Source organism: Strongylocentrotus purpuratus, unplaced genomic scaffold (assembly GCF_000002235.5).
Source record: "Strongylocentrotus purpuratus isolate Spur 01 unplaced genomic scaffold, Spur_5.0 spur5_scaffold_7, whole genome shotgun sequence".
Classification (NCBI taxonomy): Eukaryota; Metazoa; Echinodermata; class Echinoidea; order Camarodonta; family Strongylocentrotidae; genus Strongylocentrotus; species Strongylocentrotus purpuratus.
The window spans coordinates 29,677,681-29,749,769 of NW_022145613.1; the positions used below are offsets into that span (position 1 = coordinate 29,677,681).

The 72,089-nt window shown below is 36.7% G+C and overlaps 1 protein-coding gene across 1 annotated transcript; it reads right to left on the bottom strand.

Moving 5' to 3' along the window:
- Positions 1-12,239: 12,239 nt before the first annotated feature.
- Positions 12,240-46,398, bottom strand: LOC576645 (cyclin-dependent kinase 14). Its single transcript, XM_776929.4, has 10 exons — positions 46,002-46,398; positions 35,802-35,893; positions 35,097-35,271; positions 32,072-32,258; positions 31,608-31,728; positions 16,970-17,063; positions 16,463-16,581; positions 16,066-16,114; positions 15,535-15,625; positions 12,240-14,946 (listed from the first exon to the last, which is right to left on the bottom strand). The coding sequence occupies exons 1-10, from the start codon at positions 46,137-46,139 to the stop codon at positions 14,882-14,884; spliced, it is 1,131 nt and encodes a 376-aa protein (XP_782022.1). The 5' UTR covers positions 46,140-46,398; the 3' UTR covers positions 12,240-14,881.
- Positions 46,399-72,089: the final 25,691 nt, after the last annotated feature.

Here is a 72,089-nt window from a genome sequence, read left to right on the forward strand (position 1 = left end):
CCCTTTGAAACCAACTACTAAGCATACCTTAAAGTACATAACATTAAAAAAAATGCCCTTTAAAGTGCAAAAATTCACAATCCCCCCCCCCCCTGCTCCTGTAAGGGTGAATTGGATGGGGGAAAGAATCTTCGGAAGTGGGAAATGAGGGCTATGTGCTGGGAAGAGCTTACAAAACAACTCTCAATAATGACAAAAGCGCAATAATGATTATAACAACATTTAAAATTATCCATGCCTACAAAGTATTTAGACTTTTTTTTAAAAAACTTTGACTTGAGCTAAGCTGCCAAAATTCATGTATTCGAACAAGGTTCCTGTGTAAAGGGTGGCAAATGAAGATTCCTTTCAGGCCAAACTTTAGACAATCTGTTTCGCAACTGGGTTCTACCAGGTGCCCCATTATTTCTTCAAACATTCATTTTACTATACAAATACCATAAATATGATAGGCAAATAATGCAGTAAATCAAGAAATATTTGTTTTGTTTTGTAGTCGTATATGGTGGCTGGTAAAATGGATTGCAGGAGTATACGTCACAATAAGAGGGGGTTGAGAGAGGGAGGGAGGGAGAGAGAAAGGGGGGGGGGAGAAGGAGAAAGGGGGAATAAAGGTAATGACATCATTATCGTACATTCTCCCGTCCAATTACAAAGTGAGATTACTTCCCAACAAATATCCTCGCTCTCTGAATGAAAAATCCGCTAAAACGACCAATATTTGCAAATAGATTACTGCTGTTTGGGGCATAGAAATGGGCTAGTATTTGCATTGTAATTACAAACCACCCTATTAATAATATCAACGCAAATCCAACATACGGGAATTGATTGTATTGTACGGTGTAATTACCGGAATGGGCTCTGTTGGCCCTTCGCTGGCTTTTGGGGGATGACTGTATGAAGCGGTGCTGGATTAGATGAGAAAATACCTTCAGATTATATGCTTTCACTGCACTTTTTACAACTCTCATTTCCTACCTTAATGAGTTAAAGCGACAATGTTGGATATTGGGGATATTAAACTAATAGAATAATACTAATTGCGGTCGTCCGCATTTCCCCAGGTCCGTAAATCTTGCTGTGTTGTGCTTCTGACCCTAATTTGATTTACTCTAGCTTGCCTATCGCCTATCTCTACCAATGCAGATTCTAACTGTCACTCACTTTTATTTTGCACAATTCATCATCATCATCTTGTAATATATTTACAAATCTCAGTTTTCTTTCCCTTACCTTTTCTATGCACCTTTTCGTTTGTACGCTCCTGGTTTTAGTTTTATTCTTATTCGTCATTCCACTTCTACTGCTGCTAATATATATTTCTTACAATATTGTCTTCTTAGTCATGTATTTTCATCATGGAGATTATGGAGTCTTGTGGTTTATTAGATTAATGTTTTCTCTTGACGAGATTGATACCCCCGCCCTCTTTTGTATCTGTGTATAAACGACGCTGTTTCCGTGATCCTGACAGTTTTTTTATTTTTTTTTATTAAACCTGAATTCGAGCCAAGCAACCTCTGTCCCTCCTCCACCCCATCATACATTTTACACCTCTTCCTCCATCACTGCCCCCTCTCTCACTATCTCTCTCTCTCTCTCTCTCTTCTCTTTTCTCTTTTATCTCCCCTCTCTTTCTCTCTCTCTATCTCTCTCTCTCTCTATCTCTCTCTCTCTCTCTCTCTGTGGCATTCTCTCCTATTCTCTCTTCTCTTCTTCCATCTCTCGTCCCTCTCTCTCTCCTCTTCTCCCATCTCTCGTCCCTTCTCCTAACCCCTCTCTCTCTCTCTCTCTCTCTCTCTCTCTCTCTCTCTCTCTCTCTCTCTCTCTCTCTCTCCCCCTCTCTCTCTCCCCCTCTGCTCTTCATGCTCCCATCTAGCCTTTACTCATTTTCCTCATTCCGGTCACTCCCGAAGACGCTCGCCAACACTCTTCGCGGAATTAGGCAAACCGCTCAAATGTCATGCACCGCCTTCACTTACATTTCATCAGTCAATATACTCCTTGGGTTGGTAAATAGTGCAGAGGCCAACCTGAGGAAAATGGCTACCTCTAGCTAGTGCTATACCTCTTCCTTCCTTGGTGGCTGGATTCTCAATGTATTTCCTAACGGCATTCAATCAAAACCGGTGGAATTTGCTCTCCCAGATCCAATCACTCTATTCAAATCTACTCTACGCGGACTGCATCACCTATGTCCACCATCTCTATCCATCTTTCTCTATCTCTCTCTCTCCTTTTCTCCAAGATATACAATATTTTTTCCTCTATCTCTTCTGATCCTCCCCCGGCCCCCCTATGTTTCCTCTCCAACACTTTTTATTTTAATGTCTTTCATTCTCTCTGGTATTTATTGATGGATAAGCATAATCGATCGATCGATCTCTTCTCTCTCTCTTTCTCTCTTTCTCTCTCTCTCTCTCTCTCTCTCTCTCTCTCTCTCTCTCTCTTCTCCTTCACCATCAATGACCAGCGTTTTTCAACCAGGGTGCCGCGAGAGAAATTTCGTTTTATGAAAAATAGTTTGGATTTTGGAATAAAATTTTGTGAAAACCATATATCAGAAATTGCTCTAACATCTAATTCAGCATAGAAATAGAATTTTGAAAGCAGCAAGTTTTCTTTTTTTTTCCTCGCTCGCAACATTTAGAAACAGGATGACTATAGGCAGAAAGGTGCCTGAATATTCGTGTATCGAGGTGACCACATGAATCTACTTTATTTATGTGTATTCGGTGATGAGGTGCCCGCATACACTTAATATCTTATCTAGTGTGATTAATACAAAATATAATTGTTACCCTATATTTCTTATCACTATTTTCGGCTTGCTCCCTTCGCTCGCTCACAAAATTAAGAATCAGTAAATGTATACATGGCACTTGACAAGTGCCAGAGTGACGCAAACTAAATCTTGTGTGATAAATTATAGGAATGGTGTGACGCGAAACTTTTTAATTCTTAGAAGGATGCGGTGACTAAAATATGTTGAAAAACACTGTCTTAGACTTCACGAATTGGTGGTACGCCCTCTCGTGCGTTTTCTTAAATGTATACCCAACGTATTGTCAAGATTACAACTCGATCAGAATCTTGAGGGGGAAATGGTTGAAACTTCCTCTTTCGTATTTACTATTACCCGGACCAATCTATCGCAGTTTTGTTATTCTACAGACTTGTACTGGATATGATGTATGCTGCTTTTCGGAATTCTATATTTTATGTATCAAAACGTAAATATATATAAAAATGTATTAAATTAGATTTCCCTCTCAAGACTCGTCAAATTGTCATCTCAATGTGCTTTACAGTTTAGTCATTTTAGAATTGGCGAAATAAAATAAAAGGAAACACAATCACGCTATTCTCACCATTATCGTCACTCCTCCATATATGTATGTATACTGAATGACACTTGCCCTTTTCTTCGTCCATAAGTTCACATTTTAATCGTGTCATCCAGGCACTCCAGCCTCCCTCAAGGCTCGTCTTCTTTCATTGTCACGACCCATTTCGCTCCGTTTTTTCCAAAATATCACTTCCTCTTGACTTGCCACATCATGTTGAGGGAACAAACAGTGGCGTAGCCCGGGTCCAGACATTGGGGGGGGGGCACACCTGTATCGTGGGGGACCGGAGAAGCATCGGTCTTAATTACTCGATTGATAAACATCAAATGCGAATCAACAATATTGGTTAGAGGATGTCGGGGCGTCTTCTTTTTCATGTTTCATTTTCCTCTCTCCGCCTCCCCCATTTCTGAGTTGTTTACTAATTTTCGTCATATGATGGGGGGGGGGGTGCCCCCATGCCCCTTCAGCTACGCCACTGGGAATAAACACTCCATGAAATCAAGTTGAACAGTCCAAGATGTCAATTTTGCCTTGTTCGATCGCCCTTAAATCTGTCACAAACTTAATCAGTCGTTTCGAGCAGACGTACTGGAGAGTAAAATGCCAAAATTTGAGAATAAGGTAAAAAATCGAAAGATCAATTGTTACGGGTGAGTTGATCAAGGAAAGTACTCACAAAATTGCAAAGAGAGTTTGATAATCAAGGCGTTATTTTCCATCTGAAATACGAATCACGTGTAATGTATATTGTACAATCTTCACCTATATTTTCTTCATGGTCATGAAATTAAGAAATTAGTGAACAAAAAAAGTTTGAGATTGAAGAAACATGGTGCTCGATACAAATATAAACAGCTTTGGATTGTATATATAACAAGGAAAGACCTCGTTTTGGAGATTGCTTGGAAATTCAGTTAATCTACTTCCATTCTTCTGTCATAATATTTAAATCTTATATTGTATATTTTAGGGACACATTTATCTCAAAGCATATAAATGCTTACATAACGCACAAGCAGTGGATGTTACTACTACATTTGTACTATTCTTTTTGTGTGTGTGCAAGGGATCGGATTTAAATTTGGTTGATTGTTTCGTTTTTTATTAAAACAATCAACAATTCAAATATTGATGATGGACAAAGACAGGTATGATTAATATAGATAATTGGATATCATAGTAACAAGTAACTGAATTGCACATGAATAAAACACTGATGGAAAAGACAAGTTTATATTTCAAAAATAGCACGCTACAATCTACATAATTATGAAGAACGTGTACATGTATACTATATACCATTAATCTTGTACAATATTACAATTTACAAATTTGAGTTAAAAAAGAAAGAAATGAAAAGATTTAGAAAGATAGGAAAACAAGAGATAGAGAGGGGGAGGGGAGTGAAGGGGCAGATAGAAAGAGAGGGAAAATTGGCTCTTGACAACGATTATGTACATACGAATAAAATACAATGATACATTGCAAAAAAATAGGAAAATTAAAAGGCTGCTTATCTTATACAGCAGGCCTTTTATGTTGGCTGATGGGCTCTATATAATTTTGCTACCTCAACAAGTTTTCACGACATATGAATATCTCATTGAACTCTGTGTTTATTTATAACCCGACCCTATTTTACCTCCCATGTCGAGTTAACCGACCGTCATCCTGTTTTTGAGTTCATAAATAGCCTAATGAAAGTTAGCTGAGATTGTATACACAGGTAGTAAATCCGTCAACTTCATTTCCAAGTCCAAGTTTTGTCGGTAGGGCGTTCTTCCAAGACCCCCACCCCCACTCTCTCTCTCTCTCTCTCTCTCTCTCTCTCTCTCTCTCTCTGTGTCTCTCTGCCAGTCTTTGTCTATCCCCCTCTCCTTCTTTGGAATATCTCCTTTATTCTCATTCACATCGTTTTCCATTCCTCCTCCCCCCCCCCTCCTCTTTCTCTCTTCTCTCTCTCTCTATCTCTCTCTCTCTCTCTCTCTCTCTCTCTCTCCCTTCCTCCCCCTCCCCCTCTCTCTCTGTTTCTGTATCTCTCCTTCTCCCTCATACTCCCCTCTCTCTCCCCCCCCCCTCTCTCCCCCCCCCCCCCCCCTCTCTCTCTCTCTCTCTCTCTCTCTCTCTCTCTCTCTCTCTCTCTCTCCCTCTCCTCCATCAGGACTAGGCGACCCATCATGCCTGCCCTTGACATCGAAGCTCGGGTATAGAATAGGGGGTTGGTAACCGGACTCCATGGGGAGTAATGGCTTGATGTTTGTTTTTGCACTTGGTATAGTTTTTCCCTCTCCATGCTTTCTCTTATTCCTGTATTTATGGAAACTAGGCAAACAGAACGAGCCAATGAAATTGAAGAGGGGGAGGGAGGAGGAAGTGGAGAAAGGAGGAGGAGGTGGAGGAGAGAGAGAGAGAGGGGGGGGGGGGGCATGAGTGTTAAACAACTCGCTTCACTGAATTGGGGGCAAATCCCAGCTATTTTGTCCCATACGTTGTCGATCATGGTCGTTTTTTATGTGTGTATTTTCGAGGACCCCCCCCCCCTTTTTATATTTTTTAAAATTAAAAAAAAATTAATAATAATAATCATAATGCTAATGGGTAACCTGAAAAAGGTCACCTTACCCCCCCCCCCTCCCCCCCCCCCCCCCCCCACGGAACGAAATGTCGATCCGGCAATTTTTCAAATTTTGGGACCAAAAAAAATAAAATATGTCCTCTTACCCCCCCCCCCCCCCCCCCCCCCCCCCCCCCCCCCCCTCCCGCTAATTCAGTGGCTGGCTGAGTCGTTGCGAAAATTTCGGCCCGATTTATAAATGTTTACCTCCCCCCCCCCTTTGAAAAAATCCTGCTTACGCTACTGTTGTCGATCCATACCTAGATTTTAGCATACGACAAAATATGAAGCAACATGACACTGGTAATGATTATGGTCCTACCTCCATAAAAGAACAATGTACAAGGGGCAAGACAGCAGGGTGAAAGGGGGAGAACAGTTAGCCGAATTCAAAATACCTCGTGGGAAACGAGCAAGGGCACGTAATGATTGTTTCTTCAAAGAATTGTGCAGTCCCTTTTTTGTTTCTTTGAAAGCACGAAGAAATGGGGTGTAAAAAGAGGTACGGAACGATAAGTGAAAACTGCAACGATAGTTTATCCTGATTGATTATTATGAACATCGCCGGTATCAAAAGGCGAGCAGAAGGAGGAATATACGAAACGACAAAGGTTATTGTCATCTTCAATTTACATCGTCCCGAATTCGGGCGAAAAAAGCGACACAGACTATATCGAGATTCTCATTACTTCGTATGAAAAGAAACGGGATAATATTTAGCTTTGCATATAGAGAAATTCGCTTCGAGTTGTTCATAATTTGTATACACGACTGACAGATAGACTTCGCAATCAATCATCGTGTCTAACATTTAATAGATTTGCACTTTTGTAAGCATAACTATTTTCATTGTCCCTTTTCTTCGTGCCCCTTACGGGTGCCGACACAACGTTTATCACTGTCACTGTGATGTGGGACATTAAAATGATTAAAAATGAGAAAATAAGTGTAAACATTGTAAACTCCGTGCATATTGTATGCATTAGTATACGACTTCAACCATTCGACACTCAATTGATTGAAAAGGAAGAAGTCAAGATTTCTTGGTATTAGTAAACATTGTAAATTCACTTATGTCTTCATTGGCATACGACATAATATACGTGCGTGCGTCCTACATTTAAAATCAACAAAATAAAATGTTTGTATATATCTCATGTACTTAACTATTTAAGTTAAGAATTATAAATAAGTGATTCTAGCGCTATCCGTTAAGTTAATTGAACTGGCCACAGTTACGTGTATTATTCCTGTGAAAATATCTGGAAGGGAATCCATATGAAATAAACGATGTTCAAATGTCACCGGGTACCGCAATTATCTCAAATAAAGAATAACAAAGCACAGATGTGCAAAATACCATGTATGTAAATTTCCACGAATCGGCCACCAGACACATGAGATCGGACTCCATAACATAATCAAACTTTATTCATATTCTATTAAATGATTATGTATTACTATGTGCAAAACTAATAGTGGGATATATAAAGCCCACGGGCACTTACAGGGCGAGATCAAAATTGGCAAGTCAATACTTCTCATTCATGAGTTAATAGGCCTAACTTAATCTCCATTTTCGACATAAATCCACGATGGAATAAAGTCGAATCTCTTTTGTGTTTGGTAGTTCAGGACTTCGTGAAAGTTACCCCCATCCTCCACTTTCCCCACTCTACGACTCTAGACTTGAAAGTATCAATTGAATGAAACACAAATGTTTACGATTTGTAACTGAAATAATTTGAATGACATGAACTCGAGTAAGCAATCAATGAACTGAAAATCAGATGACTTGTACTCTATCTTTTTTCACCAACAAGTCATGAATTGAAACAATTCAAACTATTGTTTATCCCCGGAGGATTTTAAGATACAAATAATGTAATTAACAATGCAATTTTAATAGACCATTGTTGTTAGATAGTACAAGCCATTATGGTTGTCCTACCTTGCAACAATTATTGTATGCAATAAATGCATTTTGACTATTGAAATACATTTACTCATAACAGATGAATGAAATAATTTGTAACATGGCACTTAACAAAGATTTATGCATTGAATTTGATTTCATTACGAAAATGTTGTATTGGGTACCATGGCAAAATAGATTGGTAAATATAAGGTGACAACTTGAGTGAATCATGTTCATCCTTTTTTTTCTTCTTCAGAACTCATCTGTGAAGCGCCCCATGACGATTGACAGGCCTTTATCTCCTCAGTCCTCACATGTCAATCAAAGAAGAGTCGGAGATAGCTGTCAATCAGCACTGACATAATCTTCGTCACCATATCACAAACTTACATCTTGAAAAATAAACAAAATCTAAATCGGGAAGTCATGTACATTGTACATTAACCCATCCCGTTTTTATTGTGATTTTTAATAATTATCAGGCAAACAACATCATTATGCAAGCTTTGAATTAAACTAACAATTGGTTTTATCTGTTTGAGATAGACATCGCATATTGATTGGTTCCGGTCATTAATAATGTTGGTAGGGATTTTATTCTATTTTGTTTCGGGTGGGGGGGGGGGGGTGGGGGTCGTCTTTGTCTTTGACTTGCTACCAACGCATTTAAAAGTCACAACGACAAATTCATATAGCAAGAATGACAAAATGACAAAATGCCGATGGGGGGGGGGGGGGGGGGGGGGGGAGGAGAGGGGAGGAGGTGGGAGGGAAGAAGCACTTTTTATACTCAACATTAATATGATGATCTTTTTTTTTAATCGAAAAAATCAGCAAGCCGATACAAAGTTGCTGGATAATACTAATGAAAAATGGTATGTATTTGCTGAAATTTTCGAATTAAACTCTACTAAAGCAAAACAAAAGACACGCGAACAGAAACGGTTTTCTAGGCTTATACATGCGTTTGGATGATTTTATTTCTTCCAACTTAGACTTTACAAACTTTATTTTTCCTTCTTTTTTTCATTTGGAATGAACAAAATATATCCAGGCCGGGCAGTATAATATAAGCACCTGTCAGTCATCTTTTCGAATGTTACTGACCGCCAACAACACGATGTAATCTAGAAAATAAACACAAGTCCATCAAAGCCCGGCTGGTCGATAGCTGAGTAATCATGCTGTTGGATTGGCCTATGACACGAGGATATGGATGGAGAGAAGATGGAGGAAGAGATGGGAGAAGAGGAAGATGATGCCGAAAAAGAAAAGGATAAGGGAGGATAGAATGGATGATAATGAGAAGAAGGAGAAGGATGTGGAGGGCGGAAGAGGAAGTCGAGGAAAAGGGGAAAGATGAGGAGGGAGGGTGAGGAGTATTTTTAAATAGAAAAGAAGATGACAATAGACACGAAAGAGTGGGAAGGAGGAGGGGATGGGATGGGGATGAGAAAAGGAGAACAGGAAAATAGGAGGGGAGGAGAGAAAGACAGAAAAGAAGGAGGAAAACAAGGATGTGTGAAGGGATAGAATCGAGAAGGAGAAACAGAAGGCTAAAGTAGATCTAAGAGGAAATAGAAGGAGGCAAATGAGAAGTGGGTAGAGGATAGGGTAGGATGAGTAAAGGAAGGAGGAGAAGGAGGGAGGAGGAAGGTGCATGAAGAGAGAGAGAGAGAGAGAGAGAGAGAGAGAGAGAGAGAGATGATATATCACTGCGATAATCAATTCTAAGAACTTTTCTGGAGAGATAATCTGAACTCATGACGATCTCGATTTCTGGAAGATTACATTAAATTTGTTGCAGAAGAAAAGCGGTCTTTGTCCATTTTCCACCTCGGGTTTCAATCAGCCTTGGCTCCTGATCATTTTACAATAACCTTCATTATTCTCAACCATCACACCTTCATACTACTTATACATAAATCATTTTAAATGCGTAAATCCAAAAATCGCTTCCTTTTGTTGCCAAAATAGAGCTATGTAATTCAATAAAGTAAATTAACTATCAAGTTCTCTTTGACGTAACCGAAATCACGTCATTATCGGGTCGAAAATCAGTTATCGAATCGCAAAACGATGAGACGATTCTTTATGTCTGTGGACAAAAAAATGATAAAACATCGTTGCACATAACTAGTTCAACACCACCATCATCATGAAACGAAAGGTGTGCATTTCTTGTCTCCATTTTGACTAGTTTTCTTTGTCAACTCACAAAGCCAAGGATTTATGAGGCCGTAAAATGCCGTGACAGACTAAAGAAGAGAGGAATGCATTGAGATCAGTGAATGATAATGGACTCATAAATCAAACATACACAGACAACCCCAGATGGGCGAATAGACAGATCTCAGATAAGGAGACCGACTATAGTTCCTTTAATGTATGAGGGCGCTAAAGCGTTAATCGCTTTCAATTTCAAGGGTCATGAAGCTTGGGATACATTTCTAAACCTCATTGTTCTCTCAGCGTGTAAGGTAAACAATTCAAATGTAACCCTTCACTTGCTCTTAAAATAAACAAACAAACAAATAAATAAGCAAACCCTCCGACAATGACATTTATTATTGTCTCCTTGAAACGGAGAAACTAACGTATCAGCATTATATTGTTGTTTCATGTGAGGAGAAAGAAATGGGATTTGTTTTGTTGTCTAACATTTCATTTTCGTCTGGTTGTTCACTAAGATATGAGGGGCGTATGTCTGCATTACATTATAAACCAACGCTATGATGATCATAGCGTTGGTTTATAATATAATGCAGACCTTTACCTAGGCCCCTCATATTTTAGTGCTGATCGTCTATGAGACTGAACTACGAGGACTGGACATCTAGTTCAGGAAATTAATTCTATATTTTTAGAGCAACTATCGGCCATTTCTTTACGTTTTGTCGAATGATTCTCAGCATGTCTTCCGAAAATACCCATAATCAGAACTGATGCATCGATAGGCTGTTTCCAAGGAAGCAAGCAAGTGATTCACTTTGACAGCATATCACCTACTCAATTTCAGACAAATGATATAACATCAGAAGCCCCAATCCTGCAGAGCAAGCCAATTTGACAGGCGCCATCTATGTTAAGAGTCCAAATGGGATCCTGTATTTCTCTACATTTCACTACATGTATATTTGTTTGCATTTTGCATTTCTCTGTCTTTTTTTCCCTCTTTAACATTCTGACTGAATCTCAATATTCATCTCAATATTTTTTTATATTTCTGCCATCCTAATAAGCATATTCCAACCACCTCCTTTCTGAATCAAATTAGACACACACTCTCTCTCTCTCTCTCTTTCCATCTCCCTGACTCATTTTTTTCCCATTTCAGTCTTTACAAAGTAATTTGTAATTTGTAATTTTCTCTTCTATTTTTTTCTTCCAAATCTCTCTCCCTCTCCCTCCTTCTCTTTCCCTCTTCCCTTCTCTTCCCAGTCTTCTTCCCTGTCTCATTATTTGCCTTTCCCTCTCTTTACATACTGTTCCCCATTCTCTCTTTCTCTATGTCCCTGTCACAACTCCAGTGTCCTCATGCCTCTTTCATTCTTCCTTATCTCTCGGAAAAACTCTGGGGGGTGTTTCACAAAGATCCTAAGTTGAACTTATCTCTAAGTTGGACTTAAAAATTATGGAAAGCCGTTAGCATCTTTGAAAATATTTTGTAAAAGCTTTTTTAAGAGGTATAAAATGTTGATTCAAATCAATCATAATTTTCTATTATCAAGGAGATTTCATGTTCTTGATCTGGAATTTATAAAAAGTCTTAAATACTTGAATTTTTGCTTTTGAATATATTTTATTTTAAGGCTACAAATGGCTCTCCATAACTTTCAAGTCCAACTTAGAGTTAAGTTCAACTTAGGATCTTTGTGAAACACCCCCCTGGACTCAAAAACTCTCCCACCATCCATTCATTTCATTGTTCTCAGTACTTCAGAAAAGCAACTGCATACACACAAAAATGTCGGCACACAAGTAATTCCATCAATTTTTTTCAGTTTTATTTTACAAATGCAAAATAGATATATACACAATGTCCAAGACATTTTTTAATATTAATAATAAGATATCAAATCTTCAAAAAAGATATGGCCTGTTACCATTGTTACCACGGCCTTCAAAGTATAATGCTATACAGCTCATCATCTCTTTCATACTTAAACCACATTCAAGTGAAACAACAAATCCCTATTACAGGAATTTCTGTCCAACATTAAGTGTACCAAACACCAAAAAAATAATGTTTTAATGTTATTAATTGCATGTAAGTGTGAGCTTCAAATATTATTTCTGCAAAGAGATTTTGCAAGTTAAAGTGGCTCAGCCCATAAACAGCTGCATGAAGTTTTTGGAGGGTAATTTTATACACTCTAGATCGAAGCATTTCTTTAGGTACTTGGTACACTTTAAAATAGTCATGCATCAGTCTACCAATGGTAACAAGCCCCTTCTCATTAGAAAGTTGAATGAAGAAAAGAAAAAAAATTAAAGAAAAAGGAAAGGAAAACAGATCATCAAAAATATAAGCGAATACAGAGTACTGTTAAGTTGAACAGAGTTGAAATATCATCTCTGGATTTTGTTCGATGAAATAATAAATAAAATGAGATTATTTTAAAAAGAAGATGAGATAAAAAATTAAAATAATTAAAAACTGAATCAGATGCCCAGCATCTAGACTCCATTATATACTATTGCACTTATCCTTACAATTTAAACAAATTCTTTTTTACACACATGAATATTTAAAGAAGCATTCAAATTTGATATTCTAATAATATCAATTATTCTGGATTAAAGACAACAACAAAAATGTGCCTAATTCTGAATGGCTGATTTTGTGAAGCCTGAATTTAAAAAAAAAAAGGCTGAATTATTTTCTGTATTTGAGAAATAATAAACTATGGCACGTAACTGCTCAGATAGAATTGCTTAAGCTTGATCACACAATGCTTATGAAAGTACCTGTGCAAAATTATGATTTGGTGTTATAGACACTTGCAAAGTCTTTCCTTCTTTTCATTTTGTTAAATTGTTTTAAACATAAAATGTAAATACACCAAATGTGGATGCTTCTATAACAAATGAGTTTACTTTGAAAATAATAAATTAGGTATACTCAGTGGGATAAATCCATTTGGCAATTGCAAATTTGACAACAAAATATATTTAGGCAACTTTTTAAAATGGCATGAAATATAAATATGCTTTTCTTTTCCTAGACCCTAGACTAAAGGTGAATCTCTATCTACCTATAGTCACAAAATTTATCATCATATGAAGAATATCACCATAAACCCAAATCCTCTAATTTACTCTTTGATTCTTTCAATTCAAAGATTGTTCCAACTGCTTTACATAAAGTACTGCCAATGAAATATCGTCTGTTTTTAACCAGAAAAGGCGTATACTCGTGTACGAGTATGTGAGCTCATGGCCTTTTGACTATGAACAGACGATATGTTAATTTCCATGAGATGTACAGGTATCCCATCACTCCCGATAACTAATCTTCTCTCCTACGTATCAACCTAAACAAGAAGATGCATATATCTCAATTACCTCACATCAATGTTGTATAAATTAGCTTATTTACCTGGTTATTTACAACACAAAAATATAGTGATACTCTTGATCTTTGATTTGCAATACAAATATCTTTGTTTTCATCAGTGTTCGGCGCTATAAAGGCCACTTGTAGAATTGAATTAATAATAACTATTCCTGACACACAAATGTAGTAAAAATATCCACTGTCCTAAAGAGGTACGGTACATTCGCAAAAACAGACATTTCAGTAGTAATCAAAATTACTGAGGACTGAAAATTATTAAAATTCTGTCTATACATACATGTAATTAAAAAACTTATTGATTGCAAATTTTTGTTCCTTCCTATTATGTTCACAAATGCTATAACATAATGCATATATTCAATTGCTAAATTTCAAGTAAAACATTCCGTTGCTTGATTCCTCTTTTTCATAGAAAAAAACTGTCAATTTTTGCATAAAAATCTATTTTATGATCCCATGTTCTTTTGCATCAAAACGCAATAGATGATTAACAATTAAACAAATTTTGAATTGAAATTCATTAACCTGAAATTAGATTCATCAAAAGAAAGAACACAGATGTGTTTCTGCATATAAGACAGAGGTAAAATATTGATGTAATCCACTTTGTTCTGGCTTTGGTTTATGCATGTCAGTAATACAGATATTGAGGAGCTGTTTTATTGGTGATCTTTAAACCATATGTCGCTTAAGCTGATAGGTATAAATTCAAATTTCAATTTTCACTGCAAATTTTGATAATCAATAGATCCATCCATCAGTCAACTTATCCCAGTTTATGTTCATGGCTTATTCGTCAATAAATGCAAAAGCAGTGGCTAAAATATACTGGAATATGGCTTGTACGTTTGATTATCTCGCCTCCGACTCTCCCGATTCAAATGAAGCATTTTCATTCTACTGATCCCATTTCTAGCACAAATTGCAATAAAGGGGAGATAAGATAAATGCATCGGTTTATGGCTTTTTTAGACTTTGAAAATGGAGATAACTTTTCACCACTGATTGATTTACTTCATAAGAAGCATAATTCAATAGAAATTAAATGGAGATGAGCTGTTTTTTGTTCTTGATTGAAAACTCATTTCCACCAAATGGCAGATGTTGCTGGGGATCTCTTCTATCCAATCCCCACAAGTCTCTCTTGTGGCTTAGGACCTCTGTTGTCCAATCACAGATGGCCTCACATAAAAGTTTCCTGGCCATCAATATTGCATGATCCTACACAGGTCTTTGAAAGCACTTTCAACAGCCAATCAGCATGCTTCTTACATACATGTAGGCTTTAGTTGCTTGGCCCTAAATGACATCTTGCAAGGCTTCTCTTCCTCAGGTTGAGAGCTGCTCTCTGATTGGTCCTAGATTGTCTCTATGGAATCAGAATTATTGGAATGTCCAATAGAGGAGCTTGTTCATTTGGAAAGATTGTTTTTCTCTGGCTCTAGTTTCATTCCAGGCACATTGAAAACAGAAGCACCTGAGATAGAAAAAGAAAGAGAAATAAGAATGGATTAATCCAATGATGAATATACTCTAAACAAAATTTACAAAAAAAAGGAAGTGTGAACGTATCAATAGGTATTCCTCAAGATTTTAATCATGAATACAATTTCTTGTTATACAGTAGGCTTGCGGGTGCACCATGTGAGATCTTGTTATCTTGCACCATGTGAGATCTTGTTATCTTCTATTCTTGGATTTCTATTACTGATGTTGATATAAAAAACACTGTACTTTTATAATTGATACAACATAATCTGTCATTCTTTACCACTTTTACACTAAATTCATCATCATCATCATCATCATCACCACCATCATCATCACCATAATCATCTTCATCATCATCACCACCACTACTATCATCATCATCATCATAGCAATCCCTAAAATCTACCGCCACTACCATCACCACCACCACCATCATCGTTATCATCATCATCATCATCATCATCATCATCATCATCATCATCATCATCATCATCATCATCATCATCATCACCACCACCACCACCACCACCACCACCACCACCATCACCACCACCACCAGACAACTAGATCTTACCAGGTGGGAGATCAAAGATCTTTGGTGGTAGATCCTTGAAGTACTGACAGGTCATTGCTTGCACTGTTGATATCCTCTTCCTTGGTTCCAACTGAAAATGCACAAGAATGGCAAGAATAATATATGGATTAAATTCATGCAATTATGTTATAGTAATTCTAATTTCAAATAACAATACAGAGTATACATATATCCCATTGATGGAGTAGCTTCTGACTTGTAATGAATCAAGATATTCCTCTTTGATAATTACTGTAACAGAAATTGTTTTCCCATGAAGGCTTTAACTTAAAGAACATTAATCTGAAATATCATACATAGTTCTGCTTTGAACAATCTTGAAACATATCATATCTGCAATGCAGTGTTTAAAAAAAAATGATTTGCCTATAACTGAAATATGTTCCTTTATGGCAGATTGCTATGTCTTATGAACGTTATATTTGTAAGCAAAGTTACTTTGACTACAAATTCAACCTACATGAAGTTAACAGAATATTAAAACTTCTATCAAGAAATCTCATAACTCACCTGTAGCATATCAGTCATGAGGCTTTCTGCTCCAGGTATAAGGAGTATACTGTAAAACAAAGAAGAAAAAAGATCAAAGATTAAGAGCATAATTTCTATCATTCAAACAAATTATACAACACTTTCTTTAGCTTATGTAATTTCTATCTATTTGTAGTACAACAGTTGAGATTAGATAAGATCAGTGATATATAAAGTGTATTATTAAAATATGTACATTGCATGTAAACTAGAAGAACATCCATTGTCTTATGGATATTAAAACATCGAAGAAAATTGAAATTAAAAATCTTTAAATTGTATAAGATATAAATTATATTTTTAGGAACAAATTACTGATGAATGACATTTAACAAGAAACATTACAAAAATACATCCTGAACCCATGAAAACTTACCTTGGTAAGATTTCACATAAAAGCTTTGGCTTGTGGAATCTACCCGCTGCCGCAACCTTGCCGTAGTTGGGTAATCTTGATACTCCATGCCATGTCTGTTCTGTTGGTGTTCCTAGAACCTGTCGGGACGAGACGAGAAGAGAAAATCATTTTATGATCATTCAAAGACAATTATAAAACTTTAAATTACATCCAAGGGGGATGGGGGAGGGGCTATGTTCCTTAATGCTGATTATTGTTCCATCATAAAACTCATTGAAGAATGGATTGAGTAATGTCATCACATTCATCATATTTAGCAAACGGTTAATATTTTCTAGTTTGTTCTGCTCCATGACAGTATACATTCATTCACAAAATTAAACATATACTTTTGTTCATATGATTTATTTCTTTGAATGTTCATCCTTTTGGCATCAGAACTTTACAAGTGATTTGACTCTACACTATCTCTGGCTTAGTATATATAACAAGCTAAGATTTACATGTAGGATATAGGTTACATACCTTGAAGATCTTTTCCAGCTGATCGGTAGCATCCTTGAGACCAGGGAAGGCCGGCTGTCCCCACATCATTTCAAGAAAGATGCATCCTACACCCCTACACAAATGACACAAAAAGATACAACATGGTTAATCATTTAGGGTCTAACTAGTCTGAAATGCAGTCACATTACTAACCAGAACATTACTAAGAAATGGTTTGAGATTCATACTATTGCAGAGATTAATTTGCATTTAGAAAGGTCATATGACAAATGGTGATGGCTGCTCCAAGGGTTGTTTCCATCATATACAAAATGGTGATCCTTTTACAAATGCTTCTGCTATCTCTACAATTAACCTCAGAGTATTTAAAATCCTAGATTATCAGCTTGCCTGCCTTGACCACAGATAGCAAAGAAAATAAAAAATATGACCAAATCCATTGAGCAACAGTCCATAAACTTCCACTAGAACTTCCTCCAAATACAAACAACAGGTATTTGAGAGATAGCATATATCCTCACAAAGTACAAAGAGGTATTCTACAGATAAAATGCATGCAACTCTAGCCATACTACCACTTCCTAGGCTAGAGAAAGTTTCAACAACAGGGCCATTAAGGGGGAAGTACATTGGGTAAACATCCTAAAAACATTCAGTCATGAATCGAAGGGGTTCTAAACAACTTTGTCACTTGGAAAAGATTTATGCAGGCTATATTATTAGGTTGGCTGTTCTTCAAGTATAGTACTCTTATTATATTGTAAGGTTTTAATTTCACTGATCCAAGTGGTTACTTGTTTATTTTACACTGTACATTTAGCTTTCCACTCCGATATGCTTTAGCGCACTCCTGACCTACATTCATTCTCTCCTGTCTGCTAGCTCTTGGCTTCTATTGTTCTGTCCCTATTCATTCATCCTCATGCACATTACCTGCTATAGCACCACACACACACACACTCTTCCTTATCTCTTAGCTATTCAACCCAGCACACATGGCACATGGCACTCTATCTTTTACAAGCTTTTCTATTGGTTACCTAATTATTGTCCAATCTTGTGATTGGTTATTATTGTTTGATGGACTGGATGTCAGCCATCTTGGCAGCCATTTTGTGGTTGGAATAAAATCTGATAGTGCAGCTCAAGTCCTCAACCATGTGAGACCACTTTGTTTTGTGTAGGACTTTACAACTGGTGCCAGCAGTGGTTTTTCTGCACTAAACTGTAATTGCAGCCTTCCTTCATATGTAGAAATTCTTGCAGTGTTTTTAGTGGTGAGTTGCAAAGTGAAATTCTCCCTCCATCTGTATATGAATGTGAATGTTTGAGAGCATGATATCACCCTTCTTCTGCACTGATTGACCTCCCTTCATTTTAAGCTGAGGCAGTTAGTGTTTGTGTGTATTCAACCTCCTTCGTTAATTACTGAAGTTTCATCTTGACTTTTTGAGCCTTGATTTCTTCCTACATCAGTAGTTTTGTGAATTCCTTCATTCATCCTTCATCAGTAAGTGAGATTTCCTTTACCCTTCTTCATACTGGAGCTGTATTTTGGTGAATATTCCTGCATTCATCGATTCATCAGTGAGTGAGGTTTTTTTTTCTTCACCCTTCATACAGTTCTGTATTTTTCTAGCAACTTATCATATTCAGTCTGCATGTATACCATAGTCTGCCTTTGGCTGCCGTACATTACAGCATTCTGCCATATCAACCTGCATATTCTACATAGTGTTGGCATAGCAACGTAACCAGTTGCAGAATACACCCTCCTTCCATCATAGCCGCTCGCCACAGATATTTCAACTGTCGAGTTTGCATTTTCTTCATCTGCACTCAGAGTGACCCCCCCCCCCCCTCCTTCACATTGACTCATTCAGTAAGTTTTACTGGGTTGATATCTTGTTGATGATCATATCGGTTGAGTCGATTGCTTATAACTCCTACAGTATGGCATCTTATCGCATGGAATTGCCAGAAGTGTTTACGGGAGAGAACGGCAAGGACTTCCGTCAATGGATACGCCGATTTGAAGTTGCTGCACAGGCGTTTTCAGACACTTCTATCAACTTGACCACCCTCCTTCCGGCAAGACTAGCAGGATCAGCCTTCATCGTGTGGGAGAGCTTGTCTGCTTCGGACAAGAAGGATTTCAAGAAGATGGAAGAGAAACTCTCTCAGGTTTTCGGCCGGACACAGTTTATTGACACATTCAAGTCTTGTATTACTGCCCGAACTCGCCAACCAGGTGAGCCGTTAGAGGTGTTTGCATCAGCCATTGCTTCCTTAGTAGAAGAGGCTTTCCCGTCCTATGATGACAATGCAAAAGGTGGTGAGAGATTTCGCCGATTTGTTGCCGGGGTAGACAAGCCGCTTCAAGTGAAGATTCACGAGCTCGGAGGCTTTGATTTTGACGAGGCCTTGAAGATCGCACTTCGTGTAGAAAGAGCACACCAAGCAAACGATTTTGGTATAGTAGCAGCTGTAGATGATCGGGTCCAGGACAAGACGCCTGCAGAATCATCAGTCTTACGACTACTACTGCCAAGACTCAACGAGTTAGAAAAGAAGCTGGATAGGATGTCTTTAAAGTTAGAGACAGTTGAAAAGCCTAGCAGATCTCAGCAACGTGGTGGCAGCCCATCAGGACGCTCCCATGAGGGAAGACACATGGAACGTCGTGGGTCTCCGTCACCAAGCCGTGACTACCGAAGACACAGGTCGCCAGAATATGCAAGACAGAGATCTCCAGAATATGCAAGACACCGATCTCCAGGATATTCAAGACACAGATCTCCGGAATATGCAGGACGCAGATCTCCTGAATATGCAAGACGCATATCTCCAAGCCCTAATCGGAGCTACGCATATCAATCTAGGACTTCACCCTCTAGACGGCCCTATGAATCGTCTAGCAGCCGAAATCAGCAGCATCCTTCCACTGCAGGTTATCAAGTTGACTCCCATAGACAGGCTCCCTATCGTCAAGTTCGTTTTGAAGACCAGCAGCAGGGAAACTTCTGGTAGTTGAGGAAGAGGGCCATTCATCAACTACACAAACCAAGGTCCCAATACGAATAGCACCTATTTCGCCAAAGAAATCGCCCTACATCCCGATCGTTATCGACAATGTCTATGTATTGGCACTTGTAGATAGTGGATCATTCATCTCTCTGTTGAGTGCCAAATTTTTGTCATCCATTCCAGCATCGCAAAGGAGCCCGTTGGAAAAGTTGACATCCATGGCATCTACTATCACAGGTGGGCTGGTAGACAACATTGGAACAATCGTACCATCTCTGCACTTAGGGAACAAGGCTACACAACACAAGTTCGTTGTTGCACGCAACATCACTCATTCAGTTGTCCTTGGATGGGACTTTATTGACAGCCAGAATGCCTGCATATCGCCAACATCGTTCAACATGCCTGGAAATGTTATTCCCTTCATCGATCGTCAGCAATACCAAGCCCCGCTGAAATGTAAAGTTTCTCTTGTTGGACAAGCTCGGATTCCCCCAAGCTGCGAAACTCATGTCCAGGGAAGATTGTCGTCGCCACAGTTCGACATCGTACCAAGAGACTATGATGGCTACTTTGAACCTACATTGCAAGATCACATTCCTGTTATCGGTGCCAGATCTCTGTTCAAGCCTCAAGATGGTCTTATTCTAGTACGCCTCATTAATCCCTCTGACGAAGCAGTCGATCTACCTGCAGACACCTGCCTTGGTCAATTCTTCTCCATTACTGGGGATACCGAAGAGGAATACAAGATCATGAGCGTAACTACTGACGCTGATCCACAAGTGACAGACAAGTCACCAGTTGCTGGTGTTCTCCCTTCTTCAGAACTCACGAGGACAGAGTACGAGAAAGCTGAACATCTTCTTCAGACCTACAGTGATATTTTCAGCACGACGTCTCAGGATATTGGTCAGACCGACATTATTCATCACCACATTGACACCACCACAGCTACTCCAATACGACAGAGGGCATATCGAACTTCACCAGCAATGAGAGTGGAAATTCAGGAGCAAGTGGACGAACTTCTGCAAAGAGGCATCATTGAAGAGAGCTTCAGCCCATGGGCGAGCCCAATCGTCATGGTGAAGAAGAAGGACAACACATACAGATTTTGCGTGGATTACAGAAAACTCAATGCAGTAACTGTTCGAGATTCTCACCCTATTCCACGCCAAGATGATTCAATTGACTCCCTTTCTTCATCAGCATATTTCAGCGTCATGGACTTATCAAGTGGATATTGGCAGGTCAAGCTCGATCCCCAAGATACAGAGAAGACTGCTTTTACCACAGGCACAGGGCTTTACCAGTTCACTGTCATGCCATTCGGACTGGTCAACGCTCCCATGACATTTCAGCGTCTCATGGAAGCCGTTCTACATGGCCTCCACTGGTCTACATGCCTGGTATACCTTGATGACTGCATAGTCATGGGCAAGGACTTCGATGATCATTGCAAGAACCTCCAAGAAGTATTGCAACGATTCAGAGACGCTGGACTCAAACTTAAACCCTCAAAGTGTGGTTTTTTCAAGAAAGAAGTTACGTATCTTGGCCACATAATCAACACCGAAGGAGTGAAACCTGACCCAAACAACGTTGAGAAAGTCAAGTCCTGGCCTCAGCCGAGGACACCTACAGATGTCCGATCCTTCCTTGGCCTGGCATCTTTCTACCGACGTTTTGTGCCAAGTTTCTCTAAGATTGCAACTCCCTTGTCGACCCTTACACAAAAAGGTCAACAGTTTGTATGGACAGCAGAGTGTGAAAATGCTTTTCAACATCTGAAAGAAGCTCTAACCAATCCACCTCTCCTCGCCTATCCAGACTTTGAAAAGGAGTTCATCCTATCTTCGGATGCATCCCTTCATGCAGTTGGTGCTGTCCTCTCACAGACTCAAGATGGTAAAGAACGTGTAATCTCCTACTTCAGCCAAACTCTCAGCGCTACACAGAAGAAATGGTCTACCTATGATCGAGAGCTCTGGGCAATTGTTACAGCTGTTCGCCATTTTCGTCATTATCTGAGACACCAACACTTCACTATCCTGACAGACCACAAACCTCTTTTGGCTCTCAGGAAGTTCCCAATTCAAGACGATGCAACTGGGAAGAGAACACGATGGATATTGGAACTCAATTCCTACACGTTCAGCCTTATTCACAAGAAAGGACAATCACACAGAAATGCAGATGCATTATCTAGACGCCCGAGTCAAGAGAGCCAAGACACTCCAAGATTGACGGATCAGCTACTCAAGCACATGGTGACCAATCCACTGTGTAATGCAGTCGAGACTCGTTCATCAAGATCACGACTATCAACAGACGCATCTACTCCCAATGATTCAACGAGGCAGTCTGCACCAAACGTCCTTCATCCTTACCGTGGTGTAATCCTTGACAGTGATGTAGATGTTCAACATGAACAGCAACTAGATCAAGACATCAGTACAGTCATCGAATGCGTCAACAATGGGGAGCGGCCAACCATTCGACAGATCCGTAGACACAACCCCCGGGTTAGACGTCTCTTGTGGCAGTATCCCAAATTCATCCTCCAAGACGGTATACTCTACAGGAAGAAGAAAGACAAGCTTGGTAATCTCTCATTCCAACTTGTCGTACCAAACTCCCTCATTCCAAGGGTACTCCAAGAGTTACACGGTGACCCATCATCCGGACATTTCGGCGCTCATCGCACAATACAGAGAGCAGAGACAATGTGCTATTGGCCCTTCATGAACAAGGAAATCACTGATTTCTGCAACACATGCACAGCTTGTGAGTCTTTCCGGTTACCAACCCCTAAGCATCAAGCGCCCTTACGTCCCATTACCACTACTCGCCCTTTGGAGATGGTCTTTGCCGACATTGCTGAGCTTCCAAGTTCAAGACGAGGATTTCGCTATATACTCGTTGTGACTGATCATTTCAGCAAATATGTCAATATCTTCCCTATGAAAGATCAGACTGCTCCAACCATCGCCAAACATCTGTTTGAAGAATATGTGAAACAGCATGGTATTCCAGAGACTTTGCACACAGACCAAGGTCGACAGTTCGAGTCCAGATTAGTGCAAGAACTATGCAGCAAATTGGGCATCAAAAAGTCTAGATCGACACCCTATCATCCCCAAGGAGCTGGCATAGTCGAACGTTGTAATCGCACCATCAAAGATCAACTTGCGAAGTACATTTCTCATCAAGGAGGAGAATGGGACACTCACATCAATCAAGTCCAGTTAGCGTACAACACAAGTACTCATGCCTCAACAGGTTTGACGCCATACTACATCATGCATGGCAGGGAAGCCCGTACACCTGCGAACATCACCTGTTCAACCCCCCCTCCATCGTCATCTGGCAAGACACTCCTCGAATACACAACCAACCTGTCTGAGCGATTGAGAAAAGCATGGGAGTACACCATACAAAATACACGACAGCAACAGGAACAACAGAAACGACAGTACGATGTGAAAAAACGCATTTCCAAGTACGACACAGGTGACTTTGTTTGGTTACATGACCCTACCAACATCAGGAACAAACTCGAACCAAACTGGAAAGGTCCTTTCAGAGTATCTTCCTCATCAGATGATGGACTAAATTATGACATAGTTCATGTCCATGATGAAAAGTTCAAGCGACGGGTCCATCATAATCGTTTGAAACCGCATCGAGCTAGAGCCCCACAAGTGATGTCAACTCCACCATCCCCACCAACCCCACAGCCTACGTCAATACATGGGACTGAGAGGACAACGACACAGTACCCACCAGGTCCCCCAGCAGAAGACGAGACTGGGAGAAAGGTGCAGTCAAATCAACCTACTAGCCATGGACCAGCCTACATCACGTGGTCATCTCGACCACTAGATCGCATCCTCCATCACGAGCAGTCGAACCATGACCGACCATCACGGTCAAGTTTGTCTGTTCGGCAACAAGCCTCAAACCAGCCAACCAGTTCAACAGAATGCATCCTCCATCACCGACAGTCAGACCATGACCAACCATCACGGTCAAGTTTGTCTGTTCGGCAACAAGCATCAAACCAGCCAACCAATTCTAGCCACCAATCCAGGCTAATTGACTCAGCCCCACTTCAGCAACAACCTAGGCCATCCCTGCCGACTACCCAAACCCAACATCAGCTGTCCTCGCCGGTTGGCCAACTTCAACTCAGACCCCAATATCAACTGAGGTCGACGACTCACCAATCCCAACTTTGGCCATCCTCATCAGCTGAGCAACCTAAGCCGACCTCATCCGCTGACCAACCTCAACCTCAGCCATCCTCATCAGCTGACCAACCCCAACATCAGCCGACCTCATCCGCTGACCAACCCCAACATCAGCCGTCCTCATCCGCTGACCAACCCCAACATCAGCCGTCCTCATCTGCTGACCAACCCCAACCTCAGCCGTCCTCTTCCGCACGTTCGAGATCTGGTCGACAGGTTAAAGTACCCGCCAAGTTTCGAGATTACGAACTGTAAAGACTTTTGAGAAATAATGTTTGCAATAGTGATAGATAATTGGAAGACATGCTGATTTTCACTTTTCGCTGTCATACCTTGCATTCGCCATGGCCCCATTATTTGTGACAATATGTAATTGATAGAATTCTTGATTTTTTGAACGTTTTGGAAGATTTATGTAGGACTTGTCAGTAAAGATAGGATTAAATTGTCAGTTTTTAATGTTTAGACGGGAAAAAGAAGAAGACAAACTTTCAAACATTTTGTTATGTGTTTTTCCATCAAATTTGTTAGCTACACATCAATTGGGTGAACTCCTCAATGCGCCCATCTTTTATTTAAAAAAAAAAAAGAAGAAAAAAAAGACTTAACATATCAATTTTGATTGCAATTTTGCAATTTTGCAATTGTGCTGAATTTTAAGATACAAAAAAAAAAAATTAAACATGTGAGATTCAGATTGTATTGGTCACAGAGTTGACCTGCATTATTTTACAAAAAGGACTATATAAATGTGTCAACAACAAAAATTGATGGGATTATTTGATTTTAAGTACATGTTTACATTGTTTTCTGAACATCATTTTTAGTCATTTGACTTATATTGATGTTTTTAGATATTTGGATTTAAAACAGATTCTTGATACATGAATTCATAAGATGTGTTTTTTTCTCATTACATAAATCATGTGTAGTCGAGATTATATCGACCATAGACACGGTATTTGTATAATGTCTCCTTAAATCTGAGACAGTTTTGAAAGAGTTATGTCAGAATGCATGCATATTGTCTGTGTACATTGTATTTCATTATTCAATTGGCTAACTTATTCCAAAGATAATTTTAACAGTAACTCACGAAACAGTGATATATATTTTTTTTTTCTTTAGGTGAAGACATTGCCATGTATTTTGTTTATAGTTTTTGTTAAAAATTGCCAAATTGGGTATGAAGTATTTGATATTTTGTCATTTGTGACAGAAACAGGAAAAAAAGGAAATTATTAAATGTTTATGTCTACAAATCATCCGACTGGAATTTTCAGGGTGAAAAAAGATAGAACCCATTGAAGTTAGGACGTTGCTTGAAAGATGTTCATTGATGAAAGATGTTCATTGATGAAAGCATACCATTTTTTTGTATTCGCTATATGTGTGATCTTTCAAGTTAAACAGTTTAATTTTCCCTAATATGAATAGATGCTGTGCCTTAAAAAAAAAAAAGGGAAAAAAAAAGAGAGAATTGTACAGAAGGAAAACTTCATGATTGGATGTGTTCAGGTATTTCAAGCAAATTTTATGTGACTCATTTTCTTCGGAAACAAATGCATGTTAATACGATGTATCTTTTAAAATGAGGACATTTTTCTGTGAAGATGGTATATTATGTAAGGTTTTAATTTCACTGATCCAAGTGGTTACTTGTTTATTTTACACTGTACATTTAGCTTTCCACTCCGATATGCTTTAGCGCACTCCTGACCTACATTCATTCTCTCCTGTCTGCTAGCTCTTGGCTTCTATTGTTCTGTCCCTATTCATTCATCCTCATGCACATTACCTGCTATAGCACCACACACACACACACTCTTCCTTATCTCTTAGCTATTCAACCCAGCACACATGGCACATGGCACTCTATCTTTTACAAGCTTTTCTATTGGTTACCTAATTATTGTCCAATCTTGTGATTGGTTATTATTGTTTGATGGACTGGATGTCAGCCATCTTGGCAGCCATTTTGTGGTTGGAATAAAATCTGATAGTGCAGCTCAAGTCCTCAACCATGTGAGACCACTTTGTTTTGTGTAGGACTTTACAATATCATCCCATTTTTCAGATTTGTTTTCTACCCTTCTTTTAACAAAAAACTATTATGTCTTACAGTGAAATAGTGACCCATTTCATTTATGCTTGCACATGTTATCCAATGGTGGGACTTTGGTACCTGAAGAATGTGTGATAAATTTGTAGTTAGCCACCTACGATTTCCCGTTAACCTATATGTGGCGGTTATGTGTGGGATCAATGGTGTTGTTAATAGGAAAGATAGCGAGTAGTAAAATAACATCATAAGTGTATTAGTAATACATGTATAGATCATGCATGGTGGCACCATGTAAATTTAGGATGAAGGCTTTATACAAGAGGTACATCAATTTAAGCTAAATAGGGCCCTTTTTATCCTTTTCTTTATAATTTGGCATTGCTTGTCAGATATGTGTCCAACCTTTGGCTCCTTCTAACTAGAGGTTCCTAAGTCAACATATTTATAATCATTCTCATACAGTATAAGATCCATCAAAACCTGACCAAGACAGTTATACATTAACATTTAACAGCCTTGTGAGCTCATTAATGAACTATTTTCTTTTCAAATGGAACACTTCACACAATAGTCTTAACACTTGTCATATCGGGCAGCTGACACCATTTGCTAGACTAACAACACAGTCATGTCCATTCTGGACTCCAAATTAATGTCACAGTAAATTAAGCTCCATGTATAAAGGCTCTGTGATGTGAGTGCAGGTGCAATGACATTGCAAAATTAGTAGTACAGGTGGAATTGGAGCAGCTGGAGCAGTTAACATGGCAGACAACAACTGCCACTGACTCACAGCATGTTCACACAAGAGGAAAGTTGTACAAAACTTGTTGAAAGAAACGTCATAAAAAGAATAATTGCACAGTGAAGGGGCGTACAGACTGGATATTAACAATTATACAAAGAAACTAGTTTTAAAGAGGGCGGTTGATAAGTCAGCTGGCCAATCACCTGTGCGTGCAGGGGATAAGCCCCGCCCAGTTATATGTTTTTTTTATATGATGTGACGTTCAGATGAGAGTGGGACCCCGGCCTGATTCTTCGTCAAATGCTCAAACATGCATTTTGATTTAAGATATTCCGTTACATGGTGTTCAGACTATAACAAATTACATACTTTTCACATTAATTGCTATACATTTTTGCTAAACAACAACTTTTGCTAGGCTGAATGAAGGGTTTCAACAAACTGAAAGAATGACAGGTGCCAGCATGTTGCTAGGGCGTCCCAAACAATGTGTCATGTAACTTTGTAAGACAATATTGCCGAGGAGAGTCATGGCTGATAGGGGGCAATGAATCATGAGTATTATGTCAGAGGAGTAGACAGTAAAGTGACAGGGTGGAGACCCAAGAGGAAAAAAGGGGGCATTCACACTAGTAGATATTTATACGAAAGTCATAAAAGGATACCTTGTACAAAGAACCATTGTATAGTCAAAAGGGGGTATACCTCCAAGAAAAATATGTGAAGAACAAAGGTGTTGCTTGTCAAGTATGTGGTCACCATTTCCTTTTATTTAGTTTCCTTCAAAATTATGCTCAAACCTCCATTTCATTACAAGTTTTCCTTATAGTTTTCCTTTGAAACAATGTTCAAATCTCTGTTTAACCATATAACCTTTCGTTATGCAATGTTCAGAGTTGAAAAGGAGTAATCTCTTATAAAGTCCAACTTGCTTTAGCAACCACCCGTAGAGAAAGCCAACCTTTCTATGAAGACCACACTTTTTTGTTTCCCTTGACAATCATTTCTAATTATAACCTGTAATGAAGGAACCTATCCATAAACACCAACTGCCTATAAAGACAACTTTTTCTCTCCCTTGAGTTATCTTTCTATACGTCATTGTAAAGCTATACAGTTTTCAAATTGTTATACAACAATGAAATTTTGCTTGTCTGAATGAGGGGCAAGTGACGAGGGGAAGACAGAGGGGAGGAAACCGTTTGTCTCCAGGTGATACTACTCTTGTAGGTTTCAATTACACAAACCTACTACATGGCCTCTCAAAAAGTACGTAGGTAGTGTCTGCTGGTATCATCGGATTGACCACATGGCTAGTCATCGTATTTCACCATCTCTCTCTATCAACTTCCCATTCCTTCTTTTTCTTTTTGTCTGCAGTATTATTATTTCTAAGGTACAGTTATTGTCTGTTATTTTCGAAAAGTGAATATGTTATGCTATAATGTTCTTGGTACTTGTATGCTTACAATGGGTTAAAACCTTTCAGTATGATTAAATTACTCCAAAATATGTATTTGCTATAAACTTTTCTTTTCTTTTCTCAGTGTTTCTATATACATCTTTTATGTATACCGGTAAGTAAATTATATTTAACCAGTACTTGAAAACCAAGACCTTTGGAAAATTATACAAAACATTTCTGTTTGCTTTTAGCCTCTCTTTAATTCTTCTAATTTGTCAAGCTGGTAAATCTACTTTCATGTTCAGACTTTAATCATCACATTCCAGCAATCATACAGCTTCTTGCTATCAATATCTGATATTAAAATCAAATCGATGAATATCACTTTTTGCAATATTCATTGATTTTATTGAATATCACACACACACACACACAACAACAAAAAACTGATTTGCCAAGTTTTGGAGACAAGGTACTGACTAGATGGAGTGGAGAGAGACATTTGTGGTTTGATCCCTGTTATCTTGAGGCACAGTCAGTTTAAGGTGCCATCCCTTATCAACCCTACAGTGATAGTTTCTGACTCCTTCAATTTTAAATATTGGCTTTGATATGCCATCCCCAAAGCCATGAGCTCCTCTAGTACTTTTCCACAGACCAGGAGTCTTTCAGTACATTCAACACTAAACCAAGGATTTAATAAGAATATGTTTTCTTTCTTTTTCTTCTGGATTTGTAGTGTATTGAAGTTCTACGATACAACAAGCCACTGTGTGGATATGTCTTACACCAAATTACTACTTTTGTTCTAAAAGACCTTGACAAAATCATATTTCTAAACCATCACAGTATTAGAAAGACAAGTGATCAATTAAAGGCTATATTCTATTGTCATACTTGTAATGTATATCACAAATATTACAATTGCTATATACTAAATGTGTGCCATGTAGGTGGTACGAGAGAAGTGTTCCATTAACAAATCTAGGAACAATTATTTCAAGGTCCTGTATAAGAAGGATTTGCAGTTTATTTGTTACAGCTTTTGAATCATACAATCAAATGTACTTGGCAATAAGCCCATAGATGAATAGATATACACAGGCAACATGGAAGTTGGTAAAGCATGACACAAATCTATCTTCCAAACATTAAAAATATATTTTCTTATTATCATAACATTTTTAAGGGAAGTTAAGAAGAATCAAAACGAAAGAACCTTGAGCTCATGCAGCGGAAAAACCCAATCCCATGCGAAAACAGGGATTTGGGATCTAGTTCAGGCATCAAAATCAAGCTACCCCAAAATAACCACAAATGTTCCTAAAAGGAACATTCCTAGGCCATTCCCCTTCCCCTTCCCCCTTTCCACGTAATCTTCATCAATCCATGACTTCCAGTGGGCAAACTCATTTTAATCAAGAACATAAGCCTCTAGGCAGTCTCCACATTTACTCTCGTAAGATCCCTAGAGCTTTAAGGCTGTGTAAACTTGATAATTTCTAAACCTCTTACTCCTAACTCAAGAATTCCTGAAACATGACTTCATAAATGTCATTACCGGTACATTGATAAATTTGGTTTATTTTCTATCGAAATCTCTAGCGATTTCAAGCAACACACGGGCTCACCTCCCGTTTAATTGGTAATTTCCATCGCGAAAACAACATTATGCTAACTTCTGATATCAGGCATGCAAAGAAAAACCGAACCTAACTAACTTCCTCAAAGTGAGGATTACGTTAGGAAACTTTAATGATTGGAGATTTTGTGTCCAGAAAAAGGACTTTGGTTGCCAAGAAAATGTTATCAGAAAGTTAAGGGTGTTCAAAACCATGTTCCTGTCATGTGCTTCACATTGTGTAGCCCAGTGCAAGCGCTTTCTCCCTCTCTCTCTCTCTCTCTCTCTTTCCCATTTTCTCTCTCTTTCTCTCTCTCTCTCTCCTTCTCTCTAGCGATTAGATTGCACTTCTATACCATCATGGTGAAAGCCGTCATATGTGCCAACTTTAATTGATAAGGCGTCTAATACCGGGCATAACTTCTGATTATTAATGATTAGAATTAATTTCCTGAAATCCTTATCATTGAACTACACTGGTTTCAGATAATCAGTTCACCAAACATTATTTGCGAAAAGCTTAATAATCAAATATAAGGTAGCTTTATGTATTTTTTAATTCAATGAATTTTTTTGGCTTATATTATAAGAATTAAAAAGACACAGTTTTCAAGAATTATTGATCATCTTTTAACCCAATAACTACTAAGCCTGAGATATCTCAGGCTGGAGTCTATGGTAAATATGTGTTATACCAAATCAATTGCATTCACCGGGTTAACAAACTGTCACCATTGACATTTAAAATACATATATACAGTACAAAAATAAAAATTGGAGGGTACAATCATCTAATAAGGTAGAACCTTTCAAGAAAATTCTAGCAACCCCCCTAAAAAATCATTACTGTTCAATCCATTCTTTGACGGAAATGAAAGTGCAGGATAAATCTTGCTGTGCTCTTTGCAACCTGAAACTCAATCACATACATTATACCAACAAAACAACTTATGTTATTTTGCTAGATTGTAATTCGATCTAGAAAATGATCACTTTCAATGCCTGTTGTATTTCCGGCTAGCTGAGAAAACCAGGCATCTAATATCCTTTGAAAGCGATCAATAATCTGCACCGAGACTTCCTGGTGGGGAATAAATTCATAAATGGAATCGAAGGAGTGGCCATTTTCTAGAGTATGAGCTCGGTTAATCCCTGTATGTACATGAGTGCTTGATTGACTATGTTCACAGTGGTAACTATTGTTCAGAGTAAGAAAGGAAGAAATTCAACACATACTTCTAATCAATATAGGAACAAAATAATGTTTCCAATGAAGATTCAAACGAAGAAAATTAAGACTCAATCGAGTCAGTCCAGAATCATCACATTTTGTCTTATGAATTGAATTGAAGGTTTGTTCACAGCCTTCAGGGAAGTTTATTTAGTTTTTGGAGACTGTAAGTGATATGAAAATTATTGTTATGATTTTTATTGGGAAGAAGATAACATATCTACAAGTTAACATTCAAACCATTCCCTGAATGTAAATGAGATATTCCAAGTAAGAATAAAAATAATGATAATGTCTTCTTACCAGATGTCTAGCTGCGTTGAGTAGTCCGTTGAACCCATGAGAACATCGGGCGGTCTGTACCATAACGTCACTACTTCATGTGAGTATGTCCTGCTTGGTATTGACTTGGCTCTTGCAAGGCCTAAGGGTGATAGGATTTAAAAGATGAATAAACAAAATTAAAATTTGGGCAAAAAAATTACAAGAAAACATGTATTCTATTCCAAAATCTAGCCCACAAAGCTTGAACTTTTGATCATTTTTATAGTAGATTTAGCATTTGTCATGATAGAAAAACTTGTAAATACATGTAAAGTAATGTCTGTTTTTGTCTGTCTGTCTGTCTGTCTCTCTCTTCATGTATGTTTATCTCCTTACCCACTTCATCACTGTCTAAATATATACATGTGCATCCATCTCCCTACCCCTCTGTTACCCTCTTAAATGTAACCTTTATCAAGACAATCATGTCTGAGCTAGCTTACCAAAATCTGCCAACTTGAGCTCTCCTGCTTCGCTGATGAGGAGGTTCTGTGGTTTGAGGTCTCTGTGAAGGATCTTCCGCTTGTGACAGAACGACAAACCTCTGATGAGCTGGAAGAGGAACAACCTCACGTTGTTAGGGTTCAAGCCCCCTGGATGCCTCTCCAGATACGTACTCAGGTCTGTATGCTAGAGAAACAAAAAAATATACATTTTTAATACAAGTAATGAGGTATGTGTTAATTAGCTTTTTATAGTATTCAATTATTTGTTTATACTGAATGAGATGTGAGTAGCAAAGGGAACAAACATGGAAAACGTAAACTTAATGTATGATGCTGCCTAAAGAGCAGAAAAAACTGGATACAAACAAGGGATAGGCTGAAGTTAGGTGTGTATGATGATAAAGGGCTATGATAAACCAAAGAGGTAGAAGGGGAAAGTAGATAAGGGACACAAAATAAGGAGAATTGAATTAGAGGGAAAAAATGTACAGAGAACAAGTGGAAGAAATGAAGATAAAGGAATACACAAAGAATTCACATGTATACTTGGATATAGAGGAAAATAGGGGATACAAAAGAAATTTCAAATACACAAGTGGGAAGAGGACAGATAACTGCTTAAAATTTATTGTAGGAAAGATTCCCTGGTGAAAAATTGATAACAAAAGAAAAAGAAAAAGAAGTTTAATATTCTACTCTAAAGTGATCACTTGGGAACAACTTTAACAGGAAAGCATTATAAGCTTTACTGGATTGCATTATCACAAATCCAATAAAACTGACTAAGAAAAACTCATAAATACTTTAATGTGGACCCCATTACTCAAAAAGGGCAGTTTATTGGCACTGCAAACATGAAAGAGCAACACAGGACTGTTGCTATGTTCATATGGGAACGTTGTAATTCTAAACTGTAAGTTTGTGAAACTTTAACGTTTTAAAAACGATCCACTAACAATGACAAGGGTTCACACCAGACCAAAACAACAAGCATTCAAAGTTTTAAACTACGACCTGGAGAAGCGATAATTTTATCACCGAGCTGACGTAACCATGAAGTTTAGTGCGTCTACACAGCATATATCTTTGAGTGAGGACTACTTAGCTAATCATAAGATCGCTCAGCATTTTTAAATTCAAGTAAATTAAAAATTTTATGACGAGTACATCGATACCCTCCACAACTACAAGATAATGTCACCGTTCAAAACTACGACCTAAACGTTAAGTTTCTCAACTGTCGTGTGAACTTGACTAATATCAGACAGCATGTCACACCATGCTCACTGCATGACGTCAATTGGCAAATTCATCTATCACATAAAGTTGGGTAGGGCAAAGTAGTAAGCAAACAATGCAATTAAGCCATTAATCAATGGTGATAACATAAAACATTTATGTTTCCCTATTAATACAGCTACTGTTAAGGAGAGTATGTATGGAGTCTGCTCATGCAATAAACTCCTGAGCCATCTTTTTGCTTGTTCTTTATTTTTCTACTTTTTCACTCTTTAAAAAAAAAAATCTTCAAGCTCATCTTCAGATCTGGTAACATTTTGCAGTTTTCATATTAAAAAAAAAATCATATACCAGAATACTGCATGGACCAAACTATAACATGATACATCTAGTATAATTGTGCTGGAAATAATATTCACTGTAGAAAACAGCTTATATACACTTAAACCTTTTCCCTATTTATTTGCTCATTATTACTCTACGATTGCCCTATTGTTAAATGTAGTTGTGAACACACAATGAAGTGATTCAGTAATAATTTAATTTCTATAAACAGTTAATTAATACCGAGCTCTCTGTTTCACTCAAGGAATTTTAAATTGAAAGTGAGTGGGAAGATACTATATGGCAATTAAAATTGGTAAGTTGACCAATCGAAAGTGAATTCGCAACCAATGTATTACTATTACAACATGATGAGTGGGTACATTTATATATCCCGTTTTGTAATACTTCTTGAATAGACTTGTACAAATATACTTCTCTCATATAAAGTGCTAATGAGAACTATCACAATGTGATCAATTATAAACTGTGAAGAACACTAATGCAACACAATTCACTAGATAGTGTAAGTCATTCCAGAGATGACGTAGGTTGCCACTTGTAACTATTAAACTTGTAACTATTTGTTGCAAATCCTGTTGCACTTATGGAGGTATGACGACATTCATGAACAAAAGTTCACATCAAAGATTGGACGATTGCTTTCTCCTGCTCTATTGTGAAATATTTTATAATTTAAATTCATGGCAATTTCAAGAAACTGTAAAAAACTTAGAAAAGATCTTTGATAGAGCTTTGATATTTGTAGAATAGCTTTTAGATCAATGAGCTGCACAGTATGAACATTAATAGCAATGCGAATCCTTCATACAGCAATGCATGCTAATTTGAATATGATTACAATTGAACAGCCTGTGTAGGGGCTTTCCTTTTTTTCCTGAAATTATATACTGAGGACTACATGGAGCAGTGGATTCCATCTCATTCAATATCTCAAAGATTGTCATCCAAATAAATATACACAGCTGGAAACCGATGGGTTCTAATCATTCCTCGTCTGTACCATCTGCTGGAACTGACAGACTGTTTTCCAATTAAGCATCATTGATTTTGAATCAATCTGCTAATTAGAAGAGCACACATTCCATAGGACTGGGATATCTGATTTTTTTCTTTTTAAAGAGGATCCTTCCTTTCACCGGTAGCAGCCAGGTAAAAACAAACCAGCAAACCGGTAAATTCTGAGTCATGAACGGTTACTCCCCTGTCCCCCGATTAAAGCCCCACTGCACTACTTATAGCTACTTGCTCCCTCTATACAGTTAACCTTGCCTAAGCGGTACCCGGTGATCTCCCATGATGCCCTTTTTCTTAGGTTAATTGAGAGGTGATATGATGAGATAACTACCTGCCAGTGACCTTGCAGGGAGGTCTAATCCCTCCATGCCAAACTAGTGCAGAGGGGCTTTAAAAAAAAAAGCAGAAATAGTATACGTACCACATACTCAAAGACGAACGAGAGCGTTGTCTTTGTGTGAATGATATCATGAAGACACACAATGTTAGCATGCTTGAGGTCTTTCAAGAGGGATGCCTCACGTATCGCCGTGAACGGTGTCCCCTCATCTTGCTGCAGTCTGATCTCCTTGAGCGCTACCACTTGCTGGTTTATACTGTGATTTAAAAAGAAAATGTTTAAGAGAATGTTATAAGTTAAAATGAATATAAAAGTTCTATAGCAAAGGTGAAAAAGTAAGGGATGCCGTTTTAAAAAGTCATTATTAACCAACTGACTACCGGATTCTCTTAGTTTGTATGGTTAATACAGGAACGACCCGGTTCATACGTACCAGCAATGGGTTTACTCACAGCATGATGATGTACTTTTCAGTGACTTGAAGGACTACAGGCTCCATCTTCCAGGAGTTCATATAATACCCAAATTTATATTTCCAATACATTTATATTTTATAGCAATATCTTTCTACGTATTATAGTATTGAAATAAATGAACAGTATCTGCACTATTCTTTCAAAAACAATTTTATCACAGAATCAATATGTTTATGGATAGTTTAACAAAATATGAGCATGGTATTGTATGTACAACTAAAAGATTGCAACTTCCTGTATCTCCTCTCCCCCTTTAAAACCCCTCAAAACCCTCAAAAATCACTTCAATCAATCAATCAGACTGCCTTACCAGCTTACTGCCTTGTAGACTTTGGCATATGATCCTTCTCCTAGTGGACAGATTTTCTTGTATGTCTCAACTTTTCCAAAGGGTGAACATGACTGCATAAATGAAACAAAAAAAAGGAAGAAAGAAAGAAATGATTAAGAATATGAAATGTCATAAAAAATATAAATGATAAACAAACACTAAAAGGGATATATACATTCATATATTTAATAAACAAGTGGATGTATATAGAAACAAAAGTCTAAAATGTATGCATCTTTAGAGGGAGAGAGAAAATTGCTTTAAATGTATACTTATATTTATTTTGTGTTCTTCAATATTCATTTATATATTTTCTTTTGCTTTAAAATTTATACATATATAGTTAGTTGATGTTCAATATTCGTTTATTTATTTTCTTTTTATTTATGAGGGGATACTGCTCTCATTACCTCAGAAAGATTCCCCAAGATTTCCCTATTAGAGACTTCAGTGGAAAGCACTTAACAAGCACTGCTTTATTAGTAATATTAAAAGATGACTGGCATTGATGCCATCAACTTAATGCAAATTTTAATTTGTACATAGTTGTAAATGACTACCATCGCCTCGCTAATCCTTTTATTATGAAAGAAACCCTGATATAGTCTCAAATCTCAAATCTCAAACTTTCACTTGGTAATTGGGGAATTTCACAATCTTTAATTGCTCATGTACTTTTTGTTTCGTATCCTAAGTGGATATCCTGAGTGATTCTCAACCCACCCCTAAAGTAGATCCTGGTTTTCTTTGGAAAGTTAAAAAATGCGGTGTGACTAAAAAAGTACATACATGTATAACATAATACAAAATTTAATAACTGTAATAATTACATTCATGAAATATGTAATACACATTGTATAAATATGGCATTAAGATTAGTACAGGTAACCTTGATATATAAAGAAGTCACATAATTATACCAAAATGAAATAGAAGCAAATTTTAAACTCTATCCTACAAGATTTACAATACCCTACATGTATATATTATTCATGAATATGAAATATATGTTTGAATACATGTTTTCAAAATATTCACACCAGCACACATAATTATTCACTAGAGCAGAGTACATGCTTGGAGTAGACGAATGTGACATTTCAACATGGTGTGAGCATCGCCTGCCTGATAACAGGTTTGTGATAAATGTGAACAAATCTAAAATCAAACATGAAGGGTATGTGGATTGTGAAATTTCAAAAAATAAATTGAAATATCAAAAGTTTGAAGTGTTAATATCAAATAATTTGATTTGTTATCAACGCTTATAATCAAATGGATTTAAACCATTCATTATTTAAGTTTATTACGCATTTGCTTGAATATCTGGATAATACTTTTGAATGTGAACAGGACACAGGATGTGTCCATGATATATCTCAGCTAGGATCTACCAGGAAGTATACAAATGAACGATCGACAATTATGCCGTGTTTCAGGTCATTCAAAAACTTAAAGAGACAAAGAAATCACACCAGCTGGCCTGCAGATCCATCCCCGGATACACGCTTTCGTGAGGAAGACCAGCTACAGAAATCCTTGTTGTAATTATGTCATTTTTTTGTGTGCAAAGAGAAAGATAATTAAACTTTCTCTATCTCAACATGGCGTGCAACCTTGATGACTATCTCATCTTGTAATGATTATTCCTCTATATGGCAATGTCACATGAAAACAGGTTTACTTTCATTTCCCTTTTGCTATAGGTGTACATGCAATCTCTCTTCAGCTTTGGACCCATTATACATAATCCTACAAAAATAGATGATAACGTACTCGAGTGCTTGTGCTTGAAAGTACTTGCAGCCTCGTAAAAATATCTAGTACTTTGTGGATAATTGCCTTTAATAAAAGTAAGGCAGAAAAGGTTTATAATCTAGAAGTCTGTTCACTTTAGGGGGTATTCTCACAAATTTTTATTATGACCCCATAAGATACCCATGTTAACAGATTGCAACATACCATATTCTGCTAACACTCTTTAAAGGTTTTAAGTAAATATATTACAAGTACATGTCTATCAACTATAGACTACTTTTCCCATCTCAATGTAACATCCAATATATGTAATTGTACATGCATGCAATTACTCCAAACCAATCTCCCTGCATAAACCTACCATTATATGATTTTCAAATCAATGTAGTCACATCACATATTGGTCATATTTGGTCCCCGAATGAAACACATATATGCCCTTCATTTCAAGTGCTTTGACATTCATCAATCCCTGAACATATGAAAAACCTTTGCCATACCGGAAATCGTTACCAACCGTCGTAATCAAAACAATAATAGTAAACATTTGTACTGCACTGTTCATCCAAAGAAAATTTCTTTTGCTCTGTTAATCTAGTGCTAAAATAATTCAAGTTTTTGTTGACAAGGTTTTAATTTTACTACATTTGACTCATGAGAGTTAATTGAAAATTAAATGCCTTGTCCAAGGGCAGTTGGAATTGAACTTGAGTAAACTGGTATTCAAAAGCTAATCCAATGATCCCCATGTCAATGGGTTCTATATATGTGATGATAAAACAAGATTAAAAATCCAACCAAAGTTGTCTGCCGAGAGCCAAAAGAGCATTAACTCAAAACATTTGAACATACATGTGAAAAGCTCAAATGTTTTTCTGGCTCTCCATTAACAGGTGAAATAATTAACAAAAGATAAATTATATCATCTATTGAGAGCCAGAGGTGATATATTTCTGTGTGTGAGTTAATGGCCTTCTGACTCTCACCATACGTTACAATGAAGGGCCTACATGCAATTGGTTTGAAACATTATTGGGGCCACAGGGCGAACATCAACCACTTTTAGCTTCTTACTTGGGGGACCGTAAAATTGCATGTAACATAAGAGTATTTTGAATGCCACTGTAGCAATATAAACATGCTCTTAAGGGTAGGAACCATATTGTATTTACAATCCATCCTGCATATTCTAGAAGCATATATACAGAAAGGTGCGGTGTAGACAGAAACATAAAACCATTCTTGACATTTCTGTAGGAAATGCAGGCAGTGGGGGTCCAGACAGAAAGCCTTCAGAATTATCAAATCGATCTCAAGACAATTTCCATTTCCACTTTCCATTTCTTTCATTGCAATACAAAGGCCAAACCGAGATGAAGACATATTGCAGGTACCTCTTCAATGAAAGCCAGTTAAAGGGCACATGTTTTCTTTTGCTTTCTTTTAGGTGAAGCTAGCAGCCAAATGCAAACGGCTCCAAAATGAAACAAGTTATAGAGATTAATGACTGTGTCATAAAAACATGTAACAATCACTTAAGCCAACAACCATCTAACTATTAAATTAACAATATCTATTAGGTGAACAGATCAGAGTTGAAAAGGCTCAAATATACATCTGCAGAAGTAAAACCTAAAGAAATTAATAACATTGACATAAAAAACAGAAATTTATTAACCTTATAAAACAATAAAAACAACTAATTATCCATCAACTTACAATCTATCCACACACATGACTAACTAGAATGTTGAGAAGATTAGAAGATTAGAAGAAAAAATGTGGTATTCACATATTTGGCATAGAGATATGGCTTCTATACGAAAGCAGCACAAGTTAATTAAGAGAGAATAAAACAACAAAAAAGTTATTTCTGTTTCTGCCCGAGGGGGGCGGATGACCTTGCAATGACGTAAAACAAAACAAAACTTGAATCCAACCAAATCGGTCCTTTTAACGATTGTTTGTAATCTTTTTTTCTTTCTCTATAGAGAAAAAATTACGACTGCTCCCTGTTGATTCTGTGCATGGGGATGTTTGATTAGGAACTGGGGAGAGGGGAAGCAACCACTTGTTCACGAGCTCTAGGGGAAAAGGAAACTCTGGCATTGTTCTCAGTGATGAGAACACGATCGAGACAGGAAGAAAATAACAACAATCTTTATCCAGAATCTGCCTTTCAGAAGCGAACGACCGAGCCAGAATTTTACAAGTTTCATTCATTAAGCAGGTGGTTTTCCGACAAGTTTGATTGCTCGCCCTTGGCTGTGAGGCTCCATCTTTAAAGTGAGGTAAACTATTTAAAGCAAAGATTACATCTACCCACCTAATGACTAGCAAGATTTATTATAATATTTCTCGTTGAATTGACCAGATTTCTTTTAAACCAGATTACTCTACAAGGACAACCAACATAATGTTTTTGTTTTGTTAAAGTCTATATTTGTACAACACCTACAGCATAATAATGTACGCGTAATTGCATTATGACTGTTAGTTTGACTATCTCTATCTATAAATGAAAGAGATGGTGGCAGTATAATTGAGATCAATGAGACAGGCACAGAGTGAATTAGACTCTCTTGATTGCAAGCTATATTGTACAAAGCTGTCATTATTTGCTATTTTGAGACTCTTTTCCAAGGCACCCTCAACATAGGATAGAAGCCTTGGGCGTATATACACCAGGACAAGTGCGTCTTTCTCTACTTGGTTCTCACTAATGAGAGGTTACCAATTACACATGTGGTAGCAAAGGATAGGTATAGGTCTATATAAAGAGAGAGAGAGAGAGGGAGAGAGAGAAAGAGAGAGAGAGAGAGAGAGAGAGAGAGAGAAAGAGAGAGAGAGAGAGAGAGAGAGAGAGAGAGAGAGAGAGAGAGAGCAAACTGAAATTCAGATCGGTGTCCTCTTACAACTCAGACTTAGCAAGCATGCCCAGGAAGGAAAAGTTTATGGATCAACGATATGGAGTCTCACCGCAAAGCACCTAACGAAAATTAGAATCAATGTATCTACCTTTCACTAGCAAGGAAAAACTTCCACTCTTTGCTATGACTTTATGATACAGGATGATTAAATCATTAAATCATTAAATCAGATAGAATGTGAATCAACGGTTAGGCTAAGAGAGCAATATCCTTTTAATAACGCTAAGCAGAAGAAACAAACTATGCTATTCTAACACTCTCAGCTGACACTTTATATATACCAACAAAAATATAGCGTTCAGACTTTTCCATACATGTGATGTATGCCAGATTGTGTCAAAGAACTTCCCTGAAGTCTATTCCAATTGGGGGATTTTAGAGGAAGTGAAAGTGGAAAATAAGAGAATAGCAGAAAACGTTCCAAGTGTTTGAAGAACAATGAACGGCTGAATCTAATTACAAAAAGGGAAGATCCCTCTTTCCTTTTTGTGTCAACAAATATACTGATTTATAGAACTTTTGACTTTAGTGTTACTTCTTTGCCAAGATATGACATATTAGATTATCATTATACTTGATGACTCTGTTAAAAACACTCACCAAAAACGACAGCTGTTAGCAAAGGACTTGTAACTTCCATTTTTTTCTGAGCAATAATGAAATCAATTGTTCTACATGTATGACTTTAATATGCATCACACCTGGTTATCCTTCTGCTACTAAACAATCATAATACACACAGATTGCAGGTTGAGTCATGATCACAAGATGATCAATCTGCTTGGAGCAAGGAGGGCATTGACACATATACTTCAACACAGAGTTAACATCTTTCTAGCGCTCAATTAGCAGACGATATGTAATGACCTTTTGTCACAGAATGATATGATTCCATACGGGAATGAGCTCATCGCTCAACAATGAGGCTGATTTCCCTCCCGTTCCATCCCTCGACGAAAAAAGTATCGAATTTGAACTTTTAAAGGTAGGAAATTTGAACCGTTTTGGTGGAATATGATTTTCAGGTGCTGAAGGGTCCTTTTGGGTATAGGAATGAGACAGATGTTAAATATAGCTGCTGAATTAGGACAGAATTCGAAAGGTTTGAACTCTGTTGGGATTTAGGGATGTTCAGGGGGCTGCATGAAGTGGATTGAAGCTGAGACGTTGGGGCGTTGAGGTAAATTAGATGAATGTGGAATAAGGAGATGATAGGTTTTTGTAAGAAAGATGACTCGTAAGTGTTGAATCATGAGACAATAACAGGTAGAATGTTTGATTAGAGAGAAAGATAGAAAGATAGTAAGATAATGAGTCTTCATTTACAGATGACTAGTTATAGAGAGAATTAACATAGATAGAATATGACAGAAATAGATTAAGGAAAGGAAAATATAGACAGAATTAATAAAGAAATAAAATAAGGTAGAAAGAGAGGATTTCTAACCAAAAGTCAATCAGAAAGTTTGGGCAAGTGTGCATGGGAGAGCTTTGTGAGTTTCAGAGGGATACAGAAGGAAAGAGAGAGAAAAAGAAATACTTAAATGGTACTTATTTGATTCCTACTTCCTTAAAGTGATTGATTATAAACAGACAACAGTGAATAAATCAAATATTTTGTAACTGTGAGAACAATGACCTACAGAATATATATAATTATGTATCCCATTTGTATAAATTGTTCTTAAAATTCACTGTGAGATATCCTTATTTTACCCTTGCCCTATATGAACTATAAACTTGATTAAACCAGCCAACATACAGGAATAAGCTTAACGTGACATCCTGCACAGGAGTTCACTATCCAGAGATCATATAAAATTCTCAGAACACCCATTAGTATTTACAAATAAGAAGTGAAATAACCCAATTAAACAGGAAAAGAACAAACATTTTACAAGAAAACACATGAATTTCCGCATTCTCCGATTGCAAGTAGCATTTCCTTTGACATCTTAAACTTACACTAGGAAAGGGTTATCTGTGGTAGTGGTTAAAAGTTCTTAAGTCTGTCAGTGACACTTGCACATATTTAAAAGAAAAAAAAACTACCAGGTAAATCAAAATGTTGAAAACCTATTGGTAAAAATTGGGGGATGCATGAAAGCACACAGAACTTGGCCACTTCTTACAATTATATCCTCCCAACTACATAATTTTTGTTTAAATTCATAATTTCCATCATGTTCATAATTTTCATTTTGTGTTTTAAACAATTTTGAACTCTACAATAAATATGTTAATCACAACCAACATTTATCTTGATTTGATGGAAGATATACAAATTTCTGGCATTATCATGAAGGCTGCAACCTTCCAATTACTGTAGTTGATTGATCAATGCAAGGGCAAGCTGTAAAGATATTGTCTGCTGAGATCCATAAGGGTATTACAGCACACATTTTAACTCATAACTAGTACCCTCCTGGCTATCAACATAATGTTGACAAGGCATTGTGAATCATTCACTGTAATGACATTCAGTTGTCATCATGCCTCATCGCACCAATGTCTTTTGGCACAGTGAAAATACAAACTCTGCAGATTCCCTGAGTATAATCCTTGCCTATCTTCCGATCATCTCTTTGATTCATGTTTTGGCCTTTTAATCACATGACTTAATTTCCCTCATCTATTAAAAGTGTTTTCCTCCTAGCACAGCTGTGATTCACAATTCTGACATTTAATCATTGATGATTAAGAACTATTACAAAGTCCTGAATAAAATATTTTATGCTTCTTTTGTTTTTGGAGTTATGCACATTTTGTCATAAAATTCTAATTTTTGTTGTTGTTGAAATGTCAACAGCCTGTTCTCAAGGGACATGTGTAAATAGCATCAAATCTCAAATTTAATTCATATTCTCTGATGTACAATTGAAATTAAATTGATAAATGTAGATTTGATTTATCTCCCCCCCCCCCCCCCTTATAAGAAGAGCAGGTATACCCAAGTAGAATTTAGATTAAGAAACCTGAGCATGAAATAAGCTAGTAAGTTAATACCAAGGCTGAAAGAAGAGACTACCTTAATGAACAAGGGGGAAGAGAATTAAGGCAGTTAAAGACAAGACCGATCATGACAATGAAAGATTACCAAGAAATGTAAAGTGCATTAGGCAGGCATAAAGACAGCAAATGTCAGGGTAAAAAGCTGATCGAGAATGGAAGAAGTCAAGGTTTAAACTCATCTCAGAAGCTTTCCTGTATCTCATCAAAATGTCCCGCTGATAAAACATGAAGATAAATCCTTGACATTATGAATTGTTAGGATGTTAATATATCCTTCAATAATGATTTGTAGAAGCAATATTGCTGTTTGATAATGCAGAGTTCCCATGATGGCACTGTTTGGATTTCTCTGAATTTTAAAGAGATATGTAAAAGGACAGTTATATACCACAGACTCTATGCTAAATATTTCTTTTGAACGATTATTAAGGCACTTTCGCAAAGTACAGCTGTAGTTCATATAAGGTTGAGTACAATTTTTGTTTATAACATAATTTTGAGGAAAAGAGCTTTGAGCAAGTGTCTGAGAAACTTTATTTTAGAGAGAGAAATAGATTTCTCCCTCAAAATAGAAGAAAGGGAAATGGACTTACATTTAAGCTATGATTCAAATGACATCTATTCAAACTACATGTATGTGTTTTGGCAAGGACTTCTGCTTAAAGATTGGGAACCCACACGACGATGTCTATATATGACTTCCTAAGAGGGAAGGTTCAAAATTAAAAATGAAGTCCAACTTCATCAAGGTTGAACTCCTTAATTAGTTCCGACTGAAATTATGCTGGGAGTCCGGTTTCTCTTTGTAAATCTCCAGGGGATGGTCCAAACTCGAGCATTGGGGAGCCATTTGACAAGAATGTTCCTGTAGAATTTCTAAATTAATCCTCCCCAATATTGGCGCTGATTGAATAAATAAATTTCCCAGGGTAATTGTCTCCCGGGTTTCAGGATTTATATTTAGCGGCCATCTCCATCATCAATTATTACAAGTCAATTACTGATCTGTTCAACAATTCATGTTAAGCACCACTGTCGGTATCAGATGCACGAAGATTGGGCTGATGAAAATATTGTCTGTTGAGGCCAGAAGGGCATGAAGTTGGTGTTAAACTATAGTAGTTAATGCCCTTCTGGCTCCAAAAGATATAAATGTAAAACTGAATATTTAAAGACTTATTGGTTATTTATTCGACTAAGACTCTGTAAATTTGTTATGCTACGACTTCAAATGGTTCAAAATAATTGCCAAGAACAAGATACATATTGAGAAGAAACATGTGCAGTAATTAACAAAAATGAATGATCTTTTGATATGTGATGCACATAAATAAGGAATAGGAGCATAAAAATGTCTCAGCTCTCAGCTGTTTTCTTTTCACATATACCGGTTATCTAAATAATCTTTTATTTCTTCTACCCATAATCTTAATAATACATGTACTTTCATATGCAGCAAATGAAAACTTGATCTAAAATAAAAGTATGAAGTGGCATCCAGAAGAAACAAAAATAAAAAGCAAATTAAATCTGGTTCTACGTGATTTTACTTTCAAATTTCAATTTCATTAGGAATTCATTTCTGCGAAACCCAAACCAGTGCGTACACAATCATTCCATCATCATCGCTATCTCTGGCATCGATTGGGGGTATTGTTGCGTTTAGCCAGAGACACACTGAATGAGATTCTTGATTACACTACATGCCAATTAACAAATACATGTTGCTAGGGGTGCCTATGGAGATGGGGGATGCTGCCCATTACGGTAAAGTGGTGGAGACTGGGAAGGGAAATTGCGGGGGAGGGGATAATTAGTTATTGATAGAATACAATAGATATTTAATGAGAGGGAGGTACAGGTCGAGTGGTAGGAAGATGGACTGGTAGAAAAGGGATGGTCCAAACATATGAGAGATACATATAAAATGGATAAATATATGCATTCAGAAAGGTATAAGAAGGGTATACAAAACGTGAGATAAAGACACAGAGATATGTTTATAATTTTATGGAACATATACTTCAAAATAGAAGTAGAAATAATTATATTTTGGGGAAAATATGAAACAAATTGTTTACTCTCTGTTAAAGTATATAAGTAATGCTCTTCTGGCTCCAAATAAACAAAATAATCATTGTAACCCCTCCCCCTCCATTTTTACATTTTTACATTGAATAATATATATATATATATATATATATATATATATATATATATATATATATATATATATATATATGTGTGTGTTTCTACTATTAATCTTAATACATTAGTATTTTTTATTAGGCATACTGTAATTGTAAAAAACAAAGATTATGTTGATCACAATGGCATACAATTGCATCCCTTAAATATATAAACAAAATCATAACATTTCGGTTCAAATATTACTTAGAAGCTTACCAGAATAGAGTGTAACATAGAATAAAACATCGCAGTGAAATAAAGTATACCTAAACGTATAAAAAAAACATACCTTGCAGTACGGCGATTTTCCAAATCGCTTGTGATTGCAGGTTGGTCCAGTCACCATGACTGGGAGTGGTTTGATGAACCTGGCCCGTCGGGTGGACGACTTGGGCATCGTGAGAATCGTTGGAACAAGGATAGGCATGATGATTCAAGAAAGCTCACAAACTCCAAAGAAAAATGAGTACTATAGTATCAATCCTCAATCAAAGACGGTGGAATAGAAATATATTCAGCTGCAGATAGTTTGGTAGTTCCCAACCAAAGAGTATGAGAAACTACTACATGTATCCAACAGGCTGATGGTTCAGTCGCTCAGAATCAGAGCTGAGGAGTTTTACGTTCCATCAGTCACAGAAACACTTAGCAGACTGATCAGTTCAGGAGCGATCTGTTGACTATATACTCCAATGAGATCAACCGCCAAAACTGGCGCACCGCTCAAACGACTTCCTCCAGGACCATCCTGCCACATGGAAGCAACGGGTTGTGACTGGTTGCTTTCAAAATCATGTTTAGTTTCAAAATTGGTTCCTGTAGTCTACACTGTCTAGGTAGCTTGTGTACCCATACTTCCTATTGTATATGATTGTGAGAAAGATAGCTCTGTATATAACACTGTGTGTTGGACACAGTACAAGACTAGCAATTCATTGTTGCATTTTAGATTTGTACACTCCCCTCTGTATAATAAGTACTCTTTAATATTGCATAATCTAAATTCTTTAAAGGCTGTCTGTACTAGTTTGGCTAGAAGGGATTGGCCACCCAGGGTGGTCACTGCCAGGTGGCTATCTCTCTCGACTCAGCTCTCAATTAACATAAGAAAAAGAGGATCATGGGGGACCAACAGGCAAGGATAGGGGAAGTTTTCTATATAGAGGGAGCAAGTAGCTACAAGTAGTACAGTGGGGCTTCAAGACTGGTAAGAGTCTGTTACCACAGACTATCTTATCTACAACAGTTCAAAGTTCAAAGTTAACAGAGCAATCCAATCACTAATATCATAATTAGAGTAGATCGACAGCCAGTAACATCGATGACCAATCAGCATCAATAATCTCCTCATACATATTCACAAGGAAATGCTCATTAAAAACCAAGAAGGCCTGTCACTGGCTGAGAAAGTTCTTTGCCACCGTACGTTCATCCAATCACATCACTACTCATGAATAATTCATGAGTTTACTCTCTTCTTGTTTCATGCACTGAGGCATGCAGTTTGTATGAATATGCAGCAGGACGTCATGAATATTGATGATCCTTTGACAGGAAACCCAGTAACAAGGGAGGAAGGAACAAGGTATTGACTTTAGCAAACGAAAGTTACACGTTGGAGTAGTCAACATTTGAACATAATCAGATATCGAACTATAAAGGGAACATACCGGTACCTACAGATCTATATAAAGCCCTTACCAAAAAAGCCAATTTTTAGCAATACAAGCAAAGTACACATCTAAATGGGTTAACAGGTGTAATAGGACCTTGATGTACTTTTTACAAACACTTTGAAGATCTTGCACAATGTGTGGTCAATTTATCATATCCATTTGCTACTGCAAAAAAAAACATTCAGGAAGAATATTGTTACTCTAACAGCCATTGCCATGGCAAAAAGTAAACCAAAACAACAATTAAAAATTGTAAAACTATTATTAAGCCCATGAGTAAACCAGAATATGAAATAAGAGTTAAGTTCAAGCAACTTTTTTCATCTATTTCAAAATGTGTTATGCAATGACCCAAAACTTCCCCTTTACAATGCAAATGTGAATACAGCTTATGGAATACGTGTATAGAATATTATTAATCTAAAGTTACATTACCGAAATAACTAATAAGTCACTTATAAGACAGACTAAGGTATATGTGTTCCTTTGGGTTTTCTTTCTTCTCTCTAGTCATGAGATGAAATCAGTCTTACCATGCAGTATATTCCCTGAGAACCTCACTATCAATATCATTATCACTTTTATAAATTATTTTGTCATTATAAAAACATGATCCAAAAAAAAAGAGGGGAAAAAAAAAGAAGAAGAATAGAAAGAATAATAATGTAAAGAAAATGGGTATGGTGTTTTTAAGTGCATATTTAGTCCCGATTCTGTCATTGTTTTGAATGTGTTGCAATCAAATTTGAAGATTGAAAATAAGTCCCTGGAATTAAAATGGCCAATGATGTAATGTTTTGGTGTTGTATATGGGCCAATCACAGATGGACTAGTAGCAGTTGGCCTAAAGCCAATAAAGTTCTTGGGCCATGTGACAGAAATAGACTAGTCTCGACCTGTTTGACCTAAATCAAAACAAGTCTAATTGCATCATAACATGAATAAAGTATAGCAAATTTGATGCGCAACTAAAATAACAGAGGAAAACAAAGACAAGAGGTATTTTATAACTCTATAATACCAGTATATTCATCGTTTTATATTACAAAGTAGTCATTGAGCATTGTAAGGTCAAAAAGTGAGTCTTAGATAACTATCCCCCTCCAACAACAACAAAAATTACAAGACAAAATCCATGAGACCAACGATATCCATATCTTGGGCTTTGTGACAACTTTTAGAATGGTCACAAGACTGATGATATATATATCAAAAGGGGAAATTTGTTTTAAATGTGTTGTGAAAGACTTTCATTGGAGGAACCTGTATGGTATCATATAAATGCTGTGAATCATCATTATCATCACCATCATCATCAAGCAGAGAATCATGAGCAAAAGTAGAGTATTCTCATAACCACAGCTTAATTGGGATTTATTCCTGAGGTTGGGTACCTCAAATAAAATTCATTGTATTTCATGGAACCTTTGCATTATTATTTCAAATTGAGAGCATTTCCAAACAATCTTACCCCAAAAATGGACCTGGCAAAAACCTTGTCCTGTGGATTAGCCCCATTGGACCGATTGCACAAGATTTGTGTAATTTTGGTAAACACACAGCAATCACGTGATGACAGGATAACCACGATTTTACTACATTGAGGTTCGAAATTGGGACTGGTGTTGCAATTAGCTCACCATATTATGTTGGGGGAATGCCCATGACGAGCTGGTAAGACATTTCCAAATTATACACGTCGTTGTTTACATGCCATGGTTGTATGATTTTTGGCTCTGTTTTGGTTCATTATACATGTTAGGTGATGTCGCATTATTGCTTATAGAAATAACATTACGATGGAGGTATTTTTAATATGTGGGCATGGGGATATGGGCAGACTGAATGGGTGATTCAAGGAGTGAAAGAAAGAACGTAGAGAGAAGACACATGAAAGAAGTTCTGAGGGAGACACCAAGACAGACAGAGAGAGAGAGAGAGAGAGAGAGAGAAAATAAGAGTCAACAAAATGGAGTTAAAGATAAAGTTGAGTTCTGGTCATGTGATTGCATTGTGAAAGAAACGGTGTGGAATCTATCAGAAAAGGTTGATCATCTAGTATATTAGTATATGTGTGTATATTGCAAGGTTCTGGAATCATCAAAATGACAAGAAATTTGGCCAAATCTTGGCAAAGTTACAAGCACTGTACACAGAATGATGTATATGGGACTACACATGGCGAAAAAATCCTGATTACATCGCATATAGTATCCCTCCCTGTCATCCTCCCCCACCTATTTCATTATTTAAGTAAATATACACACACATATATATATATATATATCATATTATATGTATCAAAAGGGGGAAATTCATTTAAAATGTGTTGTAAAAGACCTCATTGGAGGAACCTGTGCCTGTATCATATAAATGCTGTGATCTTCATTATCATCAATATCATCATCATCATCAAGCAGAGAATCATGAGCAAAAGTAGAGTAATATTCTCATAACCACAATGGGGGTATATTCCTGAGGTTGGGTACCTCAAATAAAATTCATTGTATTTCATGGAACCTTTGCAATAATTATTTCAAATTGAGAGCATTTCTCAACAATCTAGGGTAAGCCCAGACCTGGTCCTGTGGATTATTGGACCGATTGCACAAGATTTTGAAAATTTGGTAAACACACAGCAATTTCACGCGGTCACAGGATAACCACAATTTTACTACATTGAGGTTCAAAATTGGAGCCGACTGGTGTCTCAATGAGCTCACCATATGTTACGGGAATACCCATGACGAAGTGAGGTGGAAAGACATTTCCAAATTATAAACGTCGTTGTTTACATGTCATCGTATGATTTTTGGCTCTGTTTTGGTTCATTACAGGTGATGTGGCATTACTGCTTCTAGAAATACACATTACTTTTATTACAATGAAGTTTTTTTTTTTATGTGGGCACAGGATAGTGGAGTGGAAAAAAGAACATAGGGAGAAGACATTTGGAAGAAGTTCTGAGGGAGACACAAGACAGGAAGAGAGAGAGAGAGGGAGAGAGAGAGAGAGAGAGAGAGAGAGAGAGATGGAAAAGGGGGAGGGGAAAGAGGGAGAGAGATTTATAGTAAGACTGAAAAAATTGAGGCAATTTCAGAATGGGAGAAAAGAAAGTGTCATGAAAATAAAACCAGACAAAATGAAAAGAATATCATTACTCTAAAAGAGAATTATGCAGATAGAACAAAGGAGAAAAAACAGAGACTTTGATGAGGGAGAGAGAGAGGGAGAGAGCGAGAGGGGGAGAAAAGGGAAAATAGATATGAAGTAAGTAACGAAGACAGAAGTTGAGGGTATATGTTTTGGAGAAGAAGAAGAAAATCCGTCAATTAACCATCCTTTGTCATCTGTATAAAACAATGGGCTTTATATATGAGGACATTACACCATACCAAATGTATTCATTGCATACCCAATGACACATGGTGGTGAAATTGATACAAATCATGGTTTTGACCCACATACTTCATTTAAAACTTCATTTCCCTGGTAAGTGGTAATCCGTACTACATTATAAACCCAATAGAAATGTGGTTTTTCAAGAGACCCCAAAAGGTACATTAATTATATTGGTTGAAAATACCCAAAGCTATATTGAAAGCTCACATTTTGTTAAAATGTTGGTGATAGAAAACAGTAGATTACCCTTTCAATATGCAAGTAGCTGGATATAATATACCGAAAATAGTGTAAAGCGTACTCTGCATAAATTTTCAGAATTCCGATACCAATCTTATACAGTGACAGTACCAACAAATATTTTATGAACACTTTTTGGAAGTTAATGAGATTAAGTGCACTGTATCTGCTAATGATGAGCAGCACTTTAAAAAACAGCAAATAATATATGAATGCCTAAAAATAGACCCTCTTATCAAAATTGGAAGGTTCAAATCCATACAAAAGTGCATCTGACATTTGGTCTCAGCGAAAAATCCTTTTACTTGAATGAAAAAAAAACTGAAAACAGTAGAAGTTTGCAATGTAACTGTTAATACAGTAATAATTTCTACACTAAAAATATTCTTTATACACTAAGTTTTGATTATCAGAACTCTTGGGATTATGCTTTTGATTTATCTAGCTTTAGACTTTTCTTTTAAAGTTTGTACCTTTCAGTCAACAATTCACAAAAATTGAATCTTCAATAGCAAACTTGCACTGAAAGACTACAACAACAAAAAACACACACAAGAACAATATACTAGTCATGACATTTACATCCAAAACTAAAAGCATATTTATGTATGCCATAAACTTTTATGTTTTGTTCCTCAAATTTGATGAATCCTCATCGCAACAAGGCATTTAAAATGACTAAACATGAATAATTTCTTTTAAATTTTACAAACAAAAAGTCATGGCAACTAGGTCAGGTTGAAGGGAAATCTAAACCACTTATTCCAATTCTTAGCTTTTGAATGAAAATGGTTATAACGTTTATTGGAATGTTACCATAGCACTGACTAAAGGGGAACATCAGTACCCCAGGATAGCCCATAGGGGGGTAACATGTACCCGAGGGGGGTCCTGAGGGGTAATATGGCACCCCCATCTCTTCCTCTTTAGCTCAAAGATTTGTGAGTCATCATAGAACAATAACAGATAACTATCCCATGTAGCGGAAAGCGATAGGGGTGCCTTGCCTCTTTGTGGACTTCCATCCTCCTACAAACTTGATGAAGAAAATATAAACTTGGCAGGTGTAACATTTTACTTCAATATTTGGATAGGGTTTTAGGGTGCGTTCAAGCAATTTTTTGAAGCTAGAATCACAAGCATGAATCACAAATCAAAACGCCGTTAAAAAAACATGGTTACTGCGGGACAGACTTCCAGGGGTGATAGTGAGCACTAAAAAAAAAAAATTTTTTGTTGTTTAACCCTCAACCACGCCCCCCATGAGTAAAAAAAAGAAGAAGAGGATTCGCGGGGAAAAAAATGGCATCTAAAAACATTCCCCCCTTTTGAGAAAGAAAATTTGGAAAAAAATAGGGCAAGATAGGGAAGAATAGAGAAAATAAGGGGGAAATCGGGATAAACTAGGGAAGAAAAAAAAACCGGGAAAAAAAAAATAAAAATGGGAAACTGATTTAAATCAGGTTTTTATCAGGTCTGGACTTCAAGAGATTTTTCATCAACGCTGATTCTTGCTCATTTCAAGCCCAGCTACCGGTACTGCTCATCACACTGCCCAGTTTGACCCAGGAATAAAAGAGGTCAACTTCGCCGCGTGCATTCTGAATTTGTTTTTACGATGGACCGTCGGCCAACGTTGTAGAATCATGATTGAGATCTCTGTTGCGGTCAAGCGATTTTTAGCGACCTTGATTTTGCAGAATCATGATACAAAACATCTTTTTCAGCGTTTCATGGGTGAGTTTTGAAACACGTTTATTTTTTACAACCAACAAAAAAAATCGCTTGAACACAACCAGGTTTTAAACTAAATGTCTTTGAAAACCATGTTTCTAGGGTGAAAAAATGTCGCTTGAACGCACCCTTATAGAATCCTGCAAATAATGTCCAGGATGCTGCCTTTTCCATGCTACTATAGTATTCCGAACTATTTTGGTACATTGATTAACTATATACAACTACGGTATCCTGTATTGTCACTGTGCCATCAGCTTTACAAAACAGTATCCAACCTAAAACTTTTCAATAAAAAATAAAAAATCATGGCTTGGGATTGCCTATGTGATAGAAGGGTATCTATTGTTGTTACCGTGAATCTGTTTCAGATTTCAAAAGAAAGACGAGTTTTACTCAGTCCATGAATAAAGACAGGTATCAGCATTTGAGCGATATAAAGCACCACATCACAGAAAGGGGTTAACAAATTCTATCCACTAAAATAAAATAAAAGGATGATAAAAAATAAAATTAAAAAAGAATGGAGTAGAAATTATAAATGTCATCAGTATCAGTTTCAACAATTTGTAATATCCTGATAATGTTGAAAAATCAATAGAATTGAGTTTTCAGTACAAAACTAATATATCCCTTTCTTTCATCATTTATATTCTTTTTAGGGGCACTTATTAAAGTCTTGCTTTTCCATTTTTCTTTAGCATTTTTTTTCGTCAAACACAAAATGAATTTACCCTGTTTTATCAATAGCATTAGTTATATTTATCAATGTTTACTAATCCAAAACATATGACCTTCTCTGAAATATACTCAGACTTTCCTGAATTCAAAACATTGTTTCGATGTGTCATATCAAAAGCAATTTTTTCCTCTTCAAAATCTGACATAGCACTTTCCCTTTTCTTTCTAATAGTCACATGTTATAAGTACTGATCAGGTGACATTTATAGGTAGAAATTACATCAAGTCATGATCTTGATGGGGCATATTGCCAAAATTGGGGAAGTGAGAGGGTGGAAAATGTATAGTTTGATACATGTATATATATACGTCAGGCCTTTCACATCAGAGGAAAAGTCCTGAAAAGCAACTATGTGAAAATAGAAATAAGAATGACTGTATGCAAAAAGGGAGTGTGAGCTCAAGTCACTTATCATATGAAATGAATTTCGTAAAAATGAATTTGTTGGAAAAGAAAGTGTGTCCCTATCATAGTGTACAACTACATACTTTTGATATAGGGAGTCGACCTGGACTCTTTAAAATTTGTCTTCTTTACCTCTTGAAGTTCTCATATGAAGATAAGCTTACAAGATATTATATTTTTATATATGTATGCCACATTCACACAAAGAAGATATTGATTTACAAATAGGATAATATTGGCTTATTAATTGAGTTTTTGCAAAATATGTTTAAAATGCCAGATTGGGAGGCACATTCCACTTATTAACTCTCATGTATAATATAAAAATGACAATTTTAATCTGATCTTGATTAAAAGAAACACAAGATTGACTTTAAATCAATCTGTGAATAAATAGTTTGTAAAACACAGTATCATCAGTTATTCTTTCTGTTTACTGATGAAAGATCCTATTGTAAATCAATTTTGTTCTAAATGTAATTCTCAGAATATCCTGTAAAATTTACACTTTACAAAAGATGGATGCAAGTTTATCTTTCTTTGTTTGTTTGTGGGGGGGGGGGGGGGGGAGGAGGAGCAAATTAATCATATACTTGGAAAATACTAGTCATTCAAAGGGGATTTCAAGACCTATAGACTTGAAGTGCAATGTAGGCCACGTGTAAAGATGTAGACACGTAGCAGTTTGAGATTGAGCAATGTGACGAAACTGAGGCTGAAGCCAGAAAGGAAACCAGAGTAGCGTCAATATGACGTCAAAATGACGTCAAAGTGTAGGTAACAGCTGATGAATTCTATCCAAATCATTTGGGAAGGTGTTTAGGCAATTTTCTCAGTGCAAACCACATCTTTTCTGTTGCCTATATACTCAGCTCATAATTAACTTCCCAATTTCTCCCTAAAGAGAAAAATCTGCATCATATAATCTCCCTGGCTTATTGGCATTCAGTCCACAATGCTAGCTGTTTGGTCTAATACCCTTCTCATCAATGTTAATTTCCCATTGAATGACTAGTGTTTTCCAGGTATATGATTGATTTGCTCGCCCTCCCCCATCCCCCCCCCCCCAAAAAAAAATAAATAACTTGCACTCATCTTTGGTGTAGTGTAAATTTTATAGGATATTCTGAGAACTACATTTAGTTCTTGTGGCTCAAAAATTTCTGCTAGTCAGAACTGAAACCCACGACTGTATAAACGATAATTTCAATATTAAGTCTTAAACATGCATGTAAGATAAAAGTCAATGCTAACAGTCTGTGATATCTTCAGAAATTCAACCAAAGAGAAAAACACGATAAAGAGCTTTTTTAAATATCCGCAGATGCATATGTGCGTGTACTTTGAGATTTTCCATCAAGGACACATTTGGTTTACGAAAACCCACAGGAGTACAACTTCAACTTTCGAACTCCTGTAGGAAACGGGCAAGGAAATCATATCCGTATTCCAAATTATGATTTAATAAAGAATTATCATTAATTACCTAAATCAAACAGTAGCCGAGATGTCTAGTACTGCCTATCTACTCCTTCCTGTTCTGTAAGTGTCAGTTTCAGCAGGATTCTAAGGTTTGACCCCAACAAAAGTATTATTTTACATATCAGTAAAGGATATTGTTAAAATGAATTCCTAAAAAACACCCACACAAAATAAGAGCATATTAATTCATGAAGCGCACTATTCTGAGTAAAGCAATACAAATATATACATTTATATATGTATTTTAGAAAAATTTACTTTATATTTGAAAAAAATAAAGGTTTTGATGGCTTGTATGTCCCAACATATTTTTTTTTTAAAGGAATGTTTTTAAATTTCGACTGATATATATATATATATATATATATATATATATATCTATTAAAAAAAAGAAACAAACAAAAAGGAATAATCATGTGATGATTTTCTTGTAATTACAAAATGAAAAATCATAAAGACAAGCCCTACATTCACAATGATTCAAATAGTGTTATACATGATAGAGTTATAGAAGAAAAGAAATTAAATTATCAAAGAACACAAAACTATTGTATATCCTCACGAGCAATGAACTTTAATATTTGCATAAAATCTAAATAACCTAGGCTATTTTTTCGTCAATGTCATCCTCAGAAGGTTACTGGTCATTTCTATGAAAATTATTGATCTTGAGCGTTTCCTTAGTTTCATATTCACCAGGACATACATCCAGCATGTGACGCCAATATCACACGCAATCCTATCCTGGTTGCTTCATATCTACCACATAATATACCCACCCCAGTATCATATTTATCCATACTTCCTGCTGGAGACATAGATCTCCAATGGCTAATTTGCAGTCAATGATATTAAAGTCATACTCCTTCTAACTATCTCTCAAACCAAAGGCTGACCATAAAGATAAGAATATCTATCTATATACATATCAAAGCCTGAAGTGACCAGTTATACATTCTTAAAAGCAAAGTGTCATAAGTTTGGCATAACTTCATAAACTTAATAGTCAAAGAGGGATTTTCAATATTTTGTTAAAGAGGGAATATTTTACTTTTGAAAGATTTGCTTTTGTCTTTTTATATTTTATCCCCCCAAACAAGACAAAATATTGGAATATTGGCTAAATCACATAAAAATTAAGCTGAGCTCTACCAAGGTGCAACAAAATAAATTATCTGTAAGGCACTAAAAATATGAGGAAATGCATGGCATATAATACTTGACTAATACACATCTGTTTGAATAGGTTTAGAAGAAAATTAATAATATATGAGAATACTGTCGAAACATGAAAAAGTAGGTTCAACGCAGGTCTACTATGGTCAAGTAGGACTAAACTGGTTACCCAAGACCAAGCTAGCAAGTCAGTTTACAAAACTGAGGATTAACATTTACCCCTAAATGTGTATGAAAATGAAAGTAGAAATTGCAGATGATGGTCTTTTGAGATTTGAGAATGGGAAATACCCCAGCCACTTGCAGGTGGTCATCTTTCTTTCCTCTTGTCTCCGGCAAAACCTAATAATAGCCAACTTATAATACCAGAAACATATATCACAATCTCGCATCTTGATTTGTCTTCTGTCTGGTAAGTTCATCACGTCTTTCCTAAATTTGGGTGGAGTTACATTAGTAGAAGCGCTGTCAAATCAGTTTTGTGGATGACTGTTGAGGCTAAATGTTGTCTGGTCCCATTTTCTGCCATCCATCTAAATGTTTGCCCATCCGCCCACTTATTAAAGGGTGTATGTACTTCAGAGAAATCATGTTCAAAGCAACTAGTGACAAAATGAGACATTTGGAGAAAGTTTAAAAAAATTGCATCCATACAGATTTCTTTTCTGTGTGTGTGTGTGATATGAAACAGTAAAAATAGAACATATATCATCAATTTTCCAGAAATGTTGCTATTATATTCCAATAATTACTGAATTCTCTAATTCCCATAGGCTTCATACAGGGACCACCAGGATTCCAAAGGCAATGGGTTAATTAACATGTGATGTCATATCACATTTCAGACTTTCTACTTTGAAATGTGGGACAAAACGGCTGGCATTTACAGATGTTCTATCTTTTAGGGTGGAAGATCTTTGTTTGAATCCATCAGCAATTATTTTTCTGTACTGCTCGTAGTCAATTTCCACTTTCCTATCTGCAAATTTGTGGGCAAAGATCTCCTTAACTCAAACTATTTGTAGTACTAGAAATACTCCTGTGTCAGTGTCCTGACTTACTAATCTTAACAATTACTTTAGGCACATACACACTGTATGCTGACTTTTAAAGCGTGATGCTTTTCACTGTGCTATCATAATTCACATAAGAATTTGATATTTTCAACCCTTTTAAGGATATATAGAGCAATAAATCCGTTCAATACATGAATACTTCTCACAGTTGTAAAAATAATATTCTGATATTTGATGAATATTCAAAGATCCTTATACCACAAACCCCTGAAGGAAACTGTTTCTTCTTCAAACTGGGTTATTCTACTTGAAACTAGTATGCATTTTACCAACTATATCTCCATACCGCAGGAATATCAGGACTAAAATATGCAAAAAGAAATCCCTAATTGATTTTTTTTTGGTTTCACAGGAAACGTGCAAGTCAGATTTCCGTACAGGAAATGGTTCCAATGGGTGGGATAAATCACTGTTGGAAGCTTGCTCTATCTTGAAGCTCCAGTCTTTTGTTCCCTGAAGGATTGATGGCTAGATTGATTATCCTTATTACTTTGTAAATAAGATACGGTTGTCTTCTTTTTCCCTCTATTCGCCGATTTGCTTGTTTATGTTTCCACGTTATGCCAATTATATACTCTATAGATATATTATGTATCTGAAAAGTGCCAATTAAAGAGACATTATCAATGTTCTGGTCACTTGTGTCTATGCGGAATATTATCATCATAATTATTATACTGTCTATTTTTCCTTCCTCTTTGTCTACTAAATCCTAAATCTACAGGTTCCTTCCTTCTTCTTTCTTTTGTTTTCCTCTGTTCCTTGAAGGTTTTTCACTTTTTCTATAATATCCAGATGATTATGCTTTCTTCCTTTCCTTCTCCTTTTCTTATTTTTTCTACCTTTACATGTTCCTTCTTTCTTTGCCCTGATTCCTTTGTCTCATATTTTGTAAACATGAGGAAGTAATTTTGATGCTCATACAAAGAGGCACAGGGAACCACTGTCATTTATTAATTTTATATCCCATACAACCTGAATGAAGAAATCATAACTGAAAAATCCAGCCTTCTATATACATATCAATTTTATTTTTTTTAATAATGCATGGAATAAAATAACTACCTGCTGCTTATTTAAGAATGGAAAAATAACAGGGAAAACATCTTGAATTTAAAATTGCCATGGTACTCTATCTATGACAACATCTAATATAACATAACAAACCACTATGATCGTCATGCTTATGATTAAGGCAACCTGTAAAACAACTTGTGTTGGTTTCCCCCATATAAAATACACACCACAAAGACAATACAAAACCTCATCCAGTTATAGCATTGACTGACAAAGTCTGAGCTTTTTTGTTTTGATCTACCATATGCTAATATCTAACATAACATAAATGTTCTCACTATCGCTTTGGATTAACAGCAACCTGTGAAACAGCTTCAGTTGTTTTGAAGACCGAATCCAGACGATCACCTTCAGCCTCGCATCGACCGACTGAAGTCTGATCTTTTAATCAGGGTTTGGTTTCTGCGGGCATCAGGAAACGGGAGAGTGGCTAGATTTTTGGCCTACTTTACGCTTCCTACCCCAACATCCTACGCAATATTTTTGTCAACAAATAAAGGTAGAAAATGATTGTTGGAATTAAATGGAGATGCTCAGACAAGAATATGAGACATATTATTTTGTATGACGAATATAGTCTAATATGCTGCCATTATTATTTATTATATACATGTACTCCTTCCGGTACTATCATAAATGTAACTTTCTCTCCCTCCCCCTTCCTCTGTCTGTTCTTCTTTCCTTTGCATCTTTTCCTTCTTTCTTCCTGCTTCTCCTAATTTTTATACATCACTGCATTTTGAATGTATCTTTATTTACAGTTTCTAGAGGACATCACTTCAAGCTAATAAGCAGAACTCTTTTCTGTATTTACCTTGTCATTATCATACATCTAAAGTTATAAGATTTTAAATGTGGGCAGCTGACGAGTACCCCTCCATGTAAAAGCATACAAGTAGGTGTACCCTTCTGGCTCTTAGCAGATGTTTTAGAGAGTAAGCCTACAAATATACTTTCTGGTAGCATAAAAGACATTCAAATCAAACTTGTGTGATATGTTCTTGTTTTGTTCTACTCTGATCATATCGCCTGTTGAGAGCCAGAAGGGTGTTAACTCTATGTAAAAGTACATGACTTATTAACATTCTTCTGTCACTCAGCAGATGATATTACTGTAGAATTACATGATCTCATCTAAGTCATGATTTTTACATTGATTGTTTATTCCCAGTATTATCCACACAGATCTTAGAGCCTGCCCAACCCCCCCCCCCCTCAAAAAAAAAAAATCCCACCTCACTTTTTCTTTTCCTATGAGTGTTGTAAACATTTCCATATCACTCATCAATATGAGAATGTTTTTCCTGTTTAGTGACACTTATGGTATTATAATTTTTGAGATGCACTTCCTTTGTTTGACTTGGCTAGATAGTCTATAGGTCCCCTGAGTGGAATGAAAGTGGATGCATGCCAGCCATAGTGGCACTGGTTTTTAGATGACTGACTGAAACTTCAGGGGTCCCAGGAAGAGCATGCTAACATACAGCCCCAAAATAAAAGTTGAGATCATCTCTACTTTTATGATAATTGTTATGGAGTCCATGACAATTATCATAAAATAAATATGAGGGTTAGAAATAAATATAAGAATATTGGAAACGAAGCACACAATTATTACTTGAATACAGCATATTCAGGCTAAAGCCAGGGTAATTATGCTGCATTATTGTAGAGCGCTTAGAGACTTCTGATAAAGTAAGTGTTAGGCGCTATATAAGCAAATATAATTATTATTATTCAGAAACTTTGGATATTGCACAAAATATCTGGGTGTGTTCTGTATACTCTGTATCATGGTCCTTAAGTATTAAGTATGGGTTGTTTTTATCAAGACAGAGCTCATTTGCTTCTGCTGCCTCAGCGTATGAGCTTTATTTTATCTGTATTGCTTTTTACAATTTGTAAAATGTTTGGGTAATGTTTATTTGGTGCATCTATTATCAGATTAGAGCATGGACATACCCAAATCAGCCAATGTATTTGATAAAATTATTGATTAATGTGCTTCATGAGTAACATGAGAGATACAAACTGAAAAAGAAAATCGGTCCTAAACATCATACCCGACATAAATTGCAAACAAAACTGGTAGTAAATTGAGGATTTTCTACAAATCTATCTTTAAGAACCGAACAGGAAGAAGATGATCTCTTTATTTCTTAAAGGAATCCTATCACAACATTCTTGTGATTAACCACATAGGAAAGCCAAGGCTAGAAGAAAGTAGGACTGAAGAAAACCTCAGGTAGGCTAAGCTAGGCCTTGACTCTACGCTTCTCCTACAAACTATGACTGTATAGGCTCATTCACATATGATCACCTTCCTCCGTTGGAAAGCAGTGTCTTTTAACTGTAGTAGGTCCATGATCAGACTACTCTCCACTGTTTTATCAATTGGAATAAATAAATAAATAAGTATGACATGCTCTGCAACTTTTTCTCTGCTGTTAATATCTTAGCCAATCTTAACTTTGCTTAACAATAACCCTAATCCTAACTCTAAACCAAACCTAAAACCCAAGTGCATCAAGAACCCTTACCCTGTAAATTGATTATTGGATTAAATAAACTCAGAGCAATTGCTGCATGAGCAAATGTCAGAGTATACCCATTCACACAAGGTGAGGTGGGATTAGAATCATGATTCATATATGACATATTTACACCCATTTAAAAAATGGAATATTTAAAATGATATCAGTTTAATTTGCTCACTCGATATCATCATAGCACAGAGCACACAGAAAATATTCTTGAGTATTCACAAAAAAGGCACTACGAGTGATCAGAATCTTAGTAATAAGTGAGATTTTGTTCACACACACACACTAAAAGTGAAAGTCTAGTCACGTTATCCATTAAAAATATGTGTGAATGGCACAGATTGTGTTGGAAGTTCAATGACAGACTATACTTCCAAGTCTTGGAAGGAAACCACCATTGAGAAAAGGAATGTCACTTCCAAGACAGCACCGTATTTCATTGTGTCTCGGATGCAATCGGAATAATAACAATTAATCCCTGTCCCATCGGTGTCTTGCGTCTGCATTGCTGTTATTGTTATGACTCAGCTGTGTGTGACTGCCTATAAATCACAGTCGTTCATGGCAACTTTCTGGTCAGACAAACAAATAATGTTTAATCGGAGACAGTTATGTCTGAATGGTTTAAAATAGCGGAGATTCTGTTATAGACTAGATAAAAACAAAAGAGAAATTCTGAACCATCAATCTATGGCAAATGTTGATGTATATGGAAATTCCATTTTTAGAATTTGATCAAGAGGCAAGGAAAACAAAAGAGGGTCATAATCGAGTGATTTAAATACTTAAGATACTGAAGATGAGTAGGTCTTGGGTTCAAGGCCCGCTACTATACATTTGCCACTCTCAACCCAGGTGTAACCAGTTGGTATCCGGTAAATTTATTCCTTGACATTTATTTTGCTGGTAATGGTTGCCATGATAATAATTTCTAAAATACTTTAGAAATGCCTGATGTGATAAGGGCTATACATAAATGAGGTATTGTTATGATGTTTACATTAACTAAATTTCAGTAAAATCAATAAATACTTGTACATGTTTAAAATGTAAATCATGTCGCTTCACTTGAACCAGAATTTTCTTTTATAGTGGCATCTTGGCATCTTTTATATGGGTTGGATACGATAACAGCTGTTTGTAATAATTCTTATCTGTATTTCTTGGAAAATTCTTTCAGGTAAAGGACAGAATGAATATCACGTGCCAATCTAAAAATAAGGACAAAACCTGGAGTGAGTGAAGGGCTTCCATGCTGGTTTAGGAAAATAACAGGAAGAAAGATAAGAAAAGAGCGAGGAAATAATATCGACTTGTAGTGCTAAAATTACCTCTCAAAAGAGGACATTTTTGCTCCGAAAAGTGTGCTGATTGTAATCAGAATCACATGTGTATGAATGAAGTGTGAAACTGAATGACATTGGTACAACTACTTTTTTAGACTATAGATAGCCACTAGCTACAAGCCCACCTTTTTTAATCACACCCTATAACATGGGCCAAATGGTAATAATAAAATGACTAGTCATGTCCTTATAAATAATAAAAACAATGGCAATTTTTTTTATGGCAAAGATTGAAAGAACAATATCTAACTTGCTCAGACATGCCTTCTCGTCAAAGTTTTATTTCAACAGTAACATTAATAACTTAGAAATTACTTACTCATGTATACACTGTTTGAAATGATTGTAGGGAACTATTAAATGCCATGTGATATAGGAAGGAGGATCGACAGGCTAGTGAAAATTGATTTATTGTTTCATTCTAAACATTATTGCTTTCAAATGACATAATTATCATGAGGATGAGCTGTTTTTAAGAATAACAATTTCTTACTCTAACTTTAATATATGCCTACTTATAGATATATGACGTACTGTTGTGTAACAGGAACTATGCAGATGTGACAATCAAAATTATTATTGATACTGTTGGCAATTTTCACTTTCAGGCATTATGGCATGTGACTGATATCGATTTGTGAAATACACAAGCCTTAAAAATACAGTGTTGAATCAATTAGCAAATATGAAGTTTCTATTTGAACATAACCATTACCATGAGACTTACCATGAGACATAAGCAAAACAATCATGTGATCAAAAAACAGATATACCGGTAGCTTGATTTTTGCAAACCTGAGATGTTTTAGGTCTTTAGGGTCAATAATCATGAAATAGCATGTGCAAACATGATCTACATTTAGGCCTAGATTTTGTGATAGGGGAGGGTCATATTATATGTATGTGTCCCCTCCCTATATCTAAGGAAGATAATATCACTGCTGCTTTTATGAAAGCTTGGACAAGGTAGATCATGTAACATGCAATCTATGTTCCTATCTTTGTCGTTAATGATGTACATGTCCTTCATGCTTCTTCACAAGAGTTGCTTAAAGCTGTCTTGTAAAGTACAAGAAGTAAAGTGCATAAATAAAGGTCTCTGAATAAAAAGGACATATTCATGTGATGGTCAGTTTGAGGTCATTTTGAACTTCACCCACGCACTATAAAGAATGGTCAGCATTTCATACGTACGTCCTTCCTGGTGATTGAGATTACGAACTTGATGTTACCAGCATGATGTGGTTATGAAATTCACGTACCTCTCTGTTATTTCTACAATCACCTTGCATGATACATGACTAATCAGTAGCTAATGATTTCAGGTAGTAGTCGTTGCAAAGGGTTATGAAAATATTTTTCTCAAATACTGCTCAATCCACAAGGTTATAGTGTCACCACAATACAATAGATTATAACCATATCAACGTTTCTATAAGTAGGTTAGGGATAAGTCATAATATCATAAAGACACCTTCTGGCTTCCATACAAATATAATGCACAACCTTCCAAAGTATGGTCAATGGTAGGGCATGCTTCGCATACAAATACAGTCAAACTTGTCTATAGCAACCGCCCAAGGGAAACACAAAAAGTGGTCTTTGTAGACAGGTTCCTGTAGTACATGTTTCAATGAGAAACCAGTAGACAGGTGGTCACTATTAAAGTAGGTTTGACTGTAATTTGATTGATAATAGTACTTTCCCTGAACATCTTGCAGATGTATTATCAAATTAAAAACAGTTGTGAGGAAGTTTTCTTTTGTCAAATGAAGCGAGCATTGGCACATATTGTTGATTCAGAGTCTTGCACTTGCGATGTAAAACTCTTTTTATAATGACTAAGTTTTTGACAAAGTAATGGACTAATTTCTGCTGTACACAAAACATCAAAAAGTGCATGGGACAGACAGGTAAAAAAAAATATATACAGAAAAAGGAAAAAGAACTGGAGATGTATTTGCCTTGTACAGATCAAAAGGGGAAAACTACAAACAGCCCCACATGATAATCAATTAATGAAACTCAGAGGAAAGGAAGCTACGACAGAAAGGATTATATCACTTTTAAACTGTTTCACTTTCAAGAAATAATAAACAGCATGAAATGATGCCAATATTTTGCACGCCGGATGACAAAACATGTCATATACTGAAAAATATTAGGTCTAAAAACATCATGTGAATACTTTTCAAATTCTCATATTTGGTTTCGTTTTTGCTCATCGATCTCTTCGCCATGTACGACAGCAATTCTATTCCATAACTTGTTTACCATCTAGGGTTGGGTTTCCTGGACTATTGATTGATGTATAAACATCATGAAAACAATAAGGAATGATTCCTATTTTGAAAAGGGTCATTTGGCAATAAATTTAAGCATACATAGAATTGATGAATTGTTTCGAGTACTCATAAAGTACGGTCAGAGTGGCATATGAATCGTTGGTCACTTGAAATGATGATTCATAATCTGGGGTGAAAGAAATTAGGTGTATGTCATACAAGACACCTTTTAAATCCACTGGACTTGTGCCTACTTTCTTTCACTTTAAATTGACAAAGCACTTGAGATATATCAAGGAATCGGGTGATTTTATAAGAATTACTTAAACCTGACAAAAACCCATGTTTTCATTACTCAGTAGCAGTCAGCAGGCTAAAATCATTGTTTAAATACCCTTTTCGCTACTTAAGGAATTGCAAAAAGGGCCTTGATTTATCATGGAATAACAAAGGCAGTATTCGCTTTTCAATTTTATTGAACTAAACATGAAAGATAGCTGGAAGAAGCATACACGTGTACATGTATAAAAGTATATAACCTGTTCTCCAGAGTTAAAATGTATAAAAAAGTAGGTTTTCTCCTCCAAGTTTGTTTTGTGAACAATGATCTTCTTCTTCTCGAGTCATTATATGCCACAACATTCACTCTCAGTTAGATTGTCTCAATTCAGTGTTGGATGCATTGTGAACAATGATAAGAAATTTGTATCAACTTCTAAAGTGTGGAGCACCTTGGTATATTGGTGAAGGCTTTCTACTCTCACATGACAGGTCTGGATTTGAACCCAGCTTGATGCTTTCCTTGTTGGACACAATATTTTGCCCACATTTGCTGCGTCTCCACACATGTTGGGACATTCATGAACATTTTCATATGAATTTCTAATCTGCACTTGAAATGTGCTATATGCTTTCATGTAGAAGAGAGCTTAACCCATTGACTACTGAGTTCATTCTTTGCCATAGGCTTAATACAGAAGCCATCCAGTTCCAGGAGGGAATGGGTTGATACATGTACACTCTGGAGTCTGGAAGGTATACTCGGTGTGCACACAATTGTGAACGAGTTCATGATTTATTGGTTTATCTCAATCAGCTCTGATTAATCACCAATTTAGAGTTTAGTGGGGCCAGACAAGTGACATCAGAATTACTCAAAGATTACACAATTCTTACGACTGTAATTAGGTCATGGTCGAAGCACCTGCTCCTCATTGCCACAGTCACTGTGTTATCATGTCATTGAGATGGCTTGTAGAGAAGGAGGAAGAGGAGGAAGAGAAGGAGGAGTAGAAGTAAGAGTAGTGCAGTTTACACTGTACTTGAACACAAAATAAAAGAGAATGAGCGAAAGATAGTGCAGAAAGAAAGTGACAGAGAGAAGGAATAGAAGGAATAAGGGAGAGAGAGAGAGAAGGGGGGGGGGGGAGAAGAGATACATAGAAAGAGAGAGAAAGCGAGTGAGAGAGAGAGAGAGAGAGACATAGAATGAGAGAGAGAGCAAGAGAAAATGAGAGAGAGAAAGAGAGAGATGATTTTTCTGCCACATGTTTCAATATATTTTCTCTGCTTGAGGATTTCCTGCTAGGGGAATTCCTGTGTAGGGATTCCCCAAGATTTCAGAAAAAGAGCATGTATGGTGGTGGTGGTTATTTTACCTGACTGCTAAGAAAGGATAAATGCTTCTAAAGTAAGCAACCAGACGGCAGACGGCTTTTGGTCCTCTCCGAGGGACCTGGTAATGAAGATTAATGCCTTAGAGTACACTACCCTCTTGTTTGCTTCAATATAGAAGTGAGAGAAATAATCATTCAGGGTCTTTTTTTTTTACCTTTAAACACAAGTATAATGGTGTACATGTATAACATACACTTCTCTAACTTAAAAAGCTACACATGTATAGACAGACCTACACATGTACAAGTACTCTCCAACTAATAGTATTCCCACTTTGCCCACTAGATGGCAGTGTTTACTTTAGAAGTTAAACATGTATTTTCTGGTGAGTTCAAGGTTTCATGGGCCAAAGGATCTCTCTAATTTCCCAGGTAAGCCTGCTATCAAAACATAAATGTACATGTTCTATCTTGCGTTTACATGTCTACGGTTCACAGAATTAACATTTGGTCTCTCTCACCCATTTCCCATCTAATTTGTTCACAGTGAGTTGGATAAGGTGCTTATGTGTAAATATATACATGTAACCCCCAAACATTTGTATCAAATTGAATTCCCCCTCAATTCCTTTTTGCCAGGCAACTTAGGTTGACAGCATTTGTTTCTTACACAGACACATGCAAAACAAAGATGTTTCTATCAAATGTCTACATGACTTTCGTGTTGATAGTAAACTAAAAATAGCCTAAATCATTTGTAGCAAGCCTCAACAAAGACATTAAAATTATTCCTGTATTCTATTTTATAAACCATCTGAGCTTAATCTAATCCTTGAAAGTTTTGCCACATATAAGTTTTACATCTTCAATAAACAACACTTTGCACCATATGGAAATAAGTTACAGTGAAATTGTCAGACTAAATTGCCATAGAGTTAATAAACATCTTACTACACTTGAACCCATCCCATCCCAATCCTCCATTTTGATTTATTACATTATACACTATCAATGCGCTGCTGGTAATTCCTATAAATAAAAGATGATGTCATTGTTCCAGGTCATGCTTAACTATTGACTCTACCATTACCATAATTGGCCTAAGAGTGATTGCTCTCACGCAACCCACGTCCACATCATTTCTCCCTGACAACCGGATGGATGGTATCCTCAAAACGTCTTGCTCAAACAAAAGAATGGCAGAGGTTAAACTTGTCTAGAGGCAAAATGCAGAATTCTTAATGACCATATTCTAGATATATTATTCATATACAAACGTATTCAGGTACAATCAAAGTAATTATTCAAGCTTTCTGAATGTTATCATCAGGTACCTTCTAGATAAATTATGGCTCTGAGTTGAAGAGAATTAGATTAATGAGTTGGTGCCATTTCAAAATGCCAGAGTTAAAAATGTCAAAGGTACTACAAAATGGACTAATAACTTTCAAGTAATTGGTTTGTAAATGTGGTACTTGAAGAATTAATTGGAATGAAATATATTCAGGAACCTCAGAGTGCTGAAATCACACTTTCTGTTCAGCAACTTTGTATGCAAAACAAGACTGCTCACAAACAACACTGTAATCGGATAATGATTTACAAAAGATCTCTGCACAAGTGGATTTACGGGTGATGTAAGAGACTGGAATTAGAAGGTATGAGTTGATTGACAATGCTATTAATTTACAGACATGGTACGCAATAAGAGCCTTCGAATGGTAAAATCACACCCCTTGTTCAGCTACGCACAAGCATACCAATCGATCAAGACTGCTGCTCATCAGTGAAGCAGAGTAATGCGTTAATTGAATTATGGGTGATCGAATCACAAGGGAATTCGGCACGAAGTAAAGGACTAGATTAGAATGTAGGAGTTTAAGAAGAATGCCACTAAAGCCAAACGTGGGAGGCATTTCAGAAAACCTGTGAAAGCTTTAAAGAGCACAATACTTGTTCAGCTACTCCATGTATATGCCAATTACGATAGCTCTCAAGCAATAGAACTTTAATGTGGTTAATTATCCTATGAAAGGTCACTTTAATAGTGGATTCTTGGATAATGTTACAGACTTGACTTTGAAGGTAGGATTAGATGAAGAATGCCATTAAATCACAAACATGGGAGGCAATTAAAACCTGTGAGCGATAAAATCAAACCCCTTGTTCAGCTTCTATAAGCCAGTTGAGATGGCTAACAAGCAATAACATTGTAATCGGGTAATTATTTTGTAGAAGGAGAAGGTCTCTTCACTACTGGATTCAAGGATGATGCTACCTTCTGAGAGCAGAATGTTGGTTTTGATTACGGATTAATCAAGCATGGATTAGTTGAAGAGGCTAGGCTAGCATCATTATTGTCCATTTATCTCAGTTGTGCAATGCTGCTTCAAACAGGAAATTAAAGGAAGAGAGTAGACTCTGGTCTATTGTGCAATGCTTCTAGGCTTTATTAAAGTCTGGTCTCTGTTTCAAGTCAAGGAGATTTAGAAGTGACAACAGATTTGCAAAGTGATATTGAGTGTGAAATGTAGAGATGATACTGGGGACAGAGTATAGTAGTAGTAGGAAGTCAGAAAGACGGAGATAGGGGAAAGATTCAGAATATCACTGAAAATTGTGAATTCTCCTTAAACTCAAATAATGGTTTAGCAATACTTTTAATGACAAAGAAGAGAAGGAAAATAAATTGACAGCTGTGTAGGAGGCTAAAAAGAAGAAAAAAACAGACAAAAAACCATGAAGAGGAAAGAACGGAACAAATAGATGTGGCCAAGTCTGCATCAAAACGGGTGGAAATATGACTTTGAATACAAAATTAATGGAAAAGGAGATATATAGACAAAATGATAAAAAGCAATGTGGAGACGAGGGAAAGTAAAGAATAATGAAGAAAGGGAGAGAGAGGGGGGGGGGGGAGACTCACGGAGAAACAGTTGAACAGAAATACTGGAAGATAAGAGCAGGAGAGAGAGAGAGAGGGGGGGGGGGGGGAGAAAGGAATCAGAGAGAGTAATAGAGAAACATAGAGGGACAGATGGACCGACACAGATACTGACATAAAGAAGAGAGAGAGAGAGAGAGAGAGAGAGAGAGAGAGAAGGGGGAGAGAGAGGGAGAGAGAGAGAGAAGGGGGAGAGAGAGAGAGAGGATGACAAATCGTAATCTTAAGTAGATGGTAACATACTCCATTCCACTGAACAGAGTCCTTAAAGGTCAGCGAGAGTCATTATGATTTACATGCGTGATAACATTGTCTGTTTAGAGCAAGAAGGGCGTTAAATGTGTGTTGAAGTGTATGAGTTAACACCTTTTGGCTCCCAACACACGATTATGCACAGACTGATTTCGCTCTGAACAGATTACATGAATTGCATGTGCATGAATATGGGTGTAGACATTCAAAGTCAGCAATCAAACACTCTACCCTGACTCTCAATCAATTTGCAATTAGAGCTAGGTACACAAAATGCCACACCAATCCACACGTTTACACTACTGGGTAGGGGTGAGTTAAAGTTTACCCAGTACACTAGATTTCTCCTACATGCTAGATTGTTTGAACAATAAATTGCAATGAGGATAGCCATGATGAAATATGATGATGTCATTTCTTTTTTTAGCAAAGCTGAAGGTATCTATGCAAACATGTTCTCTCCCTTTTTATTAAATGATGAACAAAATAATGGCTACACTGAAATATCTTATATCAGCATGAACTGCAGTTCCAAATATGGTCCGCTGCCATTGACAAGACACATACCTCTCATGGGCAGTTGAAGATTACAGAAACACTTTTCAGAAGCATGTTTAACCTATTTTTCTTTTATTTATCAAGGAAATGGATGTTGAAGTCCCCAGCTTCCTTGGAGTGACTTGTAAGCAGCTTTTACATGAATGGGTATAACATCCTCCCTTAACCCATCGACTTAATTGCTCAAAATATCTCTGATTGAAGTCTATTGAAAATCAAATTTTGTACTATATTCAAGCCAGATTCAAGGATTTAAAATGGAGGAATCTGTATCAGGCATGATTTAAATTCACAGGGTAGATGCTCAGATCTGTTGTCTACAACAAATCATTAATAACTCAGTCACACTACCAAACACTACCAAACTATAAAAACGACTGCAAATCAACCAATTTTCAGCTACTGAGATACATGTACATGCAGGTCTGAAGTCAGTGTGCTGTTTATCTCATTGGTGCGATGGAGGTATAAACTTGGTACTTGGACTAAGTCATGTTTAACAAGGGAAAAATTTAGAATCAATTTAACATCTGTTGTTAAACTTGACTTGACATGTTGCATGGAGCTTAAACCCTGCATGTCGAAGGGGTTAAACTATACAGTAAGGTCCATGATTCAGCTATACCTGTGGGTTAAAATAATTCAAGCTCCTGAATAACAGATATCCATGGGTTGAAAACTTGAAATATCTAGAAGAGAACTTCAAGAAGTCTTTTGAAAGAAATAATTGAGGAGAAATTCAAGATGTCTTTTGAAGAAGGTTGAAAGAGAGGCACTCAAAATGCAAGATGTTTACCACTTGACAGAATTGACTCACCCTAATGCCAGCGTGACTCAGGGGCCGCCTTCTGATATAGTCGTCCTTGCTCCTCCTCCGATCAAGCTCCTCTAAGATGTCGCTGGACGGCATGATGTCATTGGCCGAGGATAACCTCTTGACCTGCGGGTGTTGGCGTGGCTCTTTGGATGATTTGTTGGATTTGTTGGATTTGTTCAGGAGCAGGTTGACGGTGTCTGGCGAGAGGGGTAGGGCAGCTGGACTGGGCAGGGAGGAATCGGATCTCTGTATAATCAATGGAAAAGATAAAGAAAACTTTTGTTTGAATAAAGTTTTATACATAACAGGAAAGTACAAATAAGCACAAAATGGAAAGAAAGTATTTTGTCTTTGTTGAATACATGAAGAATACATGAGAACATATGTAAAGGAATAGGGAATGATCGAGGACTCAATCGATTTACAGTACGACCTAGAATCCTAGATACTATATTTTCCAATACGTAAGGCATACATAAGTAAGTCATCATAAATAATTGAATACCCATACAGTGAGATTGGATTTATTCCTACAGATACCATACAACAAGAGGCAGAACCAAGGGGCTTTTACACTGCAAGCAAAAACCATTGTTTTTTCTCATATTCCAGAGTTTTCTAAGAGGTTGCTAGGCAACTTCACATAAACACAACAAAAAAATCTGAATCGAAAATCCAACCTCTCGAGTGTAATTTTTTGAAACTCTGCCTGTTTTTGAAGTGTAAATGCTCAATCCCAGAACCCAGATAAATGAATCATGTTTTGGTCATGTGACTCTCTCTGCATCGGTGGTATCGCATGTGCAAAACTTTTTTTAAAAAGCAGATAATCATCAAACACCAACAGTTATTATGGTTTTTTTAGTATTGTAAATGATAGTTAAACAAAATTGTGGTTTTGCAAATTGGTTTTTCTGCAATGTGAATGGGTCTATATTGGGGTGAAAGCAGAATGATGAATCATGCACTCTCAGAAGAAAAAAATGAAAAAAGAGTAAAAAGTAGG

What these genes read in the sequence shown, in the direction of transcription:
- LOC576645 (XM_776929.4), bottom strand. Translation starts at nt 46,139, where the DNA reads ATGCCTATCCTTGTTCCAACGATTCTCACGATGCCCAAGTCGTCCACC. An exon ending in GAAAATCGCCGTACTGCAAG is followed by an intron (nt 35,894 to 46,001) that starts GTATGTTTTTTT and finishes TCATTTATGCAG; the next exon opens with TCATGTTCACCCTTTGGAAA. An exon ending in CGTTCGTCTTTGAGTATGTG is followed by an intron (nt 32,259 to 35,096) that starts GTACGTATACTA and finishes TTGTTTCTCTAG; the next exon opens with CATACAGACCTGAGTACGTA.